Consider the following 72,089-nt stretch of genomic DNA (forward strand, 5'->3'; position numbering starts at 1 on the left):
CTTCCATTCAATTTAAGGTCTCATGTGCTTTCTTTTATTTTTTTTTTTTTTTACACTGATGTTGTTCAGAGTAGGACACCAGGACATCCATAACCATAAGCCTACTGAATATTCTCCACTGTGAGCTTCAGCTCTCAACAACCACCCTTGGTACATATGCATGGTCTTTGGACTGCCTCAACACATGACCATCTGTCATGATTGCATGGTGCCTCTCCACAACTGGGTCGGACCCTTGCCTGAGGGCATTAGGTTCCAGACAATGCTGGTTTAGATGAACAGTTTGGTTAACACTACAAGGGCCATCTGTTCTACAGGAAATCCTTTCTCTGTGTCATTAATGAAGTGTTCCCAGCACATAACTATATATTTGTCTCCTTATATAAGCTTTTATGTAATAGGAATTATGAGGGCATGTTATTAGCAAATGAATAGTTTTCAAAAATTACTAAATTTTATTAAATAAGTTTGCTCGATACACCTCTTAATACAGATGAAAACTAGCCACACATTTGACAGAGGAAGTTATTGCCTAGCTAGTGTGTCAGCATGGTTACAATACCTCAGTACCTCACGCAACGTAAAAGAACTGACCCTTGATCTAAACCTTGCAAATAAAGTCTATTGCCTCCTGGAAATCAAAATATGAATCCTATTGAACAGGAGTCCAAAATTTAACTTTGGTAAGGAAGTTGAGCTCCTCTGTCGCCTAAGTTAGGATGTTGCATATTAGCATGGTTATTATAAGAACTATATTTCAGGAAAGACCTGTCCTATATTTCAGATATGTAATCAAATACATAACTAACTTTTAGCAAATTAAGCATGGCCAGAATCTAATACCTGAAGTTTTTCATGTTCACAAGCTTTTCATCCACTGTTCAAACACACTTAGCTTTCAGACGCTGGAACTGTAACTTACTGAGTAGGAAAGAGCATTCTGCTACTAGTCTTTTGGTAACATCTCCCCCTCCTCCCAATCTCATTTTCATCTTAAAATGTGAAAGTTTGAAATACAACATATTGTACTTATCTCAGTACAAAAAGTGTTTATCTGTAATAAACGCTAATTCTTCTTGCATATATATCCTTTTTTATCAACAGTGCAGTATGCAGTCATCAGCTGAAACAGAGTATGAACAGATATCCTATTATTCTCAAAATCTTCCAAATGGATTTTCCAGTGTAAATATAATCCCTATCTAGATACATAAAAATTTCTAGAGGTGAATGCAGGTGTCCTCTGCTCTATCTACAAAACAAAATTACACAACCAAATCTGCTACAGTACAAACACCAAGCAAAATATCAGCTAACACTGTATGTGTACTTAATAGTAATTGAATAGTAATTGAACTTTATTTAATCTGTTATTGTGTGGTCCTTCAAACCCATATTCAAAATTAAAAAAAAAACCCACTATTCAGCAGAACCTTACCAATATCATTTAGTGTTTGACTCATTAACAGCAGATTGTATCTTGAAAGCACTTTAGGCCATGCCCAAATCTACATGGTTTCTGAGAGGCACCATCCTCCCAGGACTGTAGAGCTATGGGCAGGATGTCAGGTTAGGCCTGGACATCCCCACATCCCCCTTGTGATGGATGGTGAGGAGTCGTCAAGTCTGGGCATCGATCCAATTGTTTAAGAGACTGAAGGGAATAAATGTGCTTTGCTCTTTTTAGAAGGGTGCGTGCAGGAGGAGAATTCATGTACTCTCTTGCAGGATCATAGAATCACAGAATCACAGGTTGGTTTGCGTTGGAAGGGACCTCAAAGATCATCTAGTTCCAACCCCCCTGCAGTGGGCAGGGACACCCTCCACTAGACCAGGTTGCCCAAAGCCTCATCCAACCTGGCCTTGAATACTGCCAGGGAGGGGGCATCCACAACCTCTCTGGGCAACCTGTTCCAGTGCCTCACCACCCTCACAGTAAAGAATTTCTTTCTAACATCTAACCTAAATCGACCCTCCTTCAGTTTAAACCCATTACCCCTTGTCCTGTCACTACACTCCCTCATAAACAGTCCCTCACCATCTTTCCTGTAGGCCCCTTCAGATACTGGAAAGCTGCAATTAGATCTCCCCGGAGCCTTCTTTTCTCCAGGCTGAACAACCCCAACTCTCTCAGCCTGTCCTCATAGGAGAGGTGCTCCAGCCCTGCAATCAGCTTTGTGGCCCTCCTTTGGACTTGCTCCAACAGCTCCATGTCTCTCCTGTACTGGGGCCCCCAGAGCTGGACGCAGTACTCCAGGTGGGGTCTCACCAGAGTGGAGTAGAGGGGCAGGATCACCTCCCTCGACCTGCTGGTCACGCCTCTTTTGATGCAGCCCAGGACACGGTTGGCTTTCTGGGCTGCAAGTGCACATTGCTGGGTCATGTTGAGCTTCTCATCAATCAACACTCCCAGGTCCTTCTCCTCAGGGCTGCTCTGAATCCATCCTCTGCTCAGCCTGTAGTTGTGCTTGGGATTACGCCAACCCACGTGATCGATACAGTATTGATCAATATAAATACAAAACCATACAGCTCTGATAAATTAATTTTTAATTCACCAGGTTAAAATCCTAGTTTCTCTGATGTGTTTTAAAGTGCAATAGCAATTATGAAGGTTGTAGGCACTAGAAGGAACAATAGTATGAGCACTAGTAATAACATAACAGAGCTGTGGTTATTATGGATGGGATATTCTTAGAAATTCAGCTAACAGGAAAAAGGATTGTGAAATAGCAGCAGTAAGTTGGTCAAAAAATATTATACAGCAACGATGATGACAGATAGAACAGGAGAACCAGGTATTAAAGGAACACAGATAGATGTTAGCCGTATTTCAAACTCCTCAAAACACTTTGAATAAGAGAAGAACTAGGCCAGGTCATTTTAAAGGTGAGACTATAATCAAGCGCTCCTTCAGTTCCTCAGCTGTTTTCAGACGGGTACAAACTTGGTCCATGGATGGTGGATTTTTGACACATTTATAACAGGAAAACAACATTGGAAAAGGTTTGCTGGAAAAAATAACAACCCTTCAGCAAGAGTCTAGGCATGCAGAAACACTTGAATGGCTTTTTGAGTACAGAAATGACATAACTATTGGCTACAGCTCTTTATCCCCAACATCACAGCTGTTCTTACAGTATTTAAGTGTCTTTTTTGGATTTAAACAAAAATCTCCTCCTGCTTGAGGAAGATATTGTCCTTAAAAGGACAGAAAAAGGTTTTGGAGGTAGTGTGAAGGCTGATTTTTTGTCAAAATTTTATGTTGTTGCTACTGAGTTTGAAATTTTACGTTACTGCTGCTGTGATTTCATGATATGACTAAAGCATTAGGGAAAGTAGACATCTGGGTAAGTGTCAAAGTAGTACTTAAATGATACAGAATCCATTAAAAATGAATGTAAATTAAATTCTTCAAGAAAGGATATTCCTCTATGCCTATAACACTTCAAGCTATAGGTCTCAGTTACAAATAATTACCAACAGTATGCCAATTTTTGTTTTAATACAAACATCACACATATTTCCACTAACCTAGAAGTGCTCCAGTTCAGTTTATCTCAGCATATGGCTTGTTCTCATCACATGCCATAGATTTCCAAATCTAACTATGATTAATAGGATATGTCAAATAACTGTTGAAGGAAATCTAGCTTCAAAAAGTGAGGCTGATTAATACATTGATTTAGATATTAACTTCCAAACATTGAAATTTTTTTTCTATTATTTGAAGTTTTAGGAAGATCAGGGATATCAACAATCAAATAAAGGCATTCTGAAACCTAAATGCAATCTAACTTTAAGAATAATAAGACAATATAAAAATCCTTTGTGCTTATAATGGTTCACTACATTTATTCTGTATTATAAAAATATTCTGCAAAAGTTAAAGAATGTTCATGTTTTCCCAAGCAATTATTTGCCTAAAATGTTTAAAATATAATCCATAATAAAAAAGAAATCCAAACAGTTTAACTTTGCTCACACCTTTGGTAAATGACAGGATGTAGTAGTAGCTACAGAAGACAATTTGCATTTTTTATTATGGTCACATTCAGAAATCTCATAGTAGAATGAGTTTTTAAATAGTTCAAACAACTAACGGAAATTCGTAAGTGCTAATTATTCTTACAAAGGAGAAAAGACCATTTTTTAAAGGAAAAATTTCAAACCCGATTAAACGTTAAACTACTTTTCCTTATTATTCTTCCAGGTTTTTCTACTTAAAGGATTCAAAAGTTGGCAAGTGTGCAGAAGGACTTACAAGTTTAAGTCTTTGGAAAAGGAGGATGACTTATGTAAAGCAGATCACACTTGAGCGAGTCCGGAGGAAGGCCATGAAGAGGATCAGAGGGCTGTGGATGTTGTCTACCTAGACTTTAGCAAAGCCTTTGACACCATTTCCCATAGCATTCTTCTGGAGAAACTGGCTGCTCATGATCTGGATGGGTATACTCTTCACTGGGTAAAAAACTGGCTGGCTGGTCAGGCCCAAAGAGTTGTGGTGAATGGAGTTAAATCCAGTTAGTGGCCAGTGGTGTTCCCCAGGGCTCAGTGTTGGGGCCAGTTGTGTTTAATATCTTTATCAATGATCTGGACGAGGGGATCAAGTGCACCCTCAGTAAGTTTGCAGATGACACCAAGGTGGGTGGGAGTCTTGATCTGCTTGAGGTATCTGGACAGGTTGGATCGATGGGCCAAGGCCAACTGTATGAGGTTCAACAAGGCTCAGTGCCGGGTCCTGCACTTGGGTCACAACAACTCCATGCAACACTGCAGGCTTGGGGAAGGGTGGCTGGAAAGCTGCTCAGCGGCAAAGGACCTGGGAGTGTTGGTTGACAGCTGGCTGAACACGAGACAGCGGTGTGGCCAGGTGGCCAAGAAGGCCAACAGCATCCTGGCTTGTATCAGAAACAGTGGGGCCAGCAGGACTAGGGAGGTGATCACCTTCTTGTACTCAGCACTGGTGAGGCCACACCTCGAGTACTGTGTTCAGTGTTGGGCCCGTCACTAGAAGAAGGACATTGAGGTGCTGGAGCATGTCCAGAGAAGGGCAACGAAGCTGGTGAAGGGTCTAGAGCACAAGTCTTATGAGAAGCGGCTCAGGGAACTGGGGTTATTTAGTTTGGAGAAAAGGAGGCTGAGGGGAGACCTTATCGCTCTCTGCAAGTACCTGAAAGGAGGTTGTAGCCAGGTGGGGGTTGGTCTCTTCTCCCAAGTAACAAGCCATAGGACAAGAGGAAATGGCCTCAAGTTGTGTTAGGGGAAGTTTAGATTGGAGATTAGGAAAAATTTCTTCACTGAAAGGGTTGTCAGTCACTGGAACAGGCTGCCCAGGGAAGTGGTTGAGTCACCATCCCCGGAGGTGTTTAAAAGATGTGTAGATGTGGTGCTGAGGGACATGGTTTAGTGGTGGACTTGGCAGTGTTAGGTTACCGGTTGGACTTGATGATCTTAAACGTCTTTCCCAACCTAAACGATTCTATAACTTTATGACTCTCTATATATTTGTTTGTCAGATTTCCTTCAGCTGTATATATTTATGATGCATATGTTATTGTTCCTTGAAGGCTGGGACAAATTAAGTGCATATGTTTGCAAGAATAAGCAACCATACCTCATATCAGGTATAAAAATGTGGAGGAACTGGAGGCCTTCCATGGCAGATATTCTGGTCAATTCTCAAGAGCCTCTTAGCACCACTTAGGACCTTGATACTTAGGATTTTCCTGCTAGTTACTAACTCAGCTGCCAGCTTTACCCAAATGCCCTAGCAGCGTTTTAAATTCTGCTTCTATTTCCACAGCCCCTTTAAGATCACATCCTACTTAGTTAATCTTGATGAAGTAGAGTAAATATTTTTCACATGTGGATAAGCACGATCCTCAGCTCAAGCTTCAGAAATAAAAATTTATTCAATACCTGGACTACCTTTTTTTAAAACTTGCTGCGTGAAGACACTGTTGTAGCACAGTAAAGTGTTGGTCTTCTACAATACTCTGGCATGTGTTTAAGGTAAAATTTGTGCTGCTTTTGGTTTTGAAATACGTAGGTATTATGTTAAGCAGCAAGAATCTTAGTTTTCTGTCCCTGTGCTTCATGGCACTGTATTTTTTGGTACAGCATTGCTGCCCGTGGACAAAACTGGGATTTGGGGTCTAGTGTTTAAATGTTTTTCAGTATTTTTAGCTATCTATAAGGTACAATGCTAACAAAGGCATTTCTTCCACCAGATTCCTACTTTGTCAGTTGAACTGATTTCAGCTGGACAAACCCTGAGCTATGCTTACCCACTAATGACAGCGGTCAAACATCACGCCCTGCGATCCGCCATGTTCATTCTCTCTAGATTAAAGGACAAGGAACAGCGAGTACGTCTTTCAGTTTGAAAGGGGAGTGAGTAGAAGGACCAAGTCTAGTAGTGATGTTACTTAACTCCATTTGGATTAAATGGAAAAAAAAGACTCTTACTTTTTGAAAGTATAGTTGCAATGATAGTAGTTATTAGTGCAGTGTAAGGAGTGTACGTCATTACTCAGTTAAAACACAGAGGTTTAAGAGAAGCCAGTGGAAAAAGAAAAACCAGACTAAGAAAAATAAAACAGAGGTATGACACTAGCAAAGCACTTTGCAATATTAGCTAATAAAATCTGCATTTTACTTAGGAAATAAAGTTAATTGCATACACTTTTCTGTTCCACACCCGGGACACTTTGCACCTTTGTCTCGGTGTCTTCTTTTTCTCCTTCTGTTGCTAAAAGGAACCACCAAGAAATACGAACTGAACAATAGGCATAAACTTTTGGAAAAAAATCTAATATTAACCCAGAACTATAGTTTAGTGAAAAATTGTATTAAAAGGAGAAAATAAGTAGTCATCTGTAAATAGCATATTCAAAAGGCATACAACGTTTTGCAGATTTAAAGCTAATTGTATTAGCACTTTGATCTATGACAGTGAAAACCTGTCTTTCAGTTCTCCATCTGGGAACATAATAACTGGAGAGAAAAATACTTGCACTTTTTCTTTGAAAACTCCATTGGATATGAGCTGGGACTGTCAACAACCTGAGAAAGTGACAGCAGCTCCTTGGCTTGTAGTGAGCTGTAACAAAGCCAGCCGGTCCCGTGTTACTGCCCAGCCTTGCTCATAAATTTGTACTACTCAAATGATGAGAAAGCAAAAATATTGTTCATAGACAATGAAATGAAACTGAATATTGACAGAATCATTAAAGAGGACAAAAGGGGAACATTTAATCAATTGACAATTTTCCCCCTAAGATTTATTCCAGGATTTTACTATTGATTCAATTGTGAGTACTTTGCTAATGATTCTGTTTTGTAATTGTTTCATTTCATCTAACATTGTTACATTTTCCGGGCTTTAAACTATTAGGAAATGTCATTTTATATCACTAACATTTTTATTTATTGTAATAAAGTCAAAATATGCAGAATTGTATGGTAATACAGAAAATACTATATTTATGTAATAATCTTCATGAAATTCTTTTAAAAATTGTTAAAACTTAGAGAAGATCTTTTGAGAGCATAAATACTTTACTCCAATCATATGTCAGAGGATTTATACTTTCAAATTCAACCTTGCTTACAAATTACTTTTTACATTCAGTGTTCATTCCTCTTTCTCTTCAGCACTATGTACTCTGAGAGTGTTTTTATTCTCCTGTTTGTCCATCTTTCATTTCCACATTTGCATGCACTCAGAGTATCAACAAGAAGTCTCAACGAGCAAAGCATTGAAGTTCTCACTGAGTCTACTCCTTCCTCGCTGTTTCCCAGAGGATAAGCATTCCACTTCCAATGTTATTTCCCATTCACTCTGCACATTACTGCTCTGATTATCCCACTTAACTGCATTACTGCTCTATCTCTTTCATGTTTAACACTGATTCGTTTGATAATACGTAATCAAAAGATAAGGCCACAAAAAGTTGCGTGTTAAATACTTAGGTATTGCAGATTACTCAAGGTATCTTCATCACATTTCACAATTAATTGCAATGTATACTCTGTATTTTGGGGCACTACATGACCTTAGAAACCGCCTTGTAAGTATGTTCTAGATATTTGGCAACTTTGTGCTTAATTTTACAAATAGGAGGAGAGGGAAGAGTGAGGCCAAATCTCATACAACAGCCTTTGCAAAGGTTGGACTCTTATGTACTCATTTGTTTTGAACTCAGACTATTACTACATCTGCGCAAAGAAATATTTTCCCAATTCATCGAAGAAGATCCCCTTAGATGAAGCATTTCTAGGTAAAATTTGGAACTCACTCTGGAATAATAATAATAAAAAAGAAGTAAACATGTCTCATAATCAATATTTATTTTAAAAAATAATTTTATTTTGAAAACTTATTTTTCTCCTGAGTTAATAAAAGCTTTCTAATGTCTAGATATTTCTTAAGATGCATTAAGGATATATAAAATCTGACTACTTAAGCTTTGATATTAAAGGTCCCACTGGGATTTCTAGAACTAACACAACTCAATTTGTAACTTAAAATGATGTTTCTAGTGTCTCAGCTACGATCCAGAAGTCTGTCTAAGTCATGTTACATATCAGCTCAGAAACAGACTATGAGCCAAATCAACCCTCAGATACATCATCTTATAATAATACCTTCAAAGGCTTTTGGTAAATATACAAACCAGACTGTAATTTTTTAGCATTAGCTAGCATTCTCTGCTGGCACATTCTTATCCCAAAAGGTTTTCCTTGAAAGAACAAAGTCTGTACCATGGCCTGAATGTAGACAATCACATTTTAAAATCTTGTATTTATAATTTCCTAATTCCCATACAGTCCTGCTTACATCTTCAGGTCAAAAAAATTTTCTTAAAATGTGATGAGAATTATAAACAGTTTTCATTATGAAAGTGCTTATCAAAATTTATTCAATAGGCAACTTATTTTGTAGGTTTTTTTAACCTTCACAAACTGATTTGAAAGACCTACCCTATAACATTACATTTTGTTTTTTTCTTTAATTTTCAAAAAAAAATACAGTTCTACAGTACTTACCCAGACTCACTGAAACTGAAAACTGAGTAAGTACTGCAGGACTGGCCCCCTATTAAAAAAGCCCAAGACACATGGTGCTGAGATTAACAAAACAAAGTAAAGCAGCTATGACTTGGCACAAAGTTTGACAAGCTGCAGAAAAGCAAATGTTTAAATAACTGAAGTGGTACTGATTTTCTATTCACAACCTTTTCTCTTCTAAACAGTATCATATTCTTTTCCAGCACATTTAGATTGCAAGTCAAGCTGTGTTTTATTTTTTATTATAATAAACCCAGTCAGCTTACTGTAACAAAGACATACTAGTGGTGATCAGTGTGAAAGCCAGTACGAAATCAGGCTAGGAAAAGAAAAAAAAAAGTCAAATGGTAAAATAAAGGACCAGCCGTCTGGAAAGTTCCTGGATCATGTAGAAAGAAAATAAAAGGCAGTGTTCTTATGAGACTAATGCAGAATACAAAAATATTTTAAGACAAAACTCTGTATCATTGCCTATGACATTTGTAAACAGCAGCAGCAAATCCTTTCAAATAATGTTGCATTTATTAAATATTTTCCAAGGCCTCCTAAAACAAAATAGTAGGGCTTTTAAAAAAAATATTTCTAGTAGCATTGTTTACATCTGTTCCTCTCAAAACACAGTAAGAACAAAAGAAAACTGTAAAGTATTTTTGCTATTTTTTTTTTCACATGTAAAAGAACTTCTCTACTTAAAAATAAATTTATTCAATCTGTGGGATATTAAAAGGGTTTTGCATATTTTATTAGATTTGCAATAAATGATGGTTTAAAAAAAAAAAGTATAGTAAGTATCTCACCAGGTTTTTAACTAATGATCTTTCATTTTTAAGTTTTGCCTTCATTTGTTCTGGAATTTCAATCAACTACAATATAAACATGTGGGAATCAGTGCCGGATTTCATACTACAAACAGGCGTAACTCTCCAAAAATCCTTTCTAAATACAGCCTTCTTGATCAAGACACTACATGGGGACGTACACATTTTTGTATGGCAATTGGTAACAGAAAGACATTTTCACTTATCGTTAGATACTTTTATGTGGGGCTTAAAAATGTCACGAGAGTCACACACATAAAGTTCTTTTGACATAAGCAGAGTGTGATGTCACAGGAGGTACAAGGATGACAAAACCATTAGGAATGGCGACTTCATTGACTTAAACTCTCAGAAAAGTGGGTATTTGTGGTAAACCTGCAGTCAGACAGCAGTGGCAGCTTGGAACTGCAAGGGCAATTCCACTGTTCTGCTGTAAATTTGTAGGAAGATCAGCAGATGTCTGTGTTGTCTGCAGCAATTTCTAACGTATCCTCGCGAGACAAACGTTGTCAGGCAAATTACACATCTAGTCTTATGGAGGACAAAAGATTGTGCCTGAAGAGCAATTTAAGCAGAATTCTGCAAGAATTCTTCAGAAGTTCCAGAACCGAAGTCCCTTCAACAGTTGTTGCATGGCAAAGCTTCCTTGGCTCTGCTGGGTTTGAGCTGTCTGGGATTTCTGTCAGAGCTACCGGCACTCGGGATTTGCAAGTTAAACATCTATATTTCTCAGTATCACCAGGAGCAGACTTTGTTACTTACTGTATTTGCATTTAGAATATATTTAAAACCAGACAATGTTGAGTACAACACTGACATTCATTTTCTTTCATGAAAATGGAGAAACGCTCCCCTTCAGCATAATAACCTAGAAGCTAGAATGCTCAGCCACAAATCAGGGCAGCCGACATTGTATGCCGCTGGGAGTTTTATGGGGCTTGATTACAATATCCCAAGTAATGAAAAAGTAGCCTAACTACCCCTCTATGATGAGAATGAGCCACCAGTTCTGTTCAAGCTGTGCCATTGGACACAAAGAATATGAAATTCATGAGACTAGATACAGAATACTCATGCACGAGCTTGACGACATACCAAAGCTGTGACTGCATGAGAAAGGGACAACCTTGTGTTTTGACTTGCTCGATCATTTATCCGTTTTACATTAGACTATGAATGACAAGAAAACAATAAACAAGACAGCCCCTCCCCCAAAATCTAAGCAAAAATACTCAGAAAAAAAAATTGAAGAAAATAAGAACAAATCTATAAAAAAGTCCCTTCCTCTGTGTTGAGCATCCTAACGTGTAGCCTAGAGATTACAGCTCTTCTGTGCTTGGTCTCCCTGTATTCAGCTTTAAAGAGAATATTTCCCCGCCAGAACACAGCGTAAACTAGCAGTTACATCGTTGGTATACAGAACTACAGGTTCAAAGGTCCTCAAGTTCATCCATGATCAGAACCCTGGGCAAGTGCTCTGGTCCTTACGAAATACTCAGTCCTCTTGCGATGCTTTGAGAGAAATTAGAGACGCAATTGCCCACAGCTAGTGCACAGCTTGGCTGCCTGGCCATAGGAGGAAGATCCAGACTCCAAGCCCCATCTACAAGAAATCAATCAGTAATTTCTAGTTAATCCAGACAGTGCTTCCAAGGTGTTTCATCATCACTTATTACTGACTGTGTCTGCTTTGAATCCTGGTTTTAAGTGTTAACTTTTCCTTATACAGTGTATATTGGATGCTGATGTCTGTACCAACTTTGTGAACTCCATTTCTGGGGTGAAATGTCCAACTGCTGGGCACTACAGCAGCGTGTGCCTTCATGGCCAGCTCCTCTTTTTAAAGATCAAAGAAGAATTTAGGTACATTCTGGCTATTGAGAGAACACCTTTCAATGAGATATGCAAAGGAGGGGGGGAAGTCAGAAACTTCAATCAATGTAGTTAATCTGTTAGAATTGTAGCTTTTCTTTCAGGAATGGAAATATAATTAGATTTATCGTCAGAATTACAATGGGAAGAGAAGGACTGCTCCAAAGATTTCTCACAGCACTTCAGTTTTACAATTTAGCTGAGTGGACAGCAGTGACGGTGAAGGGCTACCTGTCCAGGTAGCTGAGGCAATTTGGGAGGAAGGCGTGTGATCCATTTTTACGCAAATGTAGCACTTCCATTTCGTGTGAGTGGCATACAGAAAAGAGTTCCTATGCCACTGCTCAAATCGACAGACCGATGTCGTACCTATGGGAAGATACTGGATGTAAGACAATGTCCTCCATTGTATTGAGATGAAGGGAAGGAAAGGAAAATATAGAGTAAGTTTCAGGAAAAACTTCCTGTGAGTGAAAGGATGAAGAAAATGTACTATTAACAATATTCTTTGGACTTTGCAAATGAACTAAGAAGAAATGTTCAGTACAGGAACAGACAACGGAGCCTTTCTTTCCAGCATAATGATACCAAACCTAAGCAGGATTGCTGAGCACTGTCAGACTAGAAAAGAGAAAAACTAGCAGAAGACACATCCTTTCTTTGATAGACTAGACCAATTAATTTTTTCCTTCTGATTTTGTATTTCATGTACAGAATCCTAATGAACTTACCCTTTCAATGCTCCTATAAAGATAAGTAGGTATCACTGTTTTCAGAGTGGGAAAATCGATCTTAGAAGAGAGATTCATCAAAGGTCATGAGGAAAGGCAATGAAAGGGATGAGTTTAGAAATCCAGCGCCTTAGTCCCCACCAAATATTTTTTTTTAAAAAGCTGAATTTGCATGAGAATTTAGTAATCATGGAATTAGCATGCAGAGGTATCACTATTTCCCTTACTTTTCACCACAAAGAAGTGAGATATCTACAAAACATTTTGGAAATGTTTCACAGAAGGAATGTTTGTTATAGGAAGATCAGTGTCTATTTCTTAATTTTCAGAATGACAACTATATACTGCAGAAAAAAGTAATTTGTGACCCATCACAAGATAGGAAGCCCACTGGAAAGATATCTAGATGTTATACCGGGAAAACACTGAGAGCTGTCAAACTTTCATGGAGATCACTTATAAATTAATAAACATTGGTGCTGGAAAGTTTTTTTAAAAAGTTGACTTTTATACCTAGTTCAGCTATTGTTTTGCCCAGATAGCATATAAATAATAATTCATATATACTGACAGCTGTGTCCAGGAATAGTGGAATATTTAACAAGTCACAGGTTACAAAACCCAACCATTTCCTCTTTTGAAGTTACTAGCTGTTCGCCGATACAAATCTTTTTTCCCTGCCTTCCAAAGCTTGCTGAATGTGTTACTTTTTAAATTAAAGTTTTCTATCATTTTACTGTAGTTTTTTGAGGTTCAGAATTTTCACTGTGTTTTAACAACATTATGAAATATGACAGGATGAGAAAATCAAAATCATGATGTTCATTAAAGGAATACCGATTCATTATTACTCTACAGTGATTTATACGACCATAAACCAAAATGTGACATAATTTAAGTTAAAGTCAGCTTTCTGACATTATTTGGACGATACACTGCCAACAGTCCAAGCTCATTACTGTTCTGCCAAGAGCGTAGCTTACAAAAGTAAAAATTACAGTACCTTTTGAACAGTTTGCTCATCAGCTTCCATTTTTGATCACCTTCTTTGAACTTGTTTATCTGAAAATAAGAGGGAAAGAGAAACCCCATGAAATTACATGCCTACATTAATGTATTCAAAATGTTTACTTCAGGTCAGTCTCTAAACCCAGTGGAATGCACCGGGGACGAGAGTCCTGGCAGAACTGTGACCTTCACCACCGCCCTTGACATTCATAGCCTTCTTCCTGCTGTTCAGCCGGCTGGTGAGATAGAGATGAAGAAGTAAGTTCAAGAGCCAAGTGTGACTGAGTGCCCACAGCTTTTCATTAATACTAATTCTGGACATCCTTGCTGTTAGTCACAGCCAATACAAAGTGTTTTAGCAGGTGGTTCTTTATTGCTCATACAAAACGACCAAAAGATAAGAAGCACCATTGAATCACATGATAAGCAGGAACCAGGAATACTGTCTGTGTCAAATTCATCTTGCCACTATTAAAGGTGATACTGGGTCTAATCTACACGGCCATTACTAGGCTGAACGGCCAAATTCTACTCTATCGCTGTAGTTTCTGGTCCTCCAGTAAATATTTCACTCTGGCAATATACGAGTAGTAACCTGCAGGTAAAGACTGGACATTGTACTTATCAGGAAAACCCCTCCTTTTAAGATCTGTAATAAAGCCCGGGTATCAAAAGCGGTGATGGCTTGTTTGGTAGAAACTGATTCTCTTAGAAACTTCCACAGAAACACAAAACTAATTATATGAAGAAATGCACATTCAAATATTTTGCAGAAGCTCAAAACCTACTCTCTACCGAGAGAGTAGGTTTTAATATAGTTCCCTTACGATAAAACAGTAGACTGTAATTTAAAAATACAACTATATAACTATCTACATATGACACTTTTCTAGTTAGGTAACTTTACAGCATGTATCTGTCAGAAAATATGAACTCTAGCCACATTGCTAGGCAATATTAAAAGTCTCAAAAGCCACAGCAAATATTCCTTTGTCATAAAATAAAAATATGTAAATATATGCATTAAAATTAGAATAAATATGTATGAATTTCTCTACAAATACATACAAAATTAGCATTCAATACCAGAAACAGACAACAGTCCAGAAGCAAGTCACCATCCTTCTGAAGCATGTTAACAATTAATTCCAACTTTAGTAACAGTTCTTACACGCTGCATTTAAACTAGTCGTCTTGATCTAACATCGGTTTAAAGTTTTACCTAATAAATATTTTTCTTTTTCAGAGCGCTGCAGAACATTTTCGAGACGAGAAATCTCATTGTGCAGTTTAAAAACCTCTTCTTTGAAATCCTCATTCTCTTTTGCAAGCATTTTTTTTTTTCATGGTTATCATCTTCAAAGGCAACCTGAAAGATTGCGATGCCTTGAATTTATAAGTAAGGAATCAGGGATTTAAATACGCTGCACTGGTGTAATATTATACAACACAGTATCATATAATTTCTGAATTCTATTAGAGAGTCATAATATGAATAGAAAAAAGTCGAGCCTCTAAATAGGTCCCCGCTAGAAGAAAGGCTGCAGTACATTATATACAAAGACCATAACACATGGGGACATTTTATTGACAGGAATAATGCATATCATACTGTTTGTGTGCCCTCATCATTCAGGTCAATTTATTATGGAGGCTGTGTCCAGGAAGGCAGCTGGGGCCTATCCACCCACACTTCCCCCCGTGTTTATGAAGCGCTGTCCGTAACTAGGCAGGAGGAGAGGCTGTGGACAGGCAGCACCAGGGGGTTGCAAAGTGCACGGCTAAGGAGGGGGGCTTGTTGCCTTTGTGCCATTTCCCAGTGACAGTGCTGCCAGTGTCATGAGGAGCACATCACATGTCAAGGCGGTGAAGTTTTCAGGCTGGGAGCCGCATGGAGTCCATCAGGCCTTCTGATATCAACACAGTTGGTTTTCTACTTGGTGCCGGAGCCACCCAGAGGCAATTCATATTCTGAACATTAACATGGCTTTGCATGCCTGTCACACATAGACCGTGCAGGGGTTTAATGCTATTGAAGACTACGGTTTAAATCTCTATGCAAACAGTGATTACCTTGTAAGAAGGTTCCAGGATAACATGCAACAAAAGACTTTAAAGTTATAGTTTTAGTAAAGCAAACTCATTTACATTTTTATTATGCGTGTCCTTTGTTTAAATCTTGCCACGTCCATTATGGAAAAGACTTCTTATGCAACTGAAGCTTATTGGGACAGCTACTCTTTTTTTCTTGTTGGTTTCAAAGCTATTGAAAACATTTGAATATATTGTCTTATGGCTGTCTAGATTTTACTGCCACATATTTCTTTTAAAATTATAGAAAAGCTTTCAGAGCTGGCACAGATCTTTATACTAATACCAGAATATTAACTAACTCCTGAAACCATTTACAATATTAACACAAAAGAGAAGGCTCAGAAAGCAGTTGCTTTGCTCGCTAAAGAAAATTTAGGATATTATTTGCATTGCTTGGTAAAAATATGAATGTTTTTAAAAAATCACTTCAAAATAAAATGTTAAAGGACTTTGAAAATAAAATGCCAAGGTTTTCAAATGACATATAAACTTAAACTAGAATATATTTATACATAAAATTTAGTCCATAACTTTTAGTTTTTCCTCCAAAAGACACATTTTTTTGATCTCCAATTTACCGGAACAAATTTCCAAAGTATTATATAAAGTTTTGGACACAAAGTTTTCATAGATTTTCTAAGAAATCATGTAAATAAAATGCAAAGTGCTTTGGAAAGTAACTCATATTAGTTTGTGGTTCCCCTTCCTCTACTGAAGAAACCACAGCAGTTTACATAAAGACCAAGAATTATTAACAAAAATGTTACTTTTAATAATGTAAATGTCTTTTACAAATTCTAATGAAATACTTCAACAGCATTTCATTTTAAACAGTCTTTATGCAGTAACAGATTTAAAATTAATTCTCTGAGGCAATTATTAGAGTGCATGCTTTGCTTGAAAACTTTTACCGGATCGTGTAGACGGAGGAGCGGACTCTAGGGAAAACAGTAGCGTTAAGAAAACAGCCCATGCAATATTGAAGTAATTAAATGCTGCTCTGGCAGTGGTTAGCTCTAAACCACTGCAAAACAAACTTAGAATTTCAAAAGACCTTCTAAGTAATTGCTACAGCTCTTAATAGGCTTAAGTATATGTTCCTCCGGCTGTATTTGAACATCAACAGCTGATCCTCAAAGAAGAACCTTTACATAAAATAAGCAACAAGATTTTAATTAATCCTGTGACTAAGTTTTAAATATACAAGCGTAATCATAATCTCTTACTGTTTTAAGGAAAGGGCATAACCCCCCCAGACATTTTCTTCGCGAACGCGTACTTTGCACATTACTCAGATAACCTTTAGCTCTAGCTCCGCCATCTGCTAAAGCCAAGAACTGCAAGTAATTAACTATTCAGTCTCCTGCTGCAATGAGGACACTCATTAGCAAAATGAACAAAGGGACAATTTTCTGTAGCTACAGTCATCTGTTACACTTTGAGTGGCAGGTTTTGTAGCAATGTTCTCTCTACCATCTGCCCACAGCGGTAGCGTTTGGCTTGCTTAAACTAGGGAACTTCTAAGTTGTAAGAAAAAAGGGCTAGAGGTTGGAAGGTGATTATAGTATGCCTTATACAGGAGGCTTCACTATTTCTCACCTTTTCTGTTTTGTTGCCTTCATCCTAAGTTTTATTACTATAAGTAAAAATAAAGCATGTTTTAGCCTTAATAAATTCTACTATATATTTGCTAAGGTTGTGTCCTGTAGACTCTTATGATTACTTTTCCAATAATACCAGGCAGAGGTGAATACATAATTTTGGAATATAACAAACTTAAACTACATTCATCCACCTGTACTCATAGTATTCTAGCCAAATAGGTAAAGGTGAGTGCATATAGTCATTTACTATGCAGTTGAGAAATATGCATTTCCATTTGGTATTTAAGATACACCCAAAATAATTAATTGGCTTTTTGAATAACAGCTATGATTTTTGCATTCTTATTGCACAGAATTATGATGCAAATTTCTGATGCTCTCCCATGACTCCAAAGAAGAAAATACTTGAGCATATTTTAGTTAAAATTATAAACTGAAGTTGTTACTGTTGTTGCTTTATTGGGAATTTGCTTTGAAAACAAATCCATTCTCAATGATCTGTCATCCAAATTATTACACACCTTTCCATTTCTAAGCTCTACTTTAGGTATTTATAGTCCGCATTACGCACACCACAAGAGGGTGCAATTGTACAAGCTGTCACGAAAAAACACTCATTTACAATGTACCGGTTTTGAATCGCAAGGGAAACGATCATTTCGACATTTATTTATATTTATTGTTATTATTCATAATTTGTTACATTCGTATTTTTGTAATTTTAATTCTTTCACAGATTATATCTACACATTTCAAAGAAATGCAGTTTAAGTTGAACATGAGAACCTCTAGTATGGCCACTGGCTGAACACAAGCCTTTACTTTTCAGTCAGTCCCCCCGTTATGACACCCGTATCTTCGATTCAGCTAAGGTGTATTTTCTATAAGGACTTCCAGTCTTGAAGACTTCAGGAGATCAAGATGCCATCATTCCTTTGACAATATGTTCTAATCGGCAATCATTCTCATAGTGGATTCATCTTGTAACCGCTGCATTTGATTTTGTCATCCACGGAAGTCTTTTCAATGTAACCAAATGTAGACACCAGCCAAAAGGGACCAAAAAGTTCCTACTGGCTCAAATAGCTCCATTTACCTTTCGAAGGCATGTCAGAGCTGGAAAAAAAGATTTAAGACGGTATAGCTTTGGAGGGAAAATAGGCATTTCGTTGCAAATTCTTTGACAGAGGAAAACAGCAGATGTTTCTTGTTTCTATTTTGTATAAATGCAGAACTATCTGAGAAGAAGCTGGTGATGATGACAAACTTTGGCTGTATGGATCAGCTAAAGATTGTACAGACACTGAATGGAGGCCTTGATCTGCATCCTAAGGATGAAGGGTTAGCCAGCCAGTTTGACACTAATTGTTTATTCCAACCAGCTTTCTCTACTTTCCCTTTTTTCATCCCTTCAGAAACATGTCTGGGACAACGATCAAGTAGAGAATTTTTGTGAACTGTTAGAATACTTCTTGTCACCTGGAGAGAGACTGAAGTTTTTGTGTACAGTACATCTTAAGGAAATGCTGTATAGATCCCAAACCCTATGCAAATATCCCGAAGTCCTCTCCTTGGCAAGGTATTCAGATTCTGTAATCAAGTAATCTCAAACTATTTCATAAAGGGATTTGAGCTGAGTTTTTCAACTTCAGGCCTTTTCTCCAGCTCTTAAAAATGTTTGGACTTTTTCTTGTTCACTTCCCTGTCTGTGCAGACTAGAACTAGTACTCACAAGATTCCAGAGATCAAATATCTACTTACACTTAACTAATCATTGAAGTATTATATCAACCCTTTTAAAAACTGTTGCAAGCTATGAGTCTGTGTTCAGTTGCCAGTGTACTCCAATGCACATCCTTTTTTTTTTTTTGTTTTGGTAAATACTGAATTCCTGAAGACAGCTCCCCATTCTGTAGGTATGGGCTGCATTTAGAGATATAATTAATAATTTGTTTCAATGGACCCAGTGCACCACAAGTTACTACAAGTGCCATGTGCTGTTATTACTTACCTATCACTCTGTGTTGCCTACAAGTTTAATCAGCAATGTTTTAATTTAATTCCAGGTCACCGATGAATAATGTGGAACCTTTATTAATCATTACAGAACTTTACTAAACAAACAAGACCTTGATTCCTTATTTACAGGTAATTTTTGAAATCTTTCATTGTTGATCAAGAGCTTTGCTCAAAGAAAATCTCTTTACCTGGTTCATAAATCATGCAAAGTGCAGGACCTGGAGAGCATCCCATGTTATTGGAATTAAAAGGACAAATGGTAACAGCAGATATTTACACTACAAGCTCCACAGTCTATGTAATTAATGTAACTTTGACTCAAGTTCTTGAACTTAAGCGAAAACTTCACTCCTGGTTTTGCCCTGTAGGCAAAGGGCCTCATCCATGGATGCCTACCTCTACCTGTGGTCTGAAACCACAGACTATTAGGTGCTTCCCACCCCTTAGTAGAAGATCACAAAATTGAATTTTAAGACATGACATATCTTACTGTAACATATCGAATACTGTATTTCAAACAGTGCTACTAACTCAAACACCTTGCAAAAGTCTTGTCTTCACAGGTACCACTCAACCAAACTTGTATTCTACTGAAATAAAGAAATCGGCTTTGTTGGAAAAGATCTATTTTGTATAAAGCCTTTTGTGCTGATTTAGAAAAGCCATATTAAGTTTTCCATTTTGTTAACACATCTAACATGAACAGGGCAGCAGTCTCTGGGGGATCCCTGGATCTAAGCTATCTGGGCTTCCTCGTCTAGAAATACGTACTCTCTGTAAACACTTAAAATCCTTTCTGGAGGTTAATAAATCAGAAAGTAATTGTTAACCTGGGATACAAGCACCTTGTTCTGCCTCCTCCTATATATGGGACATCCTTTTTAAAATTGCCCCCAGGATTTTCACTTTATTAATGATTCTGGAATTTTTACCTAAGAGTAAGCTCATACAATTGCAGCCACTTCCTTTGCTCCCAATACATTATTTTGTCCTTAATGGTGCCATTTATAGTTCTTTCCTCGATATATTGTCCATTTTATACCCTTCAAAAACTTCTAATTATATTAATTGCCATATTTTTTCCCTTTTCCCACTTTTATTATATGTTGCTTTAATTTCTATCATTTGCTAATGTCATCTTGGCATGGAACTGAAAAAAGGACTTTAGTAAAAGCTGTCCTCTTCCTTGATTATGTGACTATAGCTTTTTGGTCATGTAATACTTTTTTTCTTAGAGATTTCAGCTTTTTTGTTCATATTATTGTGTTCAGATTTAAAACCTCAGTCAGTTCCCCTCACCAACGTAAAGCAAGCTTTTGAAACATCGCATGTATATGCATACAAAGCCATGTGCATGCATAAATGTGTTCATATACTTATGGCATAAATTATTAACTTAAGTGTTCACTTTGGCCTCACCTTGAGTACTGTGTGCAGTTCTGGGCCCCACAATTTAAAAAGGTTGTGAAGGTACTCGAATGCGTCCAGAGGAGGGCAACAAAGCTGATGAAGGGGCTGGAAGGAATGTGAGGAGCACCTGTGAGGAGCATCTGAGGACTTTGGGCTTGTCTAGTTTGGTGAAGAGGAGTCTGAGGGGTGACCCCATTGCACCCTGCAGCTTCCCGAGGAGGGGACGTGGAGAGGGAGGTGCTGAGCTTTTCTCCCTGGGATCCAGTGATAGGACACCTGGGAATGGTTCAAAGCTGCATCAGGGGAGGTGCAGACCGGACATTAGGAAGCATTTCTTTACTGAGAGGGTGGTCAGACACTGGAACAGGCTTCCTAGAGGGGTGGTCGATGCCCCAAGTCTGTCAGTGTTTAAGAGGCATCTGGGCAACGCCCTTAACTACCCGCTTTAACTTTTGGTCAGCCCTGAATTGGTCTGGTCTACTCTACTCTACTCTACTCTACTCTACTCTACTCTACTCTACTCTACTCATTCCTTAGAAAACTACTATCAGGAATAAATTAGGAGATCAAAAGCAGCATTTGGTTATGCTAAGTTAAAAAGTTTTATAGAAAATTCTCATTTCCTGAATGAATTTCAGAAAGAAAAAATTTCTAACATACCACCTGCGTCTTCAAATGATATGAAGGAATGTTGCAGGAGTTACTCATCCTCTTCTACAGTTTGTTGCTTGTAATAGAACCTCACCAGAGAGTTATGCTAGCACAAGTTCAGGATTATGAGAGTCTTAATCCACAGATACCAACAAATTTAAAAACAAATTGTTCTTCGATGTTGAATACCATTCCTCTCTTTTTTCTTTTTTTAACTACTTCATCTTTTCTATAAAGCTCTTTTAGTCAAAAATTTCAGCTTTACAGATACAGTCCTGCCAGATTTCTATAATGTCTCTTACAATACATTTCTTGGTGGGAGTACGACTATGCCCATTTCCCCTTCCCCTCGCTTAAATCCTATAATTAGTATATAGTCAATTAACATTTTACTTCTCTTCCCATCCTCTGCCATTTCAAACTAACATCATTTGTTTGTAACATAAAAAGTTGGAATACTACTTACCTTCTCAGTTTATATTATTAGTGAGACTCTACAAATATGAGTTGGTTTTTTTAGAGGCAAACCTCAATGTTTTAGATATGATGTGTGCATACATATCAGTATACTGCGTCCAGCTTTGGGGGCCTCAGTAGAAGACAGACATGGAGCTGTTGGAGAGAGTCCAGAGGAGGGCCACAAAGATGATCAGAGGGATGGAGCACCTCTTCTATGAAGACAGGCTGAGAGAGTTGGGATTGTTCAGCCTGGAGAAAAGGCGGCTCTGGGGAGATCTAATTGCAGCTTTCCAGTACCTGAAGGGGCCTACAGGAAAGATGGTGAGGGACTGTTTATGAGAGAGTGTAGTGACAGGACAAGGGGTAATGGGTTTAAACTAAAAGAAGGTCGATTTAGATTAGACGTTAGCAAGAAATTCTTCATTGTGAGGGTGGCGAGGCGCTGGAACAGGTTGCCCAGAGAAGTTGTGGATGCCCCATCCCTGGCAGTGTTCAAGGCCAGGTTGGACGGGGCTTTGGGCAACCTGGGCTAGTGGAGGGTGTCCCTGCCCATGGCAGGGGGGTTGGAACTGGATGGTCTTTAAGGTCCTTTCCAACTCAAACCATTCTACGATTCTATGACACTATATCTGGCTCCAGAATGACCACCAGCTGACAACTTGGGTATCTTTACAGTGGGCTTCTCAGCCATTACAGTGGGTATACACATGCCATTTGGTTAAGTGGCAGAGTCTAAAATCTGCATCAAAATTCCTGATGATGCACTAAAGAATTCTGCCCTACAGGCACTAAAATCTACAACTACCTGAACTTGTACCACTAAAAGATGCAAGACAATTTAAGTACTGCTGCCAAAGTATTTTGAACCCTAATAGCAACTAAATGTTTAACATCTAACTTCCAGTGGAAGTTACCAATGTTTCTTTACAAGCTGCTTTCAGATCCAGCTAGGTGCTGTGAAAGTACTCTCACCAAAGCAGAACTTTTAAAAGATAGCGAGGAGGTGATTCTGGACCCCTAGAATTCCACAGCCTACTGTGATAATGCCAACCCTCATTCACATGCAGCCTCCTCCTCTTTTGGAGAAGAAAGTTGAGCCATAAAGAATGCAATGACAGCCTCTTAGTATATTCACATGGGAGCCTATGTTGCAGCCTCTGTCACAGAGAACATTTAAATATATGTATTTTCATAAAGTAAAACAGTCTCACTTACCCAAATGAAGCAAAAGAGAAATAAGCTCTATCACTGTTGGCTGTTGTAGCTAACATTCTGTTGCAAGACAGAATTGCTATCGCTTCCTTCCGTACACAGGAACAAGTGACCTGGCTTAACGATCCAGTTCTAGAACTGGTTGCACAGCTATGAATTCCAACTGGGGAGAGATACTGTGTTTCCTCAGAGGGTACATCATAGGCCCCATATTTCTCCTTCACAGGCCATACAGACTACCTTAGGTGGCTGCCAGCACAGTTAGATGCCATTTTCAGATCTCATTAGTACTATACACCTCAACGATGCATAGAGAGCAGAGATGAAAAAGCAATCCAGTGTTAGGCTTAGCTAGAACCTCTTTAGAGCCCGAGACTGCTTTTTATCAGACTAAAGCATATGTGAAGTTTTGAAAAAGTGTTATAGATTCCTCACATTTCAGTGAACTGGAGATGAGTGTAGTTAATTTGCGTAGGAGAAGGATGTTTATGTTACAGAAGGGATACAAAGATGATGTATGGACATATGAGACTGAATTATGCTTCCCATTTGAAGACTACAGACTAAGTAGGATACTTCTTAGTAATTATAACTAGCTATTTATATCTGCATTTGGGTGGGGAAAAAGATTCATAATTGAAAAGGGCTTCTCATGACTATTAATAGTTGTACTCAAGTAGCTGTCATACTCCATGAACTTCTATTGCAGGAGTTAAGAAAAATCAAACATGAAGGATTTTGTATTTTATTTTTCTATTTTAAATCAAGATATATCTTCATTGCATACTCAAAATGCCAATTTAAATGATTAACAACACAATTCTGACAAAAAAAGAAAATATTTATTTTAGAAGTTATCTAGTAGGAACAAAGAGAAACATGAAAAATGTAATGTAAGTACTTCTGTAAATAGCAGTAGAACAGAGGTGGACTTTTCTGTAACTGAGGTGTTCATGCATGGAATAAGAATAACACTGAAAGCAATATTTTATAAAAGTTTTATAAAACTTTGGGTTTATTTTTTTCAGATGTTTTTTGTTACATTTTTACAAAAATATTTTATGAAATTTTTTTTATTCTATTTAAAAGTAGATCAAAAAAGGTAGTAGAACTACCAACTCTTGGTCAGACTATCTCTGATATAAAATTGTGTGACATTATTAATAGAGTACTATACATTATTTTAGTCAAAATTCTCACAATAGCACATGATAATCCCAAATAGCATTCTAGTACCATCCCAACCTAATGTTTCCTATAAATATAATGGTACTAGAAATAGACTTTGTTGAAAATGTTTAAAGATATCCACAACTGGATAATGAGTTTATGATCTTTTACAAAAACATACCATTTTAGCCCTTCCTTTTTCTTGGTATTCTTGCAATTTTCTCTCCAGATCGTCAATTACAAATGAGGAAATAGCTCGTGTAGCTTGTTACGTAAAAGCTTCAGAAGTTTTCCTGGTGAACATTCTGTGTCTTCTCCACTTATGTTGTGACACTTCTATTACAAGAAAAGACTCTTCAGTGACACTCTTGATAAACCACATAATCCTTTTTGAAAGCTATAGAATATTTTTGTTGTAATTTGAATGCACTATCATGCATATTTTACATTCAAGAGTTCTGTTCTAGTATTGAAAATAAAATTTTACTGTATCTGACATTTCAAATACTTAAACAAAAAGTGTGTTATATCTAATAAATAATCTATAATTCTAAAGAATTCAAATGCACAGCAAATAAAAAGGAAATTTGGAAAAAAAATTGCATATCCTATATATTTTAAAACTTTCAAAGAATATATTTAAAACATGTAAGAAATAAGGAGAAAAGAAAGCATAAGTACAGAATAATAAAATAAACTATTAAAATGTTAACTTTGCATTACTGGCATTTATTTTTGCATAGAATCATAGAATGGTTTGGCTTGGAAGGGACCTCAAAGATCATCTAGTTCCAACGTCCCTGCCCATGGCCTTCAACCTCCCTGCCCACCTTCACCTTCTTTGCACCTTCACCTTGTGCATCTTCTTGATTGCAGAAGCAAATGTTTAAATTGCATTAAATGATAAAAAAAGAGCACCTACAATGGATGAGTTACTTCTTATGTAGTCAAAATATCAAAATAAGACTTTCAAAGAAAAACAACACATGCAGCCTCCCATTATAGAGAAATGTCTCTCCAAGGTGGTGTGCTGCCAACAGCTAGCCATTAGCAAACACTAAACTCAAGAGTGTGTTACATAGATACCTAGTTTAAGTTATTTTCCAAGGTTAAATTTTGGTCAACTTCTTTAAAATATTAATATCAGCAGAAATTACTGTCTCTTGTGTTATACAGTAACATTTGTAGACCTCACTGAGGAGGTGAAAGAAGTAGGGTTCAATTATTTCCTCAGCCACAGTGGAGTCAAACTCAGTTCTCCTTTCTCAGAGCACCCTACCTACAAATCTATACACATCCCTGGGGTGGGGCGAATCCCTGGTTGCTGAAGCTGGATCAGAAGAATCCAAGAGTAATGCAAGATCTTCCAAAGAGAAAGCAAAGCAAAGGGAACTTGACCTTGCAATCCCGTGGTGAGAACACTGCTACCGTACACTCCATGGAATTCATACGTGCTTTTTACTACGGAGCAATTACATGAGCTGGATTTGGGAAAGAAAATTTTCACATAGAAAATGAAGTTTGCATTATTCTAGATGGCCTGTGCAGCAGTACTTGATCGCATGTAGACACTCACATTTTAGGCAGTCACGCTTTGCTTTTTTAATAGTCTGGAGATTTAGTTCAAAGTCCGATGAGCCTGAAGGACAGCTCAATTCACCCTTAAGTAAGTATCTAAAATTGACCAGATGAACTGTGTCCTAAAAAATACCTATTTCTCTGCCTTAACTATGAAGAAAGCAAGGTCAGCACAGCTGCATCATAAACATGTCTACATTATTGATGAAGTGTTACAGGAGACAAATGCCACTCTCTTAATTTTTCTCAGAAGTGACTATTGCCCAAAAGGAGTGTTGCACTATCTAATTTTAAAAGGGAACATAGTTTTTCTTCAAATAGTCTATATAGTCTACAGTGCTCTTTTAAAACAACTCTGCTTAAAACGCTAAAGTCATTGCTAGGAAGATTCCACAATTCTCATGAAAAAAACCCAACCAATTTTACACTTGGTTTTGGAGCAGAATTTCTTTCTTCAAGTGATGGTGCCACATAACATTATTCGGAAATGAAGAACAACAAAAGAGAAAAATTAACATCTTTACTCTCTGTGAAGTTTTAATAAATCTTGTAGCTTCTTTCTTTACAGAAGCTACCCTTCCCTTCACTGCTAAAGCCTAGCTTTTGCCTTCTAATCACCCACTTTAAGCTATGCAACATCCTGGAAATGTGTATCACCTTCTGGCACTTGTTCAGTGCTTTTAGCGTTCTGATTTCCTCTCACATCTTTTAAAAATTCCTCAGTCTCACAGTTCCTCATATCTTTTCCATGAACTTTTCTCCTTTGCGTCACATTTCTCTGTCCTATTCTCTGAAACATCCACATGATTAATGCTGGTTTGTAGCCATTCACAAGTGCACCTGTTCTCCTGTCTCTTCACATGTCTAAGAGATCATTCATTCTCTAAAAACACATTCTTGTCTCCTTCCAGGATTCTCTATGATTTTCTACATACTGTATTATACAGTAGATGCTGTTAATATACTGTACACACTTCCCACGATATAGCTCCACTTGACTGTGCTATGTACAAACAACAGTAGAATAATTATAGCTAAATATTTTTACCCACTACATTTCCCAACTAGACATGTAAGCAAAGTGGTTTATTTTTTTAATCTTTTTTTTTTTTTTTCCTAAATACTGACTTTGTTCTGTCAAGAACTACAAACTTGCATGCTCCCCATTTGCATGTGGGGGAAGAAAGATGAAATTTAAGTTCCATGCTTCTTAATTTGGATTATTTTTACTGTCCCAATTACATCCTGAAGTCTGTTAATAAGAAAGTTTGCGGCATAGTCCCTAGAGGGCAGCAGGAAGCCAGCTGGAGAGCCCAAATTGGTCATCGTTCTCTATTCGGTCGCCTAAAAGTTCAATTCCCAAATTTATCAAGACATTTTCACTTTTTTTTATTGAACCAAACAGCATTTTATGTGATTACTATGTTTCTGCCTCCTAAAATCACAGACTGTCAATTAAAGCAAGTTCCCTTCATCTGCTGTGAATTAAAGCATGCTCATCCCCTCATTTGATTTGACTACCCTGTATAACATGCAAAGGAAGCCCTGCCTGCATATTTGGGTCTAATCCTACACTGCTTGAGTATTTTGTGGTCAATTGTTTTTCACTAGTCAAGAAATTAAAAACTCTGCAATTTTTGCTTTCTTCCACTGATATCTACTAACATATCTCATTCATGTAGTAACTATGATGTTACTCATCTAAAATTATACTTAGGTATGCTAAACTGCATAAAAGGGGAAAAAAAACACCCCACTTATAAGAACAATTATATTTTTGTGTTAATTATTTTGTTTCTATTCAATATAGAAACCAAACCAAATGACTTTTATATATTCTTCTTTTTCATTTAAGAAAATTAAATGCTATCAAGCTCTCAAACTTAAAAAAATAGTAAGCTCATGATCCTTTTCTATCACGTCTTTTGCTGCATCGATTTTTTTTAATTTTGGTTTTTTTAGTGTTCATATCAGAAGCTTGAAATTGAGGCTTTATGCATATTTCTCCCTTGTAGCGAGTGCTCACTAGCTGCAACATGATTGCCTAGGAGTGTTAATGCTGGCATAGTCTGTGATTTACTACCTAAAGATCATTGACTGTGTATTTTCAAAGAAATACATGGGAAAAGAACTGTAAATACTTTATACATACAGGAAATGTGCTATGGTTCTTGCCTATTAAAATATTGTTATAAAGTATTTTACTAGAAATAACCACACTACAATTTAAGAAGTTTTCCTAGATATGGCTGTTAATATGCCAAGTACAATGGCATGTTCTGTTAATTGCAAATTTGCAAAAGATACCTTAGACAGTCACTTTTACATCTATATTAGCACTTGTCTTTATTTTCTTATTTCAATACTTCTGTAGATTATTTTTCATTAAGTAAAATATTGTATCGATCTGCACAAAGAGGGTATATGAATGAGAACTGGCATCTAGTGAAGATTAACATGTAAATGCACAAGAATTTTTCTCTTTACCTGTTTATGTAAAATCTCAATGTCTGTCAGTCAATCATTTATATATTTACAAAGATTTGAAGCCTGCTTTTCAATTTTTTCTTGATATTGTGCTTGAATGATGCCTTTGTAGATGAACAAATCTTGCTGGAGGGAGTGAACAAGCTAAAAAGCAAAATCTTAGTATTATTTATTTTTATATACAAAGAAAGCTAGTCAAAAGAAAAGTACAACTATTCCATTTCTCTGTTCAAGATGCTGATGGCTAGATTCTTTCACCTAAACACAAGTATCTAATGCATTTCTATGCCCTACGGTAATCCTCTTTGGTCTACAACAGTCACTTGGGCATGGGTCTCTACACCTAGTCGGAGCTCACAGCTGCACATCCATGCTTTGGACATCTTAAGCTGTCAGCAGGAGTTTCCATCTGCAGAGTAAACCACCTAAATTTAGGTGTCTACACAACAACTAGTTAAGTTTCTGTTACAGGCAATGAAGTCAATGGAACTTGACTCAGTTGCTCATGCACACATGGTTTAGTGTCAGAAGAAATGAGGTATGAAAGACATCTGATGCTGGGCTGGCAGACATGACACAGGGCTAAAAGAAACCTGTCCCTTTCTGAAACCAGAGACAAAGGCCAAGTAGCGTGTCTTTAGACATCTCCACTGACTACAAAGACAGATCTGCACTGACTATATGGGAAGATTAGATGCCCTCTTCAGACAAAGATACCCCCATGAGACACCTAAATGTAGGTTTCTGTCGTGGTTTTACCCCAGCCGGCAGCTGAGTACCACGCAGCCGCTCGTTCACTCCCCCCCATCGGGATGGGAAAGAGAATTGGAAGAGTTAAAGTGAGAAAACTCGTGGGTTGAGATAAAGACAGTTTAATAGGTAAAGCAAAAGCCGCGTGCACAAGCAAAGCAAAGCAAGGAATTCATTCACCACTTCCCATGGGCAGGCAGGTGTTCAGCCATCTCCAGGAAAGCAGGGCTCTATCATGCGTAACGGTTACTTGGGAAGACAAACGCCATTGCTCCGAACGCTGCCGCCCCCCCCCCCCTCTTCCTCCAAGCTCCTTATAAACTGAGCATGACGTCATATAGTATGGAATACCCCTTTGGTCAGTTTGGGTCACCTGTCCTGTCTGTGTCCCCTCCCAACTTCTTGTCCACCCCCAGGCATCCCGCTGGCAGGGCAGTGCAAGAAGCAGAAAAGGCCTTGGCCTCGTGTAAACACTGCTCAACAATAAGTCCATAGAACAAAAAACATCTCTATATTATCAATGCCGTCTCCAGCACAAATCCAAAACATATCCCCACACTAGCTACTACTATGAAGAAAAATCAATCCTCTCAGCTGAAACCAGGACAGTTTCTTAATCTATGAGCTGACTCTCGCCCCAAATAACAAATCCGACTGTTAAATAAAGTCTTGGGGACCCTTCTATAATGAAAATAAGAAATATCGCACCATAATATTCTCTAATGAAATTTAAAATTATATGAAGAAAACTGTAATTACTTCTGCAGAACAGAACTTAAATTATAAAAATGTGCCCAAATGAACATATATTGCTATGTCAGAAGTATCAATGACATCTTTGTAATGCTTGTTGCAAGCACCACTCCATTGTTTTACTCCTGTGGATGATAAAAATTTAAAACTGACATTAAGAAAACTGTAACCCATGAAATGGAAGCTCCAAATATACAAAATTAAGCATATATTTCAGTAGTCCCAGGCAAGGAAAGCATAACAAGAACTGACCCTCAATGTAAATATACTTTGTACCCAGATGTACAGTGTTCTGTGTTAAACTAAAAACTCTGCCTACAAACCTTCAGTACTCCATATTTAAAAGATATTTGGATTCAGTATTTGACAGGCAGAGAATATTTATGCAGGAAAGATATTTAGCTTTCTGAAAAAATAACTAACTTTAGAACATTCAAGTATCTGCCAGATGGTAACTAGTCACATCCTGTAAAAGAGACCCACACATACCTATCAATACAGATATCAAAATGTAAGCCCAGAAAGTGGTTAAAACTTGTTTATAAATCCTAATTCAACATTCTGCAAAGTATTTTATGGTAAAAAGAATAAAAATACCTGCATTTTAGCAAGAAGTGACAGAGGAAGTGTTAAAGAAAATGCATTCTGCTTGCCGCTGGCTCAGATGAGCAAAATACTCTGAAGTCTTTCAGGGATGTGAGGTAGAATAAGACATTGCTTCTAAAAATAGTACCAAAGCATTTAATTTTAGTTCTTGCCTCTCTATACACCATCTAAGAAATAAAAAGAAAAGTGGTTTGTTTTTTTTTCTAGGAAATTAACCTTTTTGTGCACATAATTATTTTATATCCTGAAGCACCTTCCTTTGTCATTTCTTACACAGTAAAGGGACAGATAGAAACACCTCATTTTGAGGGACCAGATCTCCCTCTGCAGGTCTCTAGAGGCACCCGCCTCCCATCACAAATTGCTAAGGCATTTCTGTTAAGCAGACTGCACTGTGCCTCCTTATGGACTGCACCCTCCTTCCCACGTCTAAGCATTAATTTTCAGTGAGACACCGCTTAAGACACACATAATTGTGCAAGAGTAGATAATACGATTTGGATCTTCTTTCTAATTTGCATTTGTACATAATTTGCAACTGCACTATTTTATTTAATCTCTATCAGATGTGCAAGGTATCCTTAGCCATACCCATAACTGATATCAGGCAAGTATCAATGGAACTGGCAGGTCCACATTTATTTCCAGAGTGTTAGCCACTATTACATGGTTTAAACCTTCAGAATTTTCACTTATGTTTACATTTTTTTGAATGTTAAACAATATTAATCCCTATGTAATTTTCTCTGATTCAGATAGCCAAGTGATCCAGTCTCTAATTCATCTATCAATACTTGTATATTATTCTATTTTGAAACCAGAAATGTATATAATTTAGCTCAAATAGGTATATGAAGACAAAAGCCAAAACAGATTCCTTGAGAATTACACAAAACAGAGATAATGGTGACAAAAGTACATGTTCTATAGCATGAGGAAAACTCTGTTATGATCCTTTCATAATTTACCTTGATTAAAGTTTGTGTAGTAATAGCTAGCTCCTTTAATTCTGGTATTTGATATCTGTTTGTGTAGCATGATTTGTGCTCTAATATCCTATTTTTAAGTCATCTGAAATGCAAGGCCTGCAAAACCAGACAGAAATGATAAAAAATACTTGCAATATTACAGTACTTGCATTAACCAAGTTAATTAATCTTCTGTTAATAATGGCAATTCAGAGGCAAACTGCCTATATTTTTTTTTAATAATTTCATTTGTTTGACTATTTTAAGATAGAGGGGAAATTAAGAGAGTGTAATAAACACATTAACAGTTTGTTTCTATGTTTGTGTCATGAAGACAAGTTTTTTTTAATTCAAATAACAAATAACAAAAGGTTAAACAACACTAACCATTATGCTCAAGAATGTACAAGAAAATGCTGAAGAAAAGAATGTGTTCTGTCAGTAAATAGATTATTTTCAGTGTTCTGTAAAGAAATGTATCAGTATCAGTAATGTATCCTGGACTGTAGATTTGGCTAGGAGCTGGATTTTCAGTCTCACTTATAAATTTGATTATTTTGATACCATCAACACAGTCTAACACAACTTAACATTGTTGCATTTTTCAATAAAAAATTAGAACATCGGATTGTTAAAAACATAATACTTTGACTCTGTCAAAATTCCTTTCTGTTAGAAATGGATGGTGTCAGAAAATTCTTACCCAGGTCTACCTAATTAACAGATCATCCCAACAGGGCAAATAAGTTTAAAATTCTAATAGCATTCAATTGCATCAGGGGAGGTTTAGACTGGATATTAGGAAAATTTTCTTCACCGAAAGAGTGGTCAGGCATTGGAACAGGCTGCCCAGAGAGGTGGTGGAGTCACCATCCCTGGAGGTGTTCAAAAAATGTGTAGACGTGGCACATTGGGACGTGGTTTAGTAAACATGGTGATGTTGGGCCAACGGTTGTACTTGATGATCTCAGAGGTCTTTTCCAACCTTAAAGATTCTATGATTCTATGATTCAGAGGTGTTCTGAAGACCTCTTTATTTTGTGAAAATCCAGATATATTCCAAGTACTCGCAGCCCAGAAAGCCAACCATATCCTGGGCTTCATGAAAAGAAGCGTGACCAGCAGATCAAGAAAGGTGATTCTCCCCCTCTATTCTGCTCTTGTGAGACCCTACATCTCTGGGGGCCCCAGTACAAGAAAGACATGGAGCTGTTGGAGCAAGTCCAGAGGAGGGCCACGAAGATGATCAGAGGGCTGGAGCACCTCTCCTATGAGGACAGGCTGAGAGAGTTGGGATTGTTCAGCCTGGAGAAAAGAAGGCTCTGGGGAGACCTTATAGCACCTTCCAGTACCTAAATGGGGCCTACAGGAAAGATGGTGAGGGACTGTTTATCAGGGAGTGCAGTGATAGGACAAGGGGTAATGGCTTTAAACTGAAGGACAGTAGCTTTAGATTAGACGTTAGGAAGAAGTTCTTCACTGTGAGGGTGGTGAGGCACTGGAACAGGTTGCCCAGAGAAGCTGTGGATGCCCCATCCCTGGAAGCATTCAAGGCCAGGTTGGATGAGGCTTTGGGCAACCTGGTCTAGTGGAGGGTGTCCCTGCCCATGGCAGGGGGGTTGGACTAAATGAGGACTAGATAATCTTTAATGTTGCCTTCCAACCCAAGCTATTCTATGATTCTATGTGAAACTCCTCACTGAAGCAGTTGCGATCCCAGCTGTAAGGCTGCCCGGTAAGATGAACAGTGCAGCCAAAAAGTCTGAATTACCATGGGCTATGTTAACTTTAGTGCACAAGTAGGCTACTTTCAATCAAAAGTACAAGCAAATTCTTCCAAAACAGAAGAGAGAAGTGTATACAAGATCCAGTCTCATCGTTGTCAGTCCCTGGAACAGCAGCAAAGTACAGGGAACGTTGTTAAATGGGTAAGACAGGTATTTAGGTGAAAGCTCAGCGTATCATCGCTCCAGGAGCATTACCAAGAGTAAAATTTAGGACGTGTCCGGTTTCATGGTCGAAAGCAACGTGAAACGGAGCCCCGTTAACAACGTCTGGGGTCACTCCAGACCGATCGGGAACCGCCCTCAGTCCCTGCAGCCGTAAAGACAGGCGGGATCTCCACAGAAAGCAGCTGCACCCGCACAAGCCAGCGCTCAGACCCGCCGCCGCCGAGGGCTGCGTGCGGCGCAGCGGGACGCCAGGTCAGGCCCCGGGCCCCGCCACCGCCCCTCAGCGGCGCCCGGGCTCCGGCTCCTCCAGGCAGCGCCAGCAGCTCCAACGTCTGCGGGGCCAGGCGGGGGACCCAGGGCCGCGGGCCGACAGCCCCCGCCGGCGGGGCGCTCATGGCGGGCCGGGCCCGCCCTCCGCCACCGCCTCTGCGGGACGCGGTCCGCGGAACCATGGCAACCGGCCCCGCCCACAGCCCTGTACGCAGCGCCGGTCGGGGCAGTGAGGTGCGTCACTTCCGCGGGCGGCAGGAAGTGGTATATGACGCCGAGTTTGGCGGCGTAGTTGGAGTTCGGTCCGGTCGGGCTCCGCGGCTTCCCCGGCCGCGTCGTCCTCTCGCTGAGGCACCGCCTCATCCCGCCGGCCCCTGCCTGCCCGCTGGACGGGCGCCCCGCCGGCCCCGCCACCGGCCCTCGCCCCGCCACGGCCCACATCGACGCTGCTGCCCTCAGCAGTCGCTGAGCGGGCTGCCCGCCTGCCTCGGGCAAACCACGGTGGCCGGTTCACCCTCGAAAACCTTCACAAATAATCTCACTCCCTTCTAGATGTTTTTCTCATTTACCTACTTCAGTAACCTCTTCCCCACCTTCAGCCAACATCCTTGCTGTTAGGAGCGTCTGGCTAACTTGAGGCTTCCTGTTTAAGCTAAAAATGCTGTTAAATTGAAAATATAAATGGTTAGATCCTCACTGAAGAGTAACTGAGGAGAGTTCATGCGCTCCAGGTAAGTTATTGTTGAGTCAAGAAACGTTTTCCCCGTGTCATGGCACGTTTCAGAGAACGCTGTGTGTAATGCAACACCCAAACACAAGGATTCCCACCACGCACTGACCATCCCCAGCTTCGTCCACCTCTCCTCCAGTCTGTTGGAGGTGAGAAGCTCAGGTGGGCTTTTTAAGCTATGTAAGAGTGAGAAGAGAATATGGAGTAGGAGCTTAGAATAGTGCTGGAAGTAGAAGAAGAAAAAATCTCAGGCAGTTTAGGACTGCAGGCTAGAAGAAAGTGATGTCAAACATGAGTATGACCTATTATGAGTGGCCTGTCCGCTTTCATTCAAGAACAAACTTACACTTTGACATTCTAGTTTTGCATGTGGTTTAGAGAAAATAGTATGATGACCAAAAGCTATGCGTAATTTTCTAATAACTCCCTTGATAGAAGTCTAGCAGAGAATATAGGCTAGCTAGAAAAACTCTAAAGTTATTAATCCATGTTTGAATACACTATTTGATCTGTAGTGCTCTTTGATCTCAATAGTTATTAGCATTTACACTAAAAATTGCTACAACTGTGTCTTTATTTTCAAGAATGAAAATAATTTTATTAATTGCACCTTTTCTGCAAGCTCTGGGCGTTACCTCATCCACAGAAGAAATATGGAAAGCGATACAAACTGACAAGATAAAACTAAATACTAGATTTGTTCTCTTCCTTGAGCTCAAGCTGAAAAAGGGATAAAACAGTGATCTCTTTATATTAGTGAAACACAATTGGTAAGAAATTTAAGAAGTTAGATATACTACACGACATAAGTCATCAATACGCTCACAAATGTTACTTGAATATAAAAAGGGAGATTTCGTTATTGTCACATGTGCTGAGTTTAAATTGATAGTTGTAACTCATGTATTATTCTCAGAATTTTTTCCAGTTGGAAAAATGATAAAGGTAATTGAGTGAAAGGCAGAAATTGTTACTTGGCTTAAGAAGGTCATTTGTAAATCCTGTCTTCCTTTTAGGTCACCTTCCAACAATAATGATGTAGAGAAGAGTGCATTTTGGTTTGGGAAAAAGTCTAATTTGCCATTGGAAACAGAAAAAAAGCTTATTAACATAGCTTGTAGCGTGATGTGGCAAAAACTGCGAAAAAATTACATCCAACTTTTTATGACATGTAGGAATCAGATTACAGGTTAAGAAAACTCGTTTTCTTAATCCCACATATTGCTTTGACGCATATGAAAGGAGCAAGTTGCATCCATTAGAGGATCTGATCAGAAGATTCACATTTATTTATGAACACTGAAAACCACTGAAAATCTCAACACTTTGTTTATGATATATTTCATCCTGTGTTGGTTGTTTGCTTATTTTTGATTACAGTCTGGTCTTAACTGTTCTACCTACCATCTTTATGTTAAGTAGGTCGATGCTTCACATCCTAATTACCTACTGCAGTCATAATAATCTTGTTTATTTAGAAATGTCTTTGCTGTCTAGCCTGGGCAAGGCCACCTATTGATTCTTTTGAGATAATAATCAAAAGTTATTTGGTTATAGTCTTCATTCCCCAAATTCCCTGAAAAGGATTTTATGATATTTTAACCCAGTTAGGAACTGTTGAAAATGGACTTGGAATGGTACTGCTGCCAAATCTTAAAGAATAGTATTTATAGCATAATGAATTACTGGTTTTAACTTTGCAAAATGAGTTTAGTTGTGATCTACTTGCCTCTGATTTGCGTCCCGTCTCTCCAGGAGCATTGCTGTTTCACTGGCCGGGGCTCCTCTCTGTACAGGGAATGCTGTGGCACCACAAGTGAGAGACTGGGCTGCTGCATCAGCACCGCTCCTTCTCACCATGGCTTCCCACTCAGCTTGGATGAACTTGACCTCTAAGGAACTGATGTTTACAGTTGCACATCACATCTTTTTAAAACAAGGTACCCTTTTATTGCTTAACTAAAGCACAGTATTTAAGGTCCATTATGTTAGAAAGGAACAACAAAGCTGCGGCTGTTTGTGATGTGCCTGTTCCTCTCTTTGGCCTGGAAATGTTCCATTTCAGTGATGGGATGGAACTGATGATGCACAATAAAGCTCCTCTCCCCTTCCAGCTACCTCAGGTTTTTGCTTCAGATTCTAATTGTGATCATTTTACACATTCAGTCTCCTTTGACTGAAGTCATCAAGAGTTAATGTTGGCTTATTAATTTCTGAGTCTCCAAGGTAACCACGTTCATGTGCTAACAGTTCTTGATAGTTTTTCTTGCAACCTAAAATCTCTTAGTCCTGTATTTCGGAGAAACAATTTTCTAAGTTAGAGTGGGTCACAATACAAGTATGACGATTAAAACCATACACATTTCCTATTTTTCCTCATTATCTGAGCCATGTTTGTTGACCTGAGAGAAATGCAATATATCTATTTTATTCTCACTGGCTTTGCTGGAAAAAGTGAACGGATCTTCAGGCATATAGATCCTTCTGCAAATCTGATAAAGCAGGACAAACTTCATAAAAGAGAGTTGCTCTCTGTTTAAATGAATTGTACTAATTCCTTGGACAATTTGGAAGAAAAAAGTGCAGCATTTTAGGAAGAGAGCTGCATTTGCAGGTGGGAGAGAATGACAGATCATAAACCCCCAGGAAACAGAGATAAATGGGACAAAGAAGTGGGAGAGATTTGATAGCACATTAAGATCAAAATTTTTACCAAGCTATTGCTCTACTGGTATCATTAAACCATAATGGTCCTCAGATTCATAGGCCATCCTGATTTCACCATGCTACTACTAGTATTTTGTTACCAGAATCCTTTCGTAAAATTATTTGCAATTATGTCATATCTGAAAGCCAAGGCTGTGAGTCAAGACTAAATTTATTCATTGCCAGTTTGTATCCATTTCTTTGCTGGCCAACACTGTCCTTTAACTTAACGAGCTCTTCTCACTCTCTAGTATTTAATCTGTGATTTATTTATAGAGATCCCTTCTCAACTTCCATTAGATAATGCAAGCCAAGAACAGTTAGTCTCCTCTCGTTAGACAGTCGCCAGCGCCCTGATCTTTTTAATTCCTCTGTGCTCACATTCCAGCAAAATTCAACATCCTTAAGCTGTGTTGACCAGAAATGTGTATGGTGTTCCAGAGGAAGTCTCACAAGTCCTTTCTACAAGAAATATTTATTTTGGATATGTTCTCACCTGCTGTGTTCCAGGATCCTATTTGTCCTTATGAAAGCTACATCACATCAGAAACTACAGTGGTTTTGCAGTTGAAAAGCATGTGTGGGGCTTTCTCCTGTCCTGGTGGTTTCCCACAGATGAGATTCTGCTAGTAACAGAAATACTGACCTGCCACCAGGTGGATGATCTTTCATTTGCACTGTTGAATTTCATCTAATCACATAAGCAATTCCATCTCTAGTCTGCAAAAGTTTCCCATATGATGTTTCAAAAATCTTCTTTATTGTAAAAATGCTGCTCAGCTCTGAGTCATTAGTCAAAGTCAATAGCACACTAAGTGTCAGTGTAATTAATGAAAATATTAAAGGCAGTTCCAAGACAGATCTTTGAAGAACTCCACTGGCAAATTTCTTTCAGTGTAACAGCTCCTTTAAATTATCTTCAGTTGTCTCTCCCCTAGCCAGGCCCATCGCCAGCTTTTATTTCTTGTTCTAATCCCATCTTCATTGGTTTGGTAATGCCTCCTACTATGCAGTATCAGAAACTTTATTTAGATACAGCAAGATTAGATATACTAAATTTCCTGTAGTAACTTTATATCAAATTCAGACAGACATCCACAAAAACCTCTGTTCAGTTGAGAGGCCCAGGTCTGATATAGTAACCTGATTATAGTTGGGATTCTTTCTCTGAATTGCTAATTGCTAACGATTCATTTTCATAAAATTGTGCTTGCATGTAAATCACAACTTGAAGAATGTTTATATTTGCGTGTACGGATAATGTAACTCTTAGAACTAGTGCTTCTTTATAACAATTTTAATGTTTCAATTACACTTGAATAAGTACTGAAACTCTGAAATTGCTACAATATTATTTTAAAATGTCTATAGCTACTCACTCAAAGCATCAGGAACACTACTTTGTATTTCAGGCTAACCAAATTGAGTTAAAATTCTGTTCTGATTGGAGTTACCGGTATAAATCCACTAACTGGAGTGTAACTGTTCCTGACTTCTTCCAGTGAAGATTACTTCAGGTTTGTGCTTATTGTTATAAATGCTCTTCTAAATTGTCTCTTGCTATATTAGAACTTTGAAAATGTCAAATCTGAAAAATAATTCCGTATTGTATGTTTAGGTATGGAAAACTAGGTTAGGAAAGGTTTAATTATTTACACAGAGTAGGAGGACATGTCAGGATGAATTGCTGTCATCCCTCTTCTTTAATGGCTCTACCTGTGTTATTTTTTCTCGTTAGACAGTGGAGTTAAATAGCTGTGATCCAGCCTTGCTGTAACAGTTAGCTCTGTGCTACACAGATGGAAACAGAACAGGTTTTTAATTGTGATGAGGTAAGTTCTCTCCCTACATTTCATCAGGGCTGGGACAAGACTTGCTGAGCTGGTTATGTAGCACGTAACCACAGCCCTTTCCCACAGGAAGGACTCGGCAGTGGAACAACAAAGCTGGTTAATGTAATTACATGCTATTCCATGACTCTCAAAACATGAACGGGAAATGTGGTTTTCTGCGACACTCGCCTCTGTGTGAAGTGGTGATTCCTCCTTTTGCTACTTGCTGATGGCAGAAAAGTGGGGAAAGGTGTGCGTTGCAAGGTTGCGGAGGATAGAGGGGATGACACTTCCCGTTCAATCAGTCTGTTTCCAAAGCCTTTCCGTTGCGAGGCCACACGTGGAAGTGCTGGCTACTTGCTACCTCCTCGGAGTATGTTTTCACTTCAAGAGTAGGCAGTATTGCACCTTCTTTTCTACCACAGTTATTTCATGCTACAGTTTTTATCAAGATTAATCTATTAATAATATTTCCTGTAATTGTGAGTGGCAATTTCCTGCTTCTGGTATTTTTGTATTGCCCACTTCCCCTACTTCCTTCATGGTCTGTCCTTGTCAGAACTCTGCTCTGCTCTTGGTATTAGCCAAGATACCCACTTTCCTCAACCCTAAATTTGCCATTAACTAACATGAAAGGAAGAGAACGTGACTATTTAATTTCCTATAACTGATAACAAACTATAGACAGTGCAAACACTTTTATATTTTGTAAGGTTTATTAAAATAGAGATGATAACCCTTTCTAAATGTCAAACACATTATAAAGGTTGTTTACATCACATTATTACCACTAGTGGTTTCTTTTTTTCAGAGGAAACAGCATTGTAGATCCCTTTTTTTCTGGTAGCATCTCAAAGCTCTATGCAAAATGACCCCCACAAATGCCATCTACACTTCTGAGTAGAAATGAGAGACTTGACCTGCGTCATCGCTCACATATAGAGGCTCACTTACCAAGTGGGATACCACCTGAGACTTTGAGATATGAGCAAATATCTATATTTATCACCAACAGCCCTTTTTCCACAAACTCTTGCCACATGATGTCATACTGTGGGTTCCATCTCTAATGACGAGGGCACCCATACAGTGAGTAAGATTTTAATAAGATCTTAACATGACAGTATAGCAGAAGCTGAACAACAAATTGTGAGGCAAAGCTCTCCAAGACACAGCCCTTGTTTTATGCAGTGTATTCACACCTCAGAACTAAGTGTGGATACACTTTCTCTCCTTTTGACGTTAGTGGTACATTTAGGGTTGGACGAAGTAGGTAGTCTAGTTAATACCTACACTTAAGCCATCACAAAGCAGCTGGCATCAGGAGAAGCAAAAAGAGACTGGGAGTGGGAAAGAGCAGAACTGGTTCTTTCAGCAGTGCTGTTGGCTTGTGACATCTGTACAGGTTCATTAACTATACCCCAGATAAGTTACCTGTAACTTGGTAATTTTATGAAAGGAATGGTATGATATGATCACCTGCAGGCAACAGAGGATAAACCTGATGATTCAGGAAGTTCCTTTTAGTTCCAGCTTATATGTATTTCTTCCCTATATTGGAAGATCCTTGATACATATATTTCTAGTTTCTATTAATTTTTAAATTTTGTCCTTGATATACCACTTCAAATTATTAATAAAAAGTAAACATTCCATTTTCCAATTATGTACAAAGAGCTATTAATTCATTACATACTTCAGCCAGAAATAGCTTAGGCTGAAGGGCTGTTATGTTGGCATAAAAAAAAAAAAAGCAGTGGAAATGCTTATTCGGTGTCATTCAATACACCATTTAAGCTAACTTCTCCTCCCTTCTTCACTAACAAATGTTCCTGGTGATGTAATTAATTTGTTCCGACTATGTCAATCATGTATCTACTACACATTAAAGTTAAAAGTAGTTCCACTCTCAGGCATCTAGTTTTACGTCAGTGAATACCACTGTTGTTCCACAGCTGTTTTTGTGATCATGGTTTGCCTTCTAAACAATCCGAACAATTCCTGGAATGTGCAGCATAACCAGTGATAACAGTCACGTCAGGAGAAACTTTAACCACAGGAGATGATTGCGCGTTATTACTACAGAGACTGTTTCGAGATCTATTCTGTATTAGCAAAGGACTGTACATTACCCTACAATGAGTGAACCAGAAGCCCAGGAACGTTACTTTACAGAAGACAGTGAAAGGCGTCTCCATACTGTGTTCTCCTTGCTTTCCAACCCCCTCTAGTGCCTGTGAGGCCACAACACGCAGGCAAAAGTGACCGAAGTGGCAAATGCAGGAATATTCTGGAAGCAATCAATCAGTGTGTTGTGTTGTATGCAGGCCACACTAAAGCCAAGTTTAGTTTTTCCTTGAAATCGACAGCAGCTCTATACGCAGCTCAGAGCAACAGCGAAAACCCACCTTCTCGTAGTGAAAGGCACTAAAGGCACAACTGCCCCTGGCTTTTGTAGACACCCTTGCACTGAAGACATTCAAATTCTTCCTTGAAATTTCTTTTTCACAACAACTATATTCATAGCACTTGAACATTCCTCTCTGGAACAATCAATGGTTTACAGCATTATTGTTAAAATCAGATGTCAGACAACTAAGAAAATGACCTTTTAGGTAAGTGCTGATTTCTGGTAACTGCTAGTATGAAAGCTGAAAACTAGCCATGAAATGCTTGTGCTGCAGTGGTTCAGTGGGATTTTTGTCAGGGATCATCCCGAGAGACTGCATCCCCCCAGGCCAAGTACGTGTGACTTAACTCTGCGTGCTCAGTTATGGAAAATGTTGGTTACGTCACACTGTCAGTATTTAATAACAGCATAGGTAAAATACACCAAGGTGAGGTTCTCTTTCCATTTACTTCACATGGGAGGTAATAAATGTTAGTAGTGGCATACTATTAACACTAAGACAGTGGCATAAATGTTTGTTGTGTCTCTCAGTTACCTAGTAACAGATTTTGATTGTATTTTAACCTTGTTAGCAAGCTTACTATGTGCATTTTAACTGAAAATATAGGAAAGACATTGTTTATAAATGAAAAGAGAATAAAAGAACAATCTGTCTGCTACCATTACCAAAACCTGCTGGCATATTTAGCATGTATTTCAGGATATTCCTTGGATTTTTTTTTCAGAGATAAACAAATTTTTTGTCCAGAATATGCTATAGTAGAGCATCAGAATACTAACACAATGGCAATTTGGGCGTATATAATGAATCTGTTTCTTTCCTCAAATGAAGCACCACAAGCATTGTACCTCATTGTAACTACTGAGCAGAATTAAACAGCTGCCCATCCGTTAATGTACCACTGTTGCAAATAACCTATGGTTTTGGAGAGGCAGAACAGTCATTAGCGTGAGTTTCTGTAATATCCTAGAAGAAAGAAAATTGCAGTACTGAGTATTCGAAATGCAGTACTCACTTATGACAGAAGGGCTCTTATTCTGCTGGATCCATTTACTATTCTCTAACAGAAAGAGCTGCCTCTTTCCCTCTCTCTCTCTCTGTGACCAGACTATTTAAGACTTTAAACCTACCATCCTGTAGTCAGCTCTGGCATTTACTGGCAGACAGAGCAATTCATTAAGCAAAACCACAGAGATACCTTTTTTTAAACTAAAAAAAAGCAGGCAGAAGGGCTGGTGAGCATGAAGTAATGTACATCTTTATTACAATAACATGGCATGTTTAAAACCCCCTAGGAGGGGGCAGCTTCCAGTGATTTTACATTAAATCACCTATGAATATACTAGAACACATTTTATTTTGGAAATATACCTTGTAAAGTTTGGACTAAGAAATAAACGTAAACAGGAATCTTTTCTTTGCTCCAAGCCTTCATTTCAAGGAGGGAAGATTTCAGTTTACCACTATTTGATCAATATAGATTCCTCGCTAAGCAATGATTAGTCCAGAAATAAAGACTTGCTGACTGATCTCACAAGCTATATTTAAAACAAAGTTCTGAACATTCTGAAATACAAGAGTCACTGTAACTTCAGAGCAGTTGTAATACCTTATCCTCCTGCAACAGGCTGCCAGAAATGCTCCCGGCTAATGCCCATCACCATTTGTTCTAAAGATATCAACTTTCTGGCTCTAGCAGGTAAGTCAGGAGATTTAGGCTTCAATTCATGTCTGATATGCCTCTTGCATTTCAACTTTGGAGGCAATAATTTTGGAAATATATTAACTCTGTGAATTTTCATGATGAGGTTCTCAGTAATGCATTAAATTAGCTGTCATATTTTATCCAAAACAAAAAAATAAGGTGAAAACTGTTCCCTTAAATATCCACAGTTTTTATCACCAAGGATTTCAGCATTTTTCCTTCAACATGCAAGCTAGCCAAGGAGATCAGAACACACTTTCTGTATAAAGAGAATGAAATTCCATATTGTGTTGCTGGTAGCCTTGGAATCAGCTGCAGAGATTGAAGATAGGAAATAGTTCCCTGGACATGGATCCAAAAGACAACCAAGGCTCCAAAGAAACAATTATTTTTGATGTTGTAGTGTGTTGCATGTGATCCTCTTAGTTATGTCTTTTTAATTAGCGTAAATGGAACAAGGAAAAGAATTTTTTCAGAATATCCAAATAGAGGGTTATTTTTTTGGTTGGTTGTTTTTTAAAGTTTTGCGATCTGCTTGGATTACTAAGACTTTTCCAAAGATGTTTGAGTCTGTGGAATGGAATCCAGAAAATACTTTCAGTATCACTTTGAATCACATATATCAGTATCTTTTTTCCCCCATTTTGGTAGGAATAAATAAATGTGTTCACATTTGATCATAGTGTAAATGGGTGTTTCTTGGTCAGCATGCCTGTCAGAACATAATCAAATCCACTGTGTACAGATAACGTCATCGTTCATAGACAAAGGGTTAGATATGACTTTATTTATACCACAGCTAAGGCTAAAAGACTTGGCTTAATTTTAAGACACTACCAGCGTGAATAAACCAATTATCAGTGATCTTTCTGAGACCTGTATTTTAAATCTGGTCTCTCCTGTTATTATGTGATGATTTATATCATACTTTTTATGTATGCATGCATTACATTTTCCTAAGTAGGACAAACAGCAGCTTGAGCCAGTGACTGTCAGAAAACTAATGAATGAATATTATTCCTACCCCAGCTACAAATTATGAATCGTGACACCGATTACACGTGGGCAGAAGCATAATTCCTTCAACAATAACATGGATACAGCACCAGCTCATTGTAGGTAGAACATCTCCAATAATTTATACTTGATGATCAAGTCTAAAAATCAAACTGCTTGGCTGACAAATTGTTTCATGAGAAATTGCTTTCGCTACCTTCTGTGGCATTTTCCCGGTTGGCCCCCGAGAACACCCAACGCAGCGTTCGCCTCTTTGCAGTTTCCCCAACGCTTCCCGTTTTCAAACGATTTCATAGTTAGCACCCAGCCCAGCGCAGCACAAGCTCCCGACACGGGAGAGCAGGCATCTCCCCCCGAATCACCCCTCACACCCGGGCACCCGTTTCCGTCAGCCTTCCCGCGCCTCCCTCCGACGGCGGCCGGCGCCAAAGACCCCGCCACAGCCTCGGCTACGGAGCCCGGCTTACCCGGCACCGGCTCCCAGGCGGCGGGGCTGAAGCAGAGCAGGGAAGCCGGGCCCGCACGCGAGAGCCCAGCCCAGCCCAGCCCGGCCAGGCCAGATCCACCACACACCGCTCACCCCTCCCCGGGGGACAGGGAAGGGGAACCCTACAGGCCCAGACCCCCTAGAGGACACGGCAGGGGATCCCCGGAGCAGACTCCCCCAGGGTCGGACCCCCCCCGCCCCCAGGCCCAGCGCCGCTGAGGAGCGAACGCCGCGCCCCGCCCCAGCTGCGGCCCCGCCCCACGTCCCCTTCCGCGCAGGGGCGGGGCGACACGCGGTGAGGTCACGCACCCCGGCCCCGCCCCCCCGCGCATTCCAACGTGCCTTGGCCCTGAGGTAAACACGGGCGCGGCCCCGCCCCCCGGCCCGGCCTCCAGCAGTTTCCAGAAGGGCCCGAGCGCTGCGGCCGCGCGCACCCGCGGAGGGGCCGGGCCGTGGCCGCGCGGCGCTGGTGGCGCAGTCGGAATTGCCGCCGCCGCGGGGCCCAGCCGGCAGCGGGGCGCGCAGGGGCGGGGCGGCGGCGGCGGGGGGGGGGGGTGATGCCCTTGTTTATTTTTACCCGGGCGGCTCATCCTCCCCGGCAGCCCCAGCGCGGCCCCCGCCGCCGCTCCCCGCCCCGGCTTCGACGGCGCCGCCTATAAAGCGCCGCCCGCGGGGAGCCGAGGATGCAGCTCTACAGCTCCGTGATCACCCACTATCCGGCGGGCGGGACGGCCACCGCCGCATCAGCCGCGGCCCCGCCGAGCCCCGCCGGTGTCTTCAAGGTCTCCCTGTCGCCAGGACCCTCCTCCCCGGAGGCACCGAGCGCCGCCGACGCTGCGGGCCCAAGCCCGGCCGCCGAGAGCTCCGCCAAGGACGGCTTTATTCCCGTGGGGGGAAGCAGCAGCAGCGCCGCCGCCATGCCCGCCTTCTCCTCCTGCCTGGAGGTGATGCCGAGCGGCCCCGCGGCGGGCCCCGGCAGCCGGCCGGCGGCTGTGCCGCAGTACAGCCCGTGCGCGCAGGTCACCGTCAGCCGCCGCCGGCCGCTGGAACGGATCGTGCCCATCCGCATCGTGCAGCGAGCCGAGGCCCCCGGCGAGCTGGTGCCGGCCTCGCCGCGCAGCCGCGCCTGGCTGGAGGGCATCCTGGAGAGCATGCGGCAGGCCGGGGGGGACGGCGAGGCCGCCGCCCTGCCGCCGCCCGCCGAGGAGCCCAGCAACCGCAGCCTGCGCCTCAGCGAGCACTGCCAGGCGCTGCAGGCGGCGGCCGCCGGCGCCCAGCCCGGGCTGGTCCCCGGCTATCGCCCCGCGGAGAGGAGCGGCAGCCAGGCGCAGCCCGCCGCCGGCCCTTCGCCCGGGGAGGAGGAGGAGGAGGGCCCCGATGCGCGCAGGGGGCCAGGCGGCAGGCCGGAGCGCAGCGAGAAGCTGGCGCTGTACCTGGCCGAGGTGGAGAAGCAGGACAAGTACCTGCGGCAGAAGGGCCGGTTCCGCTTCCACATCATCCCCGACGGGAACTGCCTGTACCGCGCCGTCTGCAAGGCGGTGTACGGGGACCAGCGGCTGCACAGCGAGCTCCGTGAGCAGACCGTGCACTACATCGCCGACCACCTGGACCACTTCAACCCTATCATCGAGGGCGACGTGGGAGAGTTCCTCATCGGTGCCGCCCAGGACGGGGCCTGGGCTGGCTACCCGGAGCTGCTGGCCATGGGCCAGATGCTGAATGTGAACATCCACCTCACCACGGGCGGCCGGCCCGAGAGCCCCACTGTTTCCACCATGGTTCACTACCTGGGGCCTGAGGACCCGACACGGCCCAGTATCTGGCTGAGCTGGCTTAGCAATGGGCACTACGATGCTGTGCTGGACCGCGTGTGCCCCAACCCAGAGTACGAGGCGTGGTGCAGACAGACTCAGGTACAGCGCAGACGGGATGAGGAGCTGGCCAAGTCCATGGCGGTGTCCTTGTCCAAGATGTACATTGAGCAGAATGCCTGCTCTTGAGACCACCTGGGCTGCAGACTGGGAGCTTTGCTGCAGGGACTGGGACAGACAGAAGGTGTGCTGGCTGTGATGGTGATGCCTTAATCCTTAATGAAGCAGCGGCACCCCAGACTAAGATGGACTGTAGACTGTGGGGGATAAATCCAAACGTGTTTGTAATATTCTGTTGTAAGAACTTAGCCTTGGATTATTTGCAAGCAGATTCTCCGTGTATGTTTGTGTCTCCCCTCCCCGCTGTCTGTTTTCTATAAGAATGTATTTTTTTGCACAGTATTTTTAAACTGTTACCTCCATCTTCTACATCTTACATTAGTATCTGGCTTTCAGCTGTACAGCCAAAAAAAGTTTGTAAACAGTTTTTGTAAATAAGGCTTATGATGTAACAGCTATTTTTTTGCTGTGTTTTTTACCCATAAACCTTATATTTTTACCAAATGAAGTTGATGTCAAACTAACCCTCCTTAATTGATGAAAGCATCGTGGGTGTTTTCTTGCAAATCTAAAACAATGTTTTTTGTAAAAGTGCAGCAAAGTATGAACAGACTGCTTTTCAAAACATTTGCTTTCTCTGCCTGGAGCACAGAACAGGTCCTTTGAGCCAGTTGGAATGCAGCTACACATGAACAGTACAGGGAGCAATTGACTCTTCTGTATTTAATTACTGTTTTGAGTAAACTGGCCTCTTGTTGCCTGGTTGGCTCACCCTCTGCTCCATTTATATTATTTATCTGTAATAACAGAACATTAACTTGCAATAGAATGTTGTGACTAGATAATAGTCTCCTGCTTTGGCAATAATTGCCTTGGCTGCACCTCGGTGTTTGTGTTCTTATTTCTGGGGTTATGGTGTCTTTTGTATAAGCCCTGCTTCTTTTTTGGCACTGGTGTTGCACCAACAAATCATTACCTGATCACAAGACTTTATTCACTTGACATTTATTTTCTAATCAAGAAATCAGGAATGGTATTCTACATTATGGTTTAAAAGAAAAAAAGTATTTAAATTGAGATTTGTATGGTTTGCTGGGTCAAACATTTAAATGTTTCCACTCTGAATTCTGTCTCTTCTACTTCGATTAACTTGTTAGAGATATTTATTAAGTAATGCAGTTTGTACTTTTTTATTTTGTAATATATTGTGATTTTTGGAATTTATACTGTATTTGTATAATAGGAATATTCACAGCTAAGATGGAATGAATAAAGACTATAATTTTACTTACGGTTTTTTTTCCCCCCACCCCACCCTTTGCATTCCTGCTGTGGTAAAGAACTGCAACTGGGTTCCCAAGACTTGGCTTCTCTGCCTTAGTTTCCCCAATTAAAAGGCGTGAAGAAGGGGCAGGGTACTTTGCAAATGTGAGCCACTGGTAATTCTGGTGTCTGTGAATACGTCAAACAAATGCGAGCATTTAAAGACAATTAAATATCTGTATTCTTTTGTAACTGTAAGAGATAGTAGCGTATCTCTTTGCCAGTCAGAAACACTTTTGTATATTGATATGCCTTAGAAGGGTTCCCGAGCGTAGTACCTGGGCTGGTAATACCAGTGGTTGTGATGAACTAGGTCGCTGCTGGGCCATGCACACTTGGGCTTTGGGGATCTCCATTCTACAGCCAGTCTCAAACTTGCTTGAGATTTGCCCTGTCACCAGTGATAGCTCGGCAACCCTTTCCTTGAATACAGGTAATGTCATGAGAAAATACCATTCTTTGCTCCCCTTACACAATATAAATGCCTTGGAAGCTGTTAAACAGTACTACGCCTGTGTCTGGATGCATTTACAAATCTGCCACCAGTCTCTAAAAGTAGTAGAAGGCCATACTTAAATGACAGAAAGGTACTGGGTTAAAATTAGGATTAAAAAGGAACTAAATAGTTGAAATGCAGCAGTCTTAATTGAGCACACTTGCGATAACTGCAGGATGGCTTGTATATTTGCTACTGTTTTATGTGATGCAAAGAGTAGATTAAAGTAAATTCATTATGTTATTTCCAAAATACTAGTACATGCAGACTATGTTTTTCCCCCCATGTTCTTCATGGGCTTTTTCTTTAAAGGTCAAATAACGGTAGAAAAAACCTAGTCTTGCTAGTTCGGTATTGCTTAACTTTACTGAATCTCTGGAAAGCTGAGTTCTGAGGTGAGAGCAAGGCAAATATGCAGACGGGGATGTGTTCATGAAGAACAGAGGTAGCTGGAGAGGAAAATGGCTACTCAGGTGGCTGTAGGCACAAAAGTACTAATACACCATCAGTAAATATCAGTGATGTGCTTGACTGGTGATAAACTTTGTATCCAGACTGCTTAGGGTTTGGGCTAGATGTGATGAATTCATTCAATGTTGTCAACATCCCAAACTTTAAAAAAAAATAAATAGTATTTTAGGTCTTTTAAAATTACCATTTTCAGCTGTATCATGAATTGTGATCACAAATTTTGTTTGTGTTTTGTGGCACAAACCTTAGAAACACTCATAAGTAAGCTAAGCAAAGAAGGATTGATATTGCATAGTGTTCACTCCATGAGATACAATGTATATTAAGATATCAACAAAAAAGTAGTGTTAAAAATGAGCAGCGCAGAACCTTGGGATAAGTTCCCACAGGGTTCCTTAGCGATTTTGATGCTACTGCATGAGTCACAGTAGCACACAGATAACTTCAAGGAATTTGAAAAAACTAGGTTTCTTGTTGAACTAGTTTGCAAAGACATTGAGGATGTATTGCTGAAGCACGTAACTTGTTTTTGCAGCTTGCATTGCATACTCTGTCTAAAAGGGAATGACAAAAACGGCATGTCAGGCGTTTCAGGCACATGGGAAGTGAAAACTTTTTTTTTAATAGCTCTGATGTTTAAAATTCAGCTGAGACACTGAGTTCAAATGAAAGCTAGTGGTGTCTTCCCTGAGTAGCAGTAGAGGCAGTTTTATGGAGTAGTTTTATACTCCATAATAGTGATCCTAATATGGACAAAGCTTTACAAAACTGCTTGTAACATGGTAGCTTGCCCCCAGCAAAAGCAGAAGTAGATGAAAGTTTTCCCTTACTGTCCCCTGTTGAACAATTGCAGTGACGAGGAAAGGACAAATGTTATCCTTGCTCATTATTTCAGCACCCAGTTATTTTAACCTTGGCTAATCATTTGCATAACCCACCTAATCCTTAGACCTGTCCGGGGACATTGGTGAACAGACTCTTTATTATTGGCAATAAGTGAGAAGCTTGATTTTCAATATTCACTTGTATGGTCCTTTAAGTCAGGTAGAAAATGCTTTAATTCTAAACTGAGCAAATGTGAACTGGAGTCTGTGGGAGCATAAACTTTTGTGATGCCACCTTTGCTTGTATTTTATAATTGTGAATTAGTTGACATGTTGGATGCTTCATTTCAGGAGTTTCTTAGGTTGTCAGGACTACGGTATTCTGTCAGTAAACATGCAATGGATATATTAGGATTTTAATGTGTATTGAACAGACTCTCTTAGACAAAGCAAGGTTTGCAAGAACTGACTTGGTTTGTATGTGCAATGAATGCATCTCAAAATAAGGGTGGCGGGCAACTGGGAAAGGCAAGATTTGTCGTCGTCGTTCGTGTCTGTCAATGATTTTCTTTTTGGAAAGTTCAGTGGATGACTCTTTGTGCTTAGCAACTTACATAGGATGCATAAAAGTTGCCTAATGCCAGCTACTGGGTTTATCTGTCTAGTTGTATTTGGCTGGTATATTACATGTGTACAAGATAAATCTGTTACGTTAATGTCACTTGTCAATAAAGGTGTATTTCAGTACTCCTTGTACATGTACAAAACCACGTGCATCCAAATAGTTCTTCTGTCTGCTTTTGCTTTTACTATGTCACAATTAGTTTGTAGGATTTTTGAGGATAAAATTCTAATTCTGGTTTAGTGGTTTGTCAGTGCGCACATACATGGCTTCTGAATCCAAGCAGAAAATGATGACAGATGTCTCACATCAGTACCTGGCATTAACCATTTTTTGCTTATTTTTTGCTTATACTCTTTCATTCATATTTAATAGTTTATTGATATGCATTGATAAGTGTTCCTAGAGTGTTGGTGCAAAATGTTGCAAAAAACCCTCAGCTTTGGTGTTAAAGAGATTTCTGAATGGCACGGTTAAATGAAAGTATGCAGCATGCAGAAAGGTTCTGAGTAACTGTTTGAAAGGACATCAGCTCTGCCAAATGCAATTCTATAGTCATTAGGACTTTTTTTTAAGAAGCAGAAAAAATTAAACTTTGAAATTTCTAGTAATATACAAGCTGATTTATAACACATACATGTGCATTTTAGTTGAAAAAAAGTGGCTTTTGTATTTCCTGTTCAGTTTTAATTTATAATCTGTCTTTTTTAAAAAGCAATTTTATAGTATTAATGGGTAGAAAGCCATAGTAATGCAGTAAGAGATTGTGTTTCAATAATTTTTTTCCGGAGTTAGTATTTAAAATCTTTTTTATACAAGGAAACCCATTCATGGTATTCAGACTGCAAATTTATAGAATTAAAACACTGGTAAGTTCCAGGTTTCTGTTGCATGAGTGGTTATTATTCTGCCTCTTCATCCATTTGTCATAATTACCTAATAAGATCAAGCTTCTCTGGAGAAAATGTGAGTGTGCAATTGTAGTAGCATGATGCACGCACACATAGAACTAATCTTTCCTGCGTGATCTTAAACTTGGCATTTCCTGCATTTTCAGTGCGTATTTTAAAAACATTTTGCTTTTAATGCCTATTTTATTTCCTACAGTTTTAAAAGGAAAAAAATCTTTCACGGAAGTTGTAGAAACTGTCGCATCCTTCCTGTGAGGCATGGTTAATAGCGTTTGAACCTTCAGCACTGTGGCACAGTTAAGCTGTGTGAAGTGTGGCATCTACAGCGAAGACGACTGTTGTGGGAGGGGAGGGTAGCCGGGGGGAAAGCTGGAGCCGGGAGATGGTGGTGAAGGAGCCCGGGTCATCTTCTGCCCTTTCGTCTCCCCTGTTCACTCGCATCCCAAGCGCGGGGAGATCCCGACTCGCTGCGCTGGGCAGTGGGTCTGTGCCGCTGCGCTGGTGACAGCGTGCGTCAGGCGCGCTGTTGTTGCTCATCGGTGTTTAGCTATGAAGTTCTTATCCTGCCAAGCTTTTGGGGGGCTGCAAAGGAAAGAAGGGATGCAAAGCTCTGTCTCAGAAAAAAAATGAATTTCACAGACAAAGACATGGCAATTTTTACCCGTGAAGTTTTGTTGCTAAATATTAATGAGTTAAAGCGTGGTTGAATATCAAAATGGTTTGCAAGGACAAACATAATTTTAAAAATCACGTAAAGCACATGTTACTTGAGACTCCAGTAATGCTTGAAATACTTTTTTTTTTTTAAAGTTAATCCATAATTTCATTATCTAGACTGTATTATTTTCACAAGAACAAGGATCCAGCGTTTTTCCTGCACAAAACTATTTTTTGCTGAGTGTAAAACTTCGTTTTTCAGCTATCCAAGTAACCAGCATTTCTGGGCAAGAAAACCCATGGTTTCAGATCTCTGGGTGGGATTTGGAATTTAGTAAGCTCTGTCAATTTAACCTAATATGGCTAAGAGCAAGACTTCTTCCCATTGCTGATGCTATGCTCAAGTTTAGATGGCTGCTTTTAGAAATAACACGATCTTTGGAACTTCAACTGAGCTTCTTTTGATATTTTTTTTAGAGCGCCTGTGGTCAAAATGTCCTCCTTTTGTAAATAAATAATACAGTACATTTTATATTTAAATTGCCTGTCTTCCATATGACTTAAAGATTGAGCTTTGACTAAGCAATTAAGCAATTAAATAGTGTGTTTGTATGACTTGTTTGCTTTCCTACCAAACTTCATCTCCACTGGATTAGGTTACTCACCTTGCCTTTTCTGGCTTAAGGTAGGAGGGATGACAAAATTATTGTCTCATTAATTACCCACACAATTCCCATTACTCCTGCAAACTGTCCCTGCAGTCTTTTCACTTTAATTTGAATTTTTGTTGGTGGTGAATTATTTGTCCGTTCAAATTTAACCTTGGAAACAAGCTATGCTGTAACCCAAAACCTAATTAAAGAGGACGTTTGAATGAGCTTAGGTGTTGACAGCTGTTTTGCTGCTTATGTATAATTGAGGGAAAGGTGGTGCCCAAAATGAAGCAGTTGTGAAAGGACTTGTTTTGCTCTGAAAGATGGTTATGTCAGCTTATAGATCAGCTTCTAAAAGCTTTAATGCACTTGCATTTATTGTTTCTTAATGAAGAAATAACGTTATCTCACAACATATTACATTTTTGCTAAACTGAGAATGGAGACACGAGACTAATGACTGCTAGACTAAAAAAGAAAATAATCTTCTGCTATTAGGAGCCAGGAAGTAATTGTTTTTTTCATTTATTTCCCACCATGTCTAGTATCCAGTGAAAGAAATCTTTGGCTTTAGGTAGGGAATGTTTGTGCATGTGGCCTGCATCCTTCCTGAGCTGGTAAATTGAATACATGTAGAATAAGATCTTTTACTTTAGATTTATACCGATAAAAGTGGTGAATAAGTTTCCTTGGCTAAACGACTCTCTTTTATACTGTAGAGCATTTAGCACAACAAAGCTGCAATCCCACTGGGACTTTGACGAGAAGCAGTATTAGTAACAGCACGCGCTTCACAGTTATCTGAAAACTTCATCTCCATTTCTTTTTTCTTTTTTTTTTCTCTTTTTTTTTTTTTTTTTGGCATGCAGCTTATCTTACTTATCAGGAAGTAAATATTTATGGATGTTTTCTCAATTAGGTAGCTGTCCTTTTGTATATACTCACAATAATTCATGTGAAACATTCGAGTGAATGTGATTCCTGGTAGATTTCCATTTTTCAGCTAGTATTTTACAGCAGTTGCCCTGGAATTGCTAGTAATTATATTAAAAATCCAGTTATTTGATTATGTATTTGATAGCATTTGTGTAGTCAGTTTCCTCTCCTTGTAGAAGAGTTTTATATACCTCTGGCCAGAGACAAACACGTTGCAAAATAGACAAATAGGACAAATCTGAGCTCTGCTAGGGAAAATAAAGAATCTTTTAATGAGAAATAGTTACTGTGGAAAGCTTCACCAAATACGTTATTGGAAAGGGAGCTGTTGGGATACCCTAGTACATATGTTCTTCAAACCACTTTATTGTCACACTGAAATTGTTTCCACAAAAACCCCAAAGAACATCATATTTTACAACCAAATGTTGCCTGAAATGACTGGGCAGGATTGCAATAATTCTCTAACCATTCTGCCCTGTATGGCATTGTCACAACAAATTTCCTGCTGTATTTGCTTTCAGGAGTCCTTCAAATCGTCAGTTCAGTGACAATTAACACATAGGTTAACATTTTTCTTTGACCGTGGCATTCCTGATGTGTTGAAGTGAGGGGGGCAATATTATTCTTGAACTGAGTAGCGCTGGTTTGCCCACACCTGAGCTTTCTCTGGCCAACACCACCAACACGTTCTGCTTTAACCAGTGTCCAAAAGCTTGGTGACACTTAGGTTTACATACCTATCACAAAAGCCTCTAATTTCAATTAAGAAACTTGGCAAAGATGTGTGACTAGACTAGAACACCACCTAACCGACACAGGTTATATACCACGTTGGGTATTTTTTTTGTGTGCTCACACCTGAAGTTGCAATACGGACCTGAAATACACTTTGATTGCATGTGAGACTCACTGGGCAATTACAGCATTTATCTGTGCAGCTGAGAGTCCTGTGTGACCTCAGATTTCTTTGGGCTGCTCTGACACAGGTTCTCTGGGGCCAAGCCATCCGTCCCTGGGAGCAGCCAGGCGTGTGCCCGCCAAGAGCCGGCGTCCCAGCCCGGCATCTGCTGGCTCCACAGCTGGGACGGGACAGCTTGGAGAAGGAGCGGGATCAATGAGCCCTGATCTTGGAGGGTCAATACCACTCCTTGAATTCCCCTTTGAAACTACTATTTCTGTGATATTACTTGGTAAGTAAATAGCAATAGAGTAAATACCAGAGAAAATCTGATTATTTTTTTATTGCTATCTGGAAGTACACAGGATGTATTGCACCAGAGTCATCCCCAGGTGACAGAAGAACCTGCTCCAGTTAGGCTATATTTGAAAGGAGCCATGGCATCCATCATCCCAGAGGCAGGTTATACAACATGAACCTTGGCAGTGGCCTCAGCCTTAACATCTACAGGAAATCATTCTGCCAACTAGGCTTCTAGCCTGGGAGACCAAGTAGGTAACAGTAGGTGCTCTACTTCAGTCAAGGGATTGAGTTAATCTCTGCTAAGACTTTTGGTGCTTCCTCAAGCCTTTGAGCTTTATCTCAGTGCTCTCTGGATTGAGCTCTAGCCAGCCAGCAGCTGCATCAAATCTCTTTCAGTCACTTGATGTTGATAGAGGAGGTAGACAACAAGCAGGTACTGTCGCTGTGCAGGGACACTTGTGCTCCACCGTGTCTCATTGATTCTTCTAACAGCATCTTGTATGACTCCTGTCTAGTATGAAGTGTGAGGAAAAAGAAATTATACACCACTGGAACATGGAATCTGTTCTGTCTCACTACTCACTTAAAATCTCTCAGATAAAAATCTTCAAATCTGCACCAAGCCAGTTATTTTTTTTTTTCTATGAACTATAAATAGATCACTAGGAGTTTATAGCTAGCCATGGTGGCATTTTACAGCTCTGAAAATGCTACAGACATTTGGTCACATGGAGATCTTCAGTGAGATGCCATCAGATATTCTACCAAATTCAATGCCGGATCCAGATTTATCTGCTGCTCAGATATTTGCTTCAGTCTATTTACTACCACCATTATGTATTTAATCCCCTCATAAACTTTAAGTGTTTATTCCCATAGCATAGGGAGGAAACACTGGGGATTGTTTCCAGTGATAGTGAATATTAGCAAAGCAAGTCAGGAGAGGATAGTAGCACCTTATCGTAGGGAATGCTCCATGACTGCTTAAAAGCAAGAAACACCACACCCCCTTCCCCCAAATTTGTTCGTGACATGGACATTTTAACTTCCATTTTTCTTTTTTTTTTTTTTTTTTTTTAAGTGAACCTGTGAAACGAGGCCAGGTATTATGTATAGATACCTTTTGCATGCAGATATATATAGTGATTGTGGATGACGAAGGAAAAATGCAAGAAAATAAATGGGCAAAATTGTACATGTACCAAAAAGATTAGGATTCCTATCCTCTCACTACTAAGAAGACTAACACTTGGAAAGAATTGTTTCAGACTGAAGTCTTCTTTAGAGACCATTATTCTTGCTAAATATTCCTTATATCGAGTGCATGCTTATGCATTTGCTAAATGCTCTGAAGAGAGGATCAGGACTGTGCCAACAAAACCAAGAGCAATTTGTCTGTCTCTGAGATTAAAGCGCAGCGTGCGAGGAAGCCTTGTCTTGCAGTGGCCTGACCTGTGAGTTTTGCATCTCACTTATGACTTTGCCTTCATTTCCTTGGCATCGAAAATGCTTTTCACATTTTTTGCAAAACGTTACCTTTTCCCACTCAGAGATCAAATATGAATAGAGATCTTGGGTCTTGGGAGTCAAGTCCAAAATATATTTTAGAAATTTTACATCTGATAAGATTTTATTTATGTGATGTTTTCAATTTCACAAAGTTTATGGTGTAATTCAAGCACACAGCTGTGAAAAGTAAGTTTGTAAAGAAGTATTAATTGCACCTTTATAGACTTTTTAAGTAAGTGTTTACAGCTGCGTTAAGTTTGATAAATAGTAAGGGAATTCTGAATGGGAATTATTACGTGAATAGGATGTTATAAAAATCTGACATTTCTTGTTCTTATGTACCTTATTGTAAATTTCCAGATTTAATTTCTTAGGGGGGGAAAAAAGAATTGAGAATGGAGTTGATTTGGGCCCTTTGCTACTGTGCTGATTGGCCAGAGCGTCCCAGCAACACCCTGAACCTTGTCACCTTCCTGAAAGAACAGTCTTTGCCTCTAGTTATTGCAGATGGGGAATTAAATGCTGAGTCTGTTTGCACAGGTTCTTGAAAGAAAATCTTTGAAGGGGAGAATGTACTAGCCAAGGGTGTACGGAAGGACAGCATCATCCCCTGTACAGTATTTGAAATGTCATTTCCTGACTCTTCTTCCTTCTGTGCTGCCCAGTGGGATGAAGAAAGAAAATTACTCTGCTCGTCTTTCGGGGTATGTCTGCGCTGCAAAAGGCAGTGCTGTGCAGAGACACCCCGTCGTGCTCAGCAGGGGCAGCAGCATCGCAATGGCAGCACAGGGCTCGTTAGGCAGAAGGGAAAAGCAGGAATCTGAAGGAGGTTAGCGGGATCCTGAGCCACAGGATCGTTTTGCTGCTTCTCCCGGTGTACACGCAGGGTCCTGGGCTCTCTGGTGAGGTTCGGTGTCAACACTTGGGAGCACAGGTCAGCCTTCAGGGATTTAACTCAGGGCACTAGTTTTCAAGCTATTCTTATTTTGTGCAGAGCTAATGTGCAACAATCTTTCAATACCGAGCTGCAATAATTGTGTAAGGAGTATGTAGCCCCAGGAGAGAGCTGAAGGTACTGTATTACAGACATTTAAAACTTCCATGTGTAACCAAATTGCCATTTAATAGGAAGCTGTGGTGACTACAAGCAGGCAAATGGCATAGCAGTTATAAATAAATAACAGAAACCACTTCTCAGGAAATCTTGTGGAGAGGAGAGGGAATTACATGACAACAGCTCATTTCCAACCTCAAGCTAATATGACTTAGCGGCTTTGCCAGTGCTTGGACTCAAAGGTCTGAATTGCTGCCTCCCAACCCTCCTTGGACCCCACTTACAATGTGCTACACTACAGCTGCAGAGCTCAGAAGGGTGGCTTAGAACAATGAGATGTTCTGCAATCATATTTCTGTGAAATATTTTAACATTGTTCTGTTTTTCCTGAAGGTTTGGGAAGAAGTTATCTGTTTCTAAACTGTGCAGTTTTTAAAGGTCAAAATGCAGCTCCTGATGCACAAGTTAAAAAAAAAAAAGAAAAAAAAAAGAGTTTCTTTGCTCTGGCAACTTGAAAGATATGACTTTCACCCTCCATCTTCCCTGACAGGTTGTCACTGCCCCACCAGCTTATATTCCTGTCACTGTCTCATGCATTACCTTCAGCCTTGCTCTTACCCTCTCAGCTCCTTCTCCCTACCCTCCTGCCAGCCCCTCTCTGTGCACTGGTCCTGACGCCTCTTCCCTTGCAACATGCATCGCTTGCAGTGATAACGATCACTTTTCACAGCATCTATCCTAGTGATGTTGGATGTAACCCCCCTGACCCACAGCATAGTAGCTATTTTTCAAGAGAGCATAGCAACACTGCTCATAGTAAGAGCAAGCCTTGTTTTACTGGTGATATCCTGGTAGGAACTAGATCCCTTATTAATGGTGGGATCTAGCGGCCATTTGGAACAAGGCAGTCTTCCTCTTGTTCTCACGAGCGAGTTAAACAAATCGCAGGTTTGAATGCAACCAGAAGCCTTCGCAGCACTGCACGTCCCGGAGCTGTCGGCAGAAACGCTGCTGTGGCGGGCAGGGAGCGGGGCCGAGCGGAGGAGCTGCTGGGGCCAGCGCGGCTCTGCTCAGGCCCTGGCAAAGCTCAGCTCTGCCCTGATCCAGGGACAAGGAGGCTTAGGCAGCAGCAGGAAGGTCTGAAGACTGTTATTATTTTAAGACCTGTTTTTCCCAAAACGCTTTAGTTCTAAATAACTTCAATTCATTGTTTAGTCGCTGGTAACTGCCAGGAGCTGTAAGAAAGGCTGCTTTCCCATGGCACTCTGCTTCCCTTCCGCTCCCGGAGACATCAGAGCTGTAGGCACTGCAGCCTAATCAGCCCACAGAGAGGGCCACCAGCTATCCTGAAGGACCAGAACCTGCAGCTTGGTCTGAAAGGAGGCGATGGAGGCACCCGAGCAAGCAGAGCAGCTGGTTACCCCGCTCGTGTCTCAGCTACTGCTCCCTGGGGACACGAGGTCTGGCAGGCTACCATACCCGCGACCGCCCCGCCCTTCGAAAACAGGGGGTTTTGTGAGGTCCGTATTATTTTAAAGCTGTGTTAGACTGCAAATTCTTCTGCATTTGGGTCAGCTTGTATTGTACATGGCACCCTATAAAACTGCCTCCCTGGCTGGGAACTGTAAGTTAAAATCCCTGCAGTAGCACAGCTTTACCCACGGCTTCTTCGGTGGCCCGTGGCTGTGGCAAGGTGTGCAGCTGCTCTTGCTCAATTTCTGCGTATCAGGGATGCAAGGAACAACTTTCTCACAGCATTAGCGTGCCGTGAGCTACAACTAACAGGCTTTATAAACAGCAGAAAGTACAATAGAGCTGCTATGAGTCATGGTAGATTTGATACACGCGCTTTATTTTTCCTTATTTTTCTGTGCTTGTAAATTGCTAATTCATGATAGATGCGATTGAAACATTTGACATTTCTAGTTTTCCATTCTGTTAGGCTCTTTTCACTGTTTTGCTTTAAGCTGTAACCCTTTTCTGGCAAACTTGCTTTGCATTTGTTTTTGAAAGGGTACATGTGCATATGTCTATTTATATACTAAAATATAAGATTCTCAATGTTTTAGTAGGAGAGAAATACAGCATTTACTCATGCATCTGTAAGTATTTGCAGATTAAACAGAAAAATCACACAATAGATCCAGTTATTATTCTGCTAAAAACAGTCTTTATAAAAGCCAAAAGAAGTATCTTATGTTCAAATATGTAACAATTAAAATCCCTTAATGAGCATAACATTGTAACACTAGCCTTGCATTTGAACAGAATGAAATCTCTGACAGAATTTCCATTAAAAAAAAAACCATAAATTTCATATAGTTATCATTAAAACCACATTTGTCTTGGTGAAGTTCATAATTTTCAAAAAGACAGAGACTCACCATCCGTTTCTTTGTATGTACAGCCCTGGTAGGACCAGTTACGCTGTTTGTACTTTGGCCAAGGCAGAACACGGTGCCAGTTCTTTGATTAATAATAATTTGCAAAATAAGTTCCCTCCTCTCAGGCTATTTCATATCACTAATTTGTTTTAATTTGCTGTATGAAAGATTTTATCTCTATCCCAAACATGATTAGGGATAGAAATACGTTCACAAAGGTTTTTGTCCCTAAACTTATGTCTTGTTTATTGTAGCATCTCTTCAATGCCTTTAAAAAACATAAGGAGATTAAAACCCTCAGTATGTTCTGTTCCACTGACAGATGAGATATTGGGTCTGTTTTATCTTACATAACTGGATAAACAATTTTGTCGGAAAATAGCATTACCATAATGTGTTCTTCTCTCAAGCAGTAGGTGCATAAATAATCTTCAACAGAAATGCTGTTAAAATAGAAAGGGAAAAGTGAGTTGCACTGCGTACCTTTGGCTTTCGGTTCTACCAGTACAGCTATATATTGAAATACTGCGATGCTGTGCTATTTCAACCCTGCAGAAAAATTGGTCCCGTGTAAGTAAGTGTCACACATATGGCTGCGCATCATTGTGATAGTAATTCGTGCTTACTTCTCCAATGTTCAGAACTCTTGTTCCTTGCAGTGCTGAACCTGTAAATAAATGAATCAGACACCTAAATAATGGGAACAAGAATAATAGTTATGTTGTTCGTGATGTGTCTCGTGTTTCATTACTTTCTGCAGTTCCTCACAGGTTTAGTCAAACAGAAGTCTAGCTCAATTGTAAAATCCAGAGTGAGCTAAGTGTGCTTTTCGCTAAACTTCATTACCTTCCTTTTTCTTTGCTTTCAGTTAGTATGCCAGAAAAGTTCACTAATCTTGAAAAGAGCCACCATCTTAATTTGTTACATATGTCACTACAAACAGATGCTTGTGATGGAGGAATTCAGTAGTTTCTTAAAGAGATTAACAGATTACATTACACTTTGAAGGGAGCATTATTAGAGGATTAGAAACCTCTCTTAATGACTAAGATTAAAAGCACTAGCAATCTAAGGTGTTGCGTTGCTTGATTTGCAAAGATACCGGTATGTGGGTGTGCATTTTCTAACCTTATGAGTAGATGTGGTTTTAGCTGATGTGGAAAGCGTTGTTGGTGCCAGAATTCCTAAGCACACTCAGAACACCTATTGTAAACACACTGAGAGCACCTACTGTTGCTGCTAGAGAGGGGGAGAATCAAAGTTTAGCTTTACAACACACCGAAAAAAACCCACTGATGTGGTGAACTATTTTTAAGTACAATGTTTATTTCAACAAAAATTGGAATCTACATGGAAAACATTATTGACGTTATTTTCAATTGTATGTTAATTAAAGAGTGCAGTAGACTTTTACTGAACAGTGTGCCCCTAATGCCGTATCTATGATATGTATGATATGGTTCTTAAAGATCACCAAAGAAACCTAACTGGTTTGGATCATACACTGGGCCCTTGGACCCAAACGAGTGGTACCTGAGCTCAACACTTTCAATATTCAGTTCTACAATGTAAAAAAGTTTGTACCTCCTAACAACGCTGCTCTGCAATGATTGCATTTTTCAGAGCTATGGTTTCAATACAAACCTATACTCCCAATAATTGTACACTCTTGGTAGCTTGGAACCTGTTCAGAAAACAATTTAAGTTTTACAACCTATATCAGAAAAAAATCATTTTGAGGAGTTTGTCTGGTCTTTCCAGGAATCGCCCCTTCAGCTTTGAACTCCTCTTTGTCACTTAACTTGCCATTAGGAAAAAAGAAATATCTGCAGTGAATGAATCCAGACTGTGCCTCAGCAAAAAATAAAACAACCCCAAACCCCAAAATGTAGCACACCTCCGTGGCTGTGAGTCGGGATGCTACATCTGCATTTTGCGGAATAAGAGCATAGCAGCAGCTGGACTGGGTCAGAGTGAGGGGTCGGCAGTGCCTGGTGTTCTCTCCTGTAGTAGCTATAAGCAGACACCTGGAGGGAGGTCTAAAAGCAGGCTAAGTGTATGTGATACATGCCCCTAAATTTGTTTTTCAGCCAATGAATGACCTGTTGCTCCCTTTCCCTGTAGGAGATAAACATCTCAGCACCTTGCCTTGCTAACACTTTGTCCTGGAGACTCCAGTTACCATTTCTCTTAGATGATTAGCATACCTAACTAAACTCAGAGGAACTTCTTCAGCTTGTATTTAGCTTTGAGTATCACTGCCCTGTTTGAAGAAAGGCCCACACACCTGCAAGCTTTTTTCACCTCTGTATTAGCTGGTCTGTGGAAGATTTTCCTCTTCTCATCGACTCTTCCTTTCTCATGTCCTTGGTCATTCACGGTAGTAACCACTGCTGCCAAGGAAACGGCTATCAAAGGAATGATATTGTTTGAATTACTGCTTGCTCTCTGTTTCATTTTTAGGTTGTATTTAGTGTCAGTAACAAAGACTTAAGTTTTACTAGCACTGAATCCTGAGTGTAGCGGAAGTCAAGGCTGTGAGGTTAGGATAACTGGGTAAGTAGGCCAATAAGTAATTATGATAAGAAGGTTAGGATAATTAGTAGCAGCAATAAATGGCCAAAGTTATCCTACTTGAGTTCTCTGTTCTACATTTCGACAGTGATCATTTTCTTAGGACTAGTTACAAGAAGCAGCAATAACTTGTTAAACACCGTTGCAGTCATGGGAGTTAAAATTAAATGACAGTGATGGGGATGGATAACTGGGGTGCTGGGTGTAAAAAGGATAATGTAACTAACTGGTGTTAGTGAAGTGGAATAATTTCCATTGCATGAATCAGTAGATGGACATTACTGAGTACTGAAGGTCCAAACCCAAAGTTAATGTAAAGGGAAAGATAAGAAAGGTTTAACCATCAACACATTCAAAGTGAAACAGCCTGCAGCTGATGTGACTAAAAGACGGTATTAAAGAAAAGCACATCATTAGCAGCTTGGTGCATTTATGATTAATATTTGCACACAGACTGTGATCAGCACCAGAGATATGAAATTCCAGGCGAAATGTAGTTCTTGGCTTTCTTTCAATCTCTTTTCTTCTACTATTTTTAGGATTTATGTCCATTGCACCTGGACTTTTCACTCCAGCTACTTGTAGCGTTGAAGTCTGGAGGACTTTGGGCCTTTGGGACTTAGGATGCAAGTCAAACCATTCATGGGCTAATAATTCTCCTAAACTTTTCCTATAGTTTGTCTCAAAGTGAAAGTTGTTCTTCTGTAAGTGTCACGGTTGCCTAGTGGAGCATGTAAGTGCAAAGAACCACAGACACACGTGGGTGGAGAGAGAAACGACAACTACACAAAGAAGGATGCAGCTATGCCATGAAGTTGCCCAGATGAAATGTCAAAGGAAACCTTCAGACAACACACCACAGCTGCATGTTCTGCTTTCTTGCTGTTGCTCATGTTTTCTTTTTCTGTCCACCGTAAGCTCGACACTTAAGTCAGCAGTAAAGGCTATTTCTTAGTCCCAGAGGTTCCTGTCCAAAAAAATTACAGCTTGAATAATTGGTCTCATAACCTGGTGAATGTATGGCAGCTTTGGTTTTTATCTATGTTAGCAGAAGTCACTAGGCAAGGATTATACTGTGACATTTGCTTAAAAGATAAGGAAAATAGTGATCATTGAGTGCATTACTACATACATGATGTCCTTCTGAATAGCTTATCGCAGCACATGCTCTAACAGCAGTTCACTTGTTCAACAGCTCACAGTGAGGAGGAGAGGACCAGAGGAGACAATGTTATTGTAACATGTTCCTCAGCATCTCCTGCATTTGCAGAAGTGCGAAAGTTTGGTAGTGTTTTTTTTTTTTTTTTTTTTTTTAAACCAAAACAATTGGCTTCAGAAACAGATCTAAATTTAAAGTTTGCAGTTTGCCTGCAGCCTGGAGGAGGAACTGAGAAATTCCCCTTCCAGAAAGGGAAAGCATTGGTGACAAAATGGTGACATGACGTTTGAATTCCTTATGCTTTACTCTTTGGTTCTGTGTGAGATAGTCAAGGCTTGGGAAAGTCCACTTTATTCCTAGCATATTCTTAATCCTGTTGGTTTAGAAGACTTCCTTCTTTCTGTTCCTTATTGCACAAGAATATATCACTGTATAGATGCTCGGGGTGTGTTGAAGTTTCAGGAACTGAACAACACAGTTTCTGCAGTTCTTGGTGGATCTTCTGATGGGGCAGGCGCCCCGCTCTCTTCCTGCTGTGGAACTTGGATTGCGGGGGGGCATCTCTGATTTTGAACTTCCCCTCTCCAAAACTATCTAGTTGTGGAAGGCTGCATTTCTACATCTGATCTCATTAACATCCACTGGGGTTTCCTTGAACCATAAAGGTTGTTGGTCTTCAACCTGAAAGCTGAAACTGCATATGCTGCTTTGATTTCAGTGAAAGTTGGTGTGGTGTTTAGTTGGTTTGTTTTCTGTGTTGTTTTTTTTTTTATTAAAAAAAACCCAGAAACTGTAGGATCTATCCACTTCTCAGAGGGATAATATTTTGAGGAAAAAACTATTCAAACCACTGCTCTTCCTGAATATCTTTTATTTTGCAAGTGTATCTTTCTCTTTGAGAAGACAAATACAAACTCTGTGGGGATATTAGACCTACCAGAGTAGGTGTAGGCCTGGTGTGAATGGTGGATGTCTACATGGGAACAGTTTTCCATAATTTCATTTTAGCCATGGTCAGGTTCATCAAGAGCTACAGCACAGTGTAGATGTACACCTAAACATGACCTCAAATAAATCAGTGGTTTACATGCCTATACATACTATGTACAGTAATAACATATAGGAGCTCATGACAAAGATTGTGTTAAGCACTGTATAAACGGGTAACGAAGTCAGTGTGGTTCGGAGAGCTTGCACAAATACGAAACAAGTTGTTGCAGATGAATGAAGTAAGCCGGATGATTTTTCTGTGTTCTGAGAAGATCAGAATAATGAAATGAATAGTTTAGTCAAAGTACCAGCTGACTGCTTGGGGACACACTTTACAGTTGACATTGTGCCATCCACTCTTTTGAAAACAAAGCCGGTAAGTAATATGTATCATAAGACATTTATCCAGACTAATAATACAAATGCATGCATCCATACACACATAAATATACAAATGCACAAACACTCAGGCGTTTATCATAGGTCAAAATATATGGTGCTGACAGTAATTACAGGTTCAGAAATAACATTACATTTCTTTAACTTCATAGAGCTGTAAACAAAATGAAATACACGCTTTATACGATCTTTCCTTTTGCCAGATCTGACATTTTTCTAAAGACGCATCTTAAAAAATCTTCATGTCTGCTGCTTTATCATGAATCAAACTGTATCCTGCATGACTAGTAAGGAGTGATTCACCTGAATTTTTCATACGTACATTTTTCATATGGAGTACAAAAGATTCAGTAGTGAAATGTATTTTTCTCAGCTAACCATTGCCTCTGGGGTTCAGCAAGAGGCTGGTGGGTTTCCAACAAGGCTTGTAAGTTTGCAACATGAACTTGAATTGTGCATCCATAAGGTCTCTTGTGGCTTTGGTCCTTGCTTCAAAAGTTGGGGTTGGGACCCTTGGCTTCTCTGCTGAGAGCTTCTCTTATGCTCCCATTTAGAACTTTTTGAGAAAAAAACCCATTTTTTTAAAGGAAAGTTTTGAGAAAAAATGTACATTTTTTTAAAGGAAGTTTTTTCTTCATTTAAAAGAAAAAAAGTTAAAGAATACTTAATGTAATTACATGTGTTAGATGCTGCCACTCCTTTATGCAAAAAATAAGAAGCATGGTGGTCATCCTGAACCGGCTAGATGAGGTTTCCAAAATGATTTGAGACTGCTAGGAAGGTAGGGGAATTAATAAACCTAAGAACTGGTGCTATTGCTTGGATAGACTCTGCTTCTTACTAGGTGGCTCTGCACATCACTATGGAAATAAGCTGTTATAGTGGGAGTCTTGTTTACTCTTTGGATGATTCTTCTCCCAGGGACTTGTAGTCTCTAAGTAGTGGGATGCTTCACTCTAACACAGGAGAAGAACACAGGGCAAATCAGCCAGTGATGGAAGGCAGACTCATTTAGTTTGTCATACTTTTGTCTTGCAAAATGCATTTTTAAAATCTTCAACAATCTGAATAGAGAAATGACACGCAGCGGCTGTAATCCTTCCCTAATGTAATGTCAGCTTTGTATTTTCCAAGCTGTCTTCTTTTAAACTTGAGCCTCACCCTGCCAGCTCTCCCAGTACAGTCAGTACTTTGTACCATGTACCCACTGCACATTTTGGGGGTTCAAAGTCATTATCATGTGGTTTTGAAAAGTTCAGACAATGGTTGTACATATTTTAAGCTGCCCTTCCTTGGCTGATTCTTCCTGCACATGCAGATGAAATTCCTGTAGTTCACTGAAGGAAGAGATATTTGAGTGTTGGATGGATAGTTGTTAGGAAATTAAATAGCAGGAAGCAATGAAAATAAAAATTCCTCAGAGAAAGAGAGTAACATGGCTGTTATATAAAGCATGAAACCGTTTGTCACTTAGAGAAATCCAGAGCAAGTGATGGAGTGGAGGCAGTTAAAGGGTGCCTGGGGAGCAGGGTGCGTATGCATCTGCAGGAGGAGGAGCCGACGCCAGCTGCATGCAGATTGCAAGTGTACGGTTGGGACCATTTGCTGAATAGAAGCAAGAGACTGGCATCGCGTACGTGTGGGAATCCACGCAGATGATAAATTTGATTCCAGTTTAGTTTTATTTTTTTGCTTTGAATCTTGGAAAGGATCATGGCATTTTGCATTCAGCAGAAGTGAGCTGGCCCAGCACAGCCATGCCTATCTTCCGCTAACACAGACTGACAGCAGAGCAGTGTTGTCATCTAGCTACCTGCTTCTCTGTCCATCTGTTTGTTGCTTCTAGATAGCAGCCCACCATTGTGCCTGTATAACCTATTTAACTACTATACTTTCCTCACGGGTTCCTCTCAGCCCCGTGCACTCTTGCTGCTGCTCCATTTACGCCTTCCTTGCCTTCTCTGTCCCTTTTAAGCAGGACTGAGATGCTTGGGGGCACTTGGTCCGGAAATCACAGGTACACGGCTGGTTGTTCTCAGTGTGGTAGCTGAGAATTCACAAGCCTGTACAGTTGTGTAAAACATCTCATAAGAATGGCTGAAAGACAATTATTTTTAAACTTTTGGTCAAGATAACGTATTACAAAGTAGTTACAAAAACTTAGCTGTCCTTACTGCATTGGATAGATCCTGTAGGTCTTTCAGGCTGCAGCTACGCTAGTAATCTAATTAATGCCAGGATCTAAGCCCAGGCTAATAACCAGGCTGTTAGTTCAGCTCCTGGCACAGTTTTGACTTGTGCCCACTAGCACTTTCCTCAAAAATTCTTGGATCAAGTCCAGAGCTCAGATTCTGCTGGGGACTATTCCCAAAAGGCAGGACCACTCTCCTTCCCTGGAAGCGTGAGGAAGTTTGCCTGCAGACGTGCAAGCTGGGCCATGTCCCTCGATCTCCAGGCCAGAGGCTAAGCCTTGACCTCTTCTATTTACTGGTGGAGTAGTGACCTAATAGTCTTAACACAGTTTCCAATGGAAAATGCCAATGTCTCCCTGTCAAAGAGAATAGCTCAGGATTGCCAGCATAGATTACAGCAACAGGATGAGATCCATCTTTGTGAGGGACAGACTGAGCATGCTTTCTATATTGTTATAAAAAATAACCTGCATAAAGGTCTTGCTTCATGCAACTAAAACTTCATGTGGAATTATGTGAAGAATTACTGACAGACAAAGTGTTCAGCATAAAGAAAGTCTCATATGAGAGTTGGCAGAGAGGAGAGAGAAGGGAGGGAAACATTCCTGAAGGCAAAGTAGTACCATGGTGGCAGTGGTACCATGTGGCAGTGGTACCGTGGTGGTAGCGGTACCGTGGTGGCAGTGGTGCTGCAGGGGTGGTGGTACAATAGATTGAACACAAGGGGAAACCCAAACAGAGGAAAAGGTATAGACAAAATTGTGTACAGACAAATCTTCTGTGTAAAATACTTTTGTGTTACGAGCAGTGCTTATATCTCTGAAGGCTTTTTCTCCTCTTACTACTTTGTTATTTTCTTTTCTGTGTTCAGGCTTGCCTTTGCGGCTGCTGCCCAGCCCAGCGTAGCCCATCCCACTGCTGCCCAAAGTACCCGTGCCGTGGTGAGGCAGCTCGGAGAGGTGGTCCTCACTGTGCCATGGGGTGAGGCAGCTTGGAGAGGTGGTGCTCACTGTGCCATGGGGTGAGGCAGCTTGGAGAGGTGGTGCTCACTGTGCGGTGGCTCCTGGCTGCACCGTAGCTGCTGGCTGCTCGAGGCAGTGGGGCTCCAGACCTCCATGGGGCAAACGGTGCCCTAGAAGCAAACGCTGGGGAGGGATGAGCTGTGAGAGCCCTTTGGGACCTGCCCTGTGACCACTCGGATGCCTGGCTTTGGGGACGGGGCTTGTACTGGGGGCAGGTGCAAAGACTGCAGGTGCGGTGCCTGGAGCAGCTGCAGAAGTGCAACCATGGTGGGTCCAGGTGGGCAGCTGGAAAGAGAAATGGGATTCTCCGGTCTCAGTGCCCAGTGTAGTCATCTGAATCCTTTTGCACATTGACCTGGGTGACCATGGACAGTGCGGAGCAGTTGGGAGGAGTAGCTGGGGATGGTATTCCCCTGCTTGGCTGGCCCGTGTCATAGCAGATGGGACAGTAAATCCGAATGTTATAGCTGAGGTGAGGAAACTGGGGGAAATGATACGGCCTCTTCTGTCCTTTTGCTGCTCTCTTCTGACTCTGTGATTGATGTCACCACTGGGAAGCCCCTGACTGACTGAAGCCATATGTTGGACTGAGCGCATCAACAATGTTCAGCAGCTGGACACCGTGCAATGAAAATGTAATAGTGACTGCTTTGTGAATTAAACTTGCTTCTTTGCAAGTTTTTTCTCAATGTTGCCAGAAGTGATCTAATGAAACATGTTTACCACCAAAAAAAATTGTTGGACCTAAGGTACCAATAAAAAAATAATAATGTCTTTATTTTCTTTATTGCACTTACTTACATATCAGGGGAGTCTAATCCTGATGAGATAAGTGAGTTTTTGGCATGTCTGCTCAATTTAGAGGACTCTGAATTGAAGCCCGTGTGTATTTGCAGATGGAACAAGGAGGAAATACTAATCTGGTGATAAAGCCTCTTATTCAAATGTGTACACAAGAGTCATAATAAAAGTCTGATTACAGAAAGTAAAAGTGTTAAGGTAACATATGATTATATGATAGAAATAAATAAATATATGAAATAAAGAAATAAGCTGTTGTATTTACTGGATTTTGAACAGGAAGCATAAAATACACAAAGCATATTTTGTATGAATTGTAATTTGATGGAGAATGGTTTGGGGCTGTTCTCTTCAACGTAGCCAAGTGTATTTCAACATTTGTGGCATCTCTAGCTATTGTTTTGGAGTTTAAAGTCAATGAGTACATGTGGGAATTAAAATAATAATCATAAAATATGACATCCATACAAAATATTTTAATATTCAGCAATAATGTGAGAGGAAAATAATATGTATGGCAACTTAATGTGATTTTTGTTAACCCAATTACATTTCCAAAGTTTGCATAATGCAGTGAGAGCTCTGCAGTCTGTCTCTGCTCAAAAGGTTGTTCAACTCATTATCATCACAATTTTTTGAGTAATAACAATAAAACATTTGTCTTCTATGAACAAAGTGCTTGTGAAAGTTGTTGTTGCTACCAAGTGTATATGGAGATGAGATTAATTTGTTTTTATGTGGTTATGGGCAAATATAAACAAAAATTTTGAACCATAAATGTCAGCATTAACCTTTAGCTTGAAGGTCTCTCTCAGCCTGGAGGGAATGTTGGATAAAAGCAAAATAAATTTGGAATAGAAAAGAAATTCTTCATAAAATGTCATTTTTGATGTAATAGTATTATAATTTAAGACACCACCAAACCCATACAAATAAATTCATATTAACATTAAAGGTCTCTCCAACTTAGCTGTTTAAACAAAAGGCCACCGCAGACACACGGAAGTGCTCCATAATGAATTAATGTTCAGAATACTGAGGTCAGTCTCTCAGATTCAGCCGGGGGCGCTTCCCCCTTAAAACGAAAACACGCAACAAGAACAATGAGAATCAAAATATATCAGTAAATAGAGAACTCAAATTTAGAAAGCTATAAGAGAAAACTTTTTTTTTTCCCCACAAAGAAACAATTCCATCTGCAAAAGAAGGTAAATTGTTACATTGCCAGCCTTATTAGCTGTTTATCATTGCATTATCATCATGCTTAAGAAGCCTGTTCCTAGAATCATTCAGACACCACAGAGACTTTATTTCTGGACATTCTTAAGCTGAATAAATCATTAAGCATTGTATATAAAATCCACAGAATAAAAAAATCTACTGTTTGAGTTAATTTTTTAATGGAACATTCAAGGCCTATTAAAGTTATGAGCTTTTAGGGTAATGTAAAATGCTCTTTAATAAGCTGCAGCACATTGTGAGTCCCTGTGTCACATGTATTACTTAATGGTCTTAGGTCTTGCTACCATTAGGCTAAATTGAACAAATAATTGGAAACTTTGTTAATTGGGAGGGAAGGGGGAAATGTCAATCATTAGTCATTAATCATTTTACTTTTCATATCTGCCTTTACAAAAGCACTAGCAGCACGTACTGGACGTTAAGTGTGCTTTAATTAGAATAGAGAGATAAAGCCATAGCATCGCATTGAAATAGAGGCATTTTACATTAAAAGCAAAAATACTACAATATTTATCAAACTTAATCAGTTACCCTCCTTGCAAAAAAATAAGCAGCTTCACTGTGTTTCCTCAACTGCTGAAATACTCGAGGCTTTCCATGCTCCTGTAGTGGCTTTAGCTCATTACAGATGGTATAAAAAAATGGAGGTTGTAACACAGGCAGGTTCAGGAAGGTGAGATTTTTGCAACATGAGTCCCCATACTGCAAGCACTGCTGTGTATAGTGTTGTATGCACACCAAAGTATTATCAGGACCTGGTTACAGTGATAAAAATCCCCCCCCCACAATGTCCTGCCTTTTATTTCTTCTCCCAGCAGGAGAGCTGTGCTCTGCCAAGCTTTGTGCAGAGAATGGCTGGTGTAGAAAGCAGAGCAAAGTGTTCGGTAGGAAATGAATGCTAGAAAACAAATCTCTTCTTGTTCTTAATGATTGCTCGTTCTTTAGAGTGCCTTGAATTGGCAGCCTGCCTAGCCATTGGTATGCCCCGAGAATGTGTCCCCCCCCTGGTGTGCTCTATTCTGTGGGATGGGATAGGGCAGGTTGGGATTGGGTGGGATGGGATACGATGGGGTGAGTGTTGGAGTGGACTTTCTCATCCAGAAGCGCTGGATGCTGTTTGTCCTGCTCCCTCTGATGGCAGCTGCTTTCTACTGCTTACTGCTGCGAGAGGGCAACTTGTGATGTCCAGCTCGATGTCCTGTCACACGACTTGTTAGAGCAGTCATTTATTTTGCCTTGTTTCATACTCCTGTAATGAGACAACGCTGGAAAACTTGTACAATAATCACTGCCTGAGTATTTAGTCATCAAGACAGCGGTCCAAACACCTTTCCACTCCAGGAGATGGATCCTCAAATGACGAATCTAAAAATACATGTTTTTATTTGTGGCCACTGCCCTGAGAAATGTGTGGTTTGCATTTCTTTCTCAAGAAGCACTGAGCCTGAGAATCAAGTTTAATGTTTTTAATAGAAAGGTCAGTGATGGCTGGCCGTATTTCAGAAATTCCTATGAGAAAGGACTCCGCTTGTCTCTCGACAGCGCTGCAGATGAGCAATGCTCCACGCACAAGAGAGGTCAGTTCAGCTGCCCAGGGGATCAAGATGGCTCAGATTGTAACAGGGATTTCTGAAAAAAATGAGCTGTGGCTTTCTACAGATCAGTCAGCCAGGCCTGCTGTCTGTGGAGAAAAAAGAGCATTATTTGGAGCCTGAGATTCGGCACTGGGTTTTCTCTAATGCTCATTATTCTTCAGCTACTCTTGAGCACCAGCTGCTGCACTGGTGCTCCATCCACAGCTCTATCTTGGTGCAAGCTCTGCTTCAGTCCAGGTACACTTCGTCTGTTGGCCAGCAGCAAACCGAATGCCCTCAGCTTTGATTTTGTTACAATTCACTCCATGTTTGCTGTGATGCCGTTTATAAATTTTCTCTGCCAAACAAACACCCTCAGCTCAAGCCACCCTTTCAACTTTTGGGGACTTCATTTCACTGGAATCTGGAAACCTCTACGCAGTCATCTTTGATACTGAAGCTCATGGTACCGGTCATAAAGACTGCTGCAGCAACCCTTGCTGACACTGCCCTTTTTTTCACCAACTGAAATCAGAATCTCACTTGAGAGATGTCTCCTGTTGAGGAGTATTTGTATTCCAATGTTTGATTGCCTCCACTTAATAGAGGTTTTTTCCCAGCATTTACTAGTTTTTTATTTGGGGGACAGGCATCATATTGCCTCACCCCAGAAGGCAGGTATCAGATAGGTGGGAATATCCTCCTGGGAGAAGGTCTTTGATATATTCTGTTCAGATTAGTCCCACCAACCTCCCACCTTCCCTGCTGTTGCAATATCCTGGTTTG

At 40.1% G+C, this 72,089-nt stretch overlaps 2 protein-coding genes and 1 long non-coding RNA gene across 3 annotated transcripts; 2 read left to right on the forward strand and 1 right to left on the reverse strand.

The window, feature by feature from the left end:
- Window positions 1-13,535: 13,535 nt before the first annotated feature.
- On the reverse strand, window positions 13,536-33,039 carry C2H10orf67 (chromosome 2 C10orf67 homolog). The gene is given in 10 exon segments (XM_075747044.1): window positions 13,536-13,558; window positions 14,727-14,835; window positions 14,838-14,873; window positions 24,305-24,373; window positions 24,376-24,520; window positions 24,954-24,976; window positions 28,189-28,332; window positions 31,266-31,312; window positions 31,315-31,382; window positions 32,966-33,039. Coding segments are annotated over 10 exon segments (738 nt in total).
- Window positions 33,040-33,439: 400 nt separating this feature from the next.
- LOC142600596 (uncharacterized) lies at window positions 33,440-41,830 on the forward strand. The gene is made up of 2 exons (XR_012834173.1): window positions 33,440-34,218; window positions 35,973-41,830. It is a non-coding gene; the product is annotated as an uncharacterized LOC142600596 (long non-coding RNA).
- A 2,920-nt stretch (window positions 41,831-44,750) lies between these two features.
- On the forward strand, window positions 44,751-50,187 carry OTUD1 (OTU deubiquitinase 1). The gene has a single exon (XM_075746359.1). The coding sequence runs from the start codon at window positions 45,059-45,061 to the stop codon at window positions 46,373-46,375; it is 1,317 nt and encodes a 438-aa protein (XP_075602474.1). The 5' UTR covers window positions 44,751-45,058; the 3' UTR covers window positions 46,376-50,187.
- Window positions 50,188-72,089: the final 21,902 nt, after the last annotated feature.

This window comes from Balearica regulorum, chromosome 2, assembly GCF_011004875.1.
Source record: "Balearica regulorum gibbericeps isolate bBalReg1 chromosome 2, bBalReg1.pri, whole genome shotgun sequence".
In the NCBI taxonomy this organism is placed as follows: Eukaryota; Metazoa; Chordata; class Aves; order Gruiformes; family Gruidae; genus Balearica; species Balearica regulorum.

Coding starts and splice junctions, on each gene's coding strand:
- OTUD1 (XM_075746359.1), top strand. CDS start 45,059: ATGCAGCTCTACAGCTCCGTGATCACCCACTATCCGGCGGGCGGGACG.